Genomic DNA, 72,089 nt, shown 5'->3' with positions numbered 1-72,089 from the left:
TCTCCGGAAAAGAATGAATACCGCAATTTTTTCACAATTGACCACAAACAAATATGAAATATGTCATATTGTTGATACAAACTACAAAGGGTACATTTGGGAAGAATCCATAGGAAAATTTTCTACTACCAGTCTCAAATTGGATATACAGGCCCATCTAATAGACGGATGAATTGATTGATTTTTGTTGAAAACTGAAAGTGAAACAGAGAAAAGAAGAAGAAAGGATTTCAATATATCGACATTGCTGATAAAATATCAGCTATTTATACAATTAGAAATAAACCCTAAGGCTAATTACAATATAACTCCTTCAACTATTACCTCAAGATGAAATACTTTTCATCTTGTCTTTCACAACTGTGTTGTTACTGGGTTTATTTCCATCTGCAGTAAAAGAAGATGAAATGTCAACACTTTGATACAAATGAATTTGATTCAAGGCTGAAGCCATCTGAGCTCCTGTAAGAGGCTTTGTGAACAAATCAGCAAGCTGATTAGCCGAAGTAATATACGGAGTATATAGAAATCCTGCCTCCATATATTGTCGAACAAAATGACAGTCGATTTCCACGTGCTTCATCTTCTCGTGGAAAACAGGATTGACTGCTATATATATGGCTGCTTGACTGTCACAAAACAATGTGATTGGTAATTGAGGTGCAATATGAAATTCAGCCAACAAATACGTCAACCATTTCAATTCACAAGATGTAATTGACATAGCTCTGTATTCTGCTTCTGCAGAACTTTTGCTAACTGGCCCTTGTTTCTTTGATTTCCAAGACACAAGGCAATCTCCAACAAACACACAATAACCTGTCATCGATCGTCTAGTAACTGAACACCTACCCCAATCTGAATCACAATAGCCTCTCATTTGAGATAAATCAGAATTGTCTGTGTAATACAAACCCATCGTAACGGTGCCCTTCAAATATTTCACGACATGCCTGGCTGCCTCCATTTGGATACAAGTAGGAATACTCATGAACTGGCTTAATTGTTATGTAGCAAAAGCAATATCAGGCCTGGTAAAGCCTAAATATAACAATCTCCCAACTAATCTTCTATAGCTCTCTGGTTTTTCATAGGCAGGAGATTCTTCATCTAGCTTTAACCCTGTGGGAAAAGGATTATCAACACTGTGAGCTTCACTCAAACCAGCATCCTTGATCAAATCCCTTATATATTTAGACTGTGAAATAAACAACCCTCTATCAGACCTGGCCAATTCAACACCAAGGAAAAATTTAGCCTCCCCCATATCCTTTATAGTAAAACTAGCATCCAAAGCTTTTTTAACTTCTTCAATTAGCATGATGGAAGTGCCAGTGATTAACACATCATCCACATAGACTATAAGTGCCAAAAAATTCCCATCTTCAGTTTGTTTGGTAAACAAGCAATAATCATGAACAGACTTCACAAATCCCAACTGTAAAAGCTTTTCTGAAAAAGCTTTGTTCCATTGTCTTCCGGCTTGCTTCAAGCCGTACAAGGACTTATCAAGCCTGCAAACAAGGTTACAATTAGAGTTGATATACCCCTCTGGTGGCTGCATATATAGTTCTTCTTCAATAGAACCATGCAAATACGCGTTGTTGATGTCAATCTGCTGTATTGGCCAACCATTCGTAGTTGCCACCGCAAGGAACACCCTTACTGTTGTGATTTTAGTGACAGGAGAATAGCTATCATGATAATCTACACCAATTTGCTGATCATAACCTCGAGCAACTAATCTTGCTTTGTACCGAGCAACTGATCCATCAAGGGCATATTTAATCTTAAAAATCCACCTGGAAGTAATTGTACGTTTACCAAGCGGCAATTGCACCATTGTCCAAGTTTTGTTTTTCTCCAAGGCTGAAATCTCTTCTGCCATAGCTTTCTCCCATTGAGGTTGCCCTTTTGCTTCTTTATAACTTCTTGGTTCATGCTCTTTACTCATAGAAACCAAAGAAGCTTGATAATGATCGTTGTATTGAATAATATTGTCATCATGAATCACTTGATTGACAACAAAATCTTGTAACCACGAAGGTTTTTGAGTGACCCTGGTAGATCGTCTTGCTGTAATTTCATTTGCAAAAACTGGCATATTGTGATTAGTTGTCGGTGAGTCAATTCTGGTAATTGCCGATGAAGGAATTTGTGGTGTATTTTCTGCTGAATAATCGTCATTTTGAGCACTATGATGAAGATAAGGAGGTTGTGAAGGCTGTAAAGAGGTGCTTGCTTCAGTATCAGTGAGACCTTGATCATTATCAAGCGAAGACTGGAACAACATTGATGATGTTAAGGGCCTGTCATGTACTGAAACAATAATGTTAGACAAAAAAGGAAAAATATGCTCATTGAAATGAACATCCCTGGACACACACAAACGGTGAGTTGCCATGTTATACATCTTCCATCCTTTTTGTCCAGTTGAGAGCCCAACATAAATACACTGTTCTGACCGGTCATCAAATTTCCCTCTCTGAGGATTGTTGTTCAACACATATCCTTGACAACCAAAAATCTTCAAATCTGTCAAACTTGGTTCTTTTCCATATAACAAAAAATGAGGAGATTTCCACTGCAATACCTTAGTCGGATAGATATTGAGAAGTGTAGTGGCATATAACATAGCTTCACCCTAAAATTTGACAGACAATCCTCCTTGCTTGAGTAATGCCCTCGCTACAGTAGTCAGACTTCTATGCCTCCTTTCAACCACCCCATTCTGCTGAGGTGTGTACACACATGTTTTCTGATGCGTGATGCCATGTTTTGCAAACACTAACTGTGTTGAATGCCCAACAAATTCAGTCCCATTATCACTTCTAACTGTCTTGACTTTAGTATGAAACTGAGTATTTACCATTGTGATAAAACCATCTAGTAAGCTTGACACTTGATCTTTGTGTTTAAACAAAATAGTCCATATCACACGGGAAAAATCATCAACTATAGTCAACATATATCTATCACCACTAATAGATGTTTGTTTATAAGGCCCCCAACAATCAACATGAATCAGATCAAACACTTGCAAGGTCTTAATGAAACTTAATCCAAAAGAATTTCTAATTTGTTTAGCTCTTAAGCAGATATCACAATCAGCAAAACTAATAATAGAACTCTTAGGCAAATTGAAAACATGTGGTAATTTCTCATGTGAGAGATGCCCTAAACGTTTATGCCATAATTCGACATCAACATTATTGTCTATAACAGATAAAGACAAATCAGTTTGGCTTACAACTTTTTGAATTACATTTCTATCAAAGGAATCTTTAGCAAGATAATACAACCCTCTCTTCAATCTTCCAACTGCTAATCGTTGATTAAAATTCCGGCCCTGCAAGATACAATATGTGGTCCAAAAACATACTGAGACACCTTGATCTTGTAGTAGTTTACTAACTGACATCAAATTGTATTTGAATTTGGGAACATAAAGCACATTCAATAATTTGAAATTCTCAGCAAATAATACTTCTCCTTGATGACTGACTATTTGAGCCTCACCAGTTGGTAAAAATACTCTCTTAGGGACATCTAATTTGACTATATTCCGCAATAAACCAGCATTATATGTCATATGAGTTGTTGCTCCTGAATCAATTATCCATTCATCAATGCTAAGAGAACTTAAGCCAGAACTGTTACCTGCACATGCCCCTGCAAATGCTGAAAACTCTTGTGGAAGATAGTCCTGTGTTGTTTTCCCTTTGAGTATCCTCTGTACTTCTCTCTGCACTAGTTCTTGTACAGATTCTTTCTTAGCAGAACTTCCTTCACCTTCTTCAAAATCATCTACCGGAGAAAACTCTTGTTGCTCATGAGACATATGTGCCTGATGATTAACTGGAGCTGGACCTGTAACTCTCTTTCCTTTAAACCAATCAGGATATCCTTTAATACGGAAACACTCACTCTTCTCATGTCCTCCTTTCCTGCAATAAGAACAAAATTTCTCCTCCTTGCTTTTCACCGAGGAATTAGCATTATTACCCCGATTACCGTAATTGCCACCATTATTAGTACGATTGACATTTCCAGTTTTTTGATTGCTGAAATTTCGATTTCCAGTTGTTAAATTCACAAAATAATTATGAATAGAAACAATGGAATTAGGATTTCTCTGCTTTTCGATACGTATAAGCATCGAATAAGCTCTGTTAACTGGAGGTAGAGGATCCATCAACAATATTTGATCTCTCACATGATCAAACTCTGGATTTAATCCAAATAAAAATTGCATAAGTTGCTCTTCCTGGACCTGTTCCTGTACTAATTTCCTTGTCTCACAAGAACAAACAATTGGAGGCTTCACAATAGCATATTCATCCCACATTCGTTTCATTTTATTGAAGAAATCAACCAGAGACATACCTCCTTGATTCAAGCTACAGATCTCTCGACGCAATTGAAAAATCAATGGTCCATTACTCTCGCCATATCGTTCCTCCAGTTCCGTCCATAATTTTCTGGCTGTTGGTGCATACAAGAACACATCGGCTAAATCTCTGGACATTGCATTTATAATCCAGGAAAAAACAAGATCGTTCTCCCATTTCCACTTCTTGTATGCATCTGAGGTCTTATCTGCTGGTTCTTCATCTTGAAGAATATGATTTGACTTGCGTTTGGCGCTCAGAGCGAGCAACATCGATCTCCGCCATGGTATGTAATTAGATCCATTCAAAATCGTGCTGACAATAACAAGTCTGGGATTATCATTGCTATTGTTGACAGTTGATGAATTCGAGTTTGAATTCATCATTGAATCGCCTTCTCCTTCTCTGGAATCTGAATCGCGATTGTTATTGGAATCGCTACTTTCAGATCTCCCTTCAGGTTCACTCAAATCTTCTTCTCGTATATTTTGACTGGAATTCAATGCATCAACATACGATTTGCGCTTTCTAGTCATGAGAAATCTTTGTGATGATCATCAAAGGATCTGCCATTGTTGCTCTGATACCATGAAAGTGAAACAGAGAAAAGAAGAAGAAAGGATTTCAATATATCGACATTGCTGATAAAATATCAGCTATTTATACAATTAGAAATAAACCCTAAGGCTAATTACAATATAACTCCTTCAACTATTATTATTCTCTAACAAAAACAACTAAAAAGTCTCAAAGGAACCTGTTGTCATCATATAACACTAACAACTATTTGAAGCTCCTTAAAACTTGCACCTTCTGATGCATCACACATATATTTTAATCAATCATGCATCGGTATCCAGTTCACCATTACTTTTTTCCCCGATATTTATTGAGTTTGCAGTAGTCTACCCAAAAGTCTGGCTAATATCCATATCTAAAATAACCTTCCATCTAGTGATAATATGAAAAGCATATCCACTTTAATTCAAATAAAAGGATATTAAGAATCATTCAAGCATTTTAGCCTGATTCAATTGCTGCATTAAAGGAACTCTCACAAAAACATAAAAGTCTGTATTAGGACTGTCCTTAATTTTTACTTGACCAAGTTCACTACTGATATAGAATATGCTAATAGGCAATATAGAGGGTAATTTGGAAAGTAAGGAACATGTGATTTGGAGGGTTGTGGAGGTTAGTTACAGGAGAGAGAGAGTTTTGGGATTATATATAGAGGGGTAGATTTAGAAGGGAGCATTATTGAATATTTGAGTAATTTCATATTGGCTGCCATTTGGTAGAGAGGAGGGATTGAGTTCATCTCAATTCATTTATCTTGTTTCTCTATTGATTTCTGTTTGTCATCCATTAGTTCTATATTCCATTTATCTAATATAGATTCATGAGGTTCATTTCTTATTTTCTGTATGTGTTTGTGTATTTCTTTCACTGAAACTAATCTATGATAGTGAGAGTTGATTGGTTTCCCATTAACTACCCTGATACACTAATCCATATTCAGTTATTTTATATCAATAAACAGCTTTTCCACACACTCAACAGAGAAATCAGATTTTCGCCTCTGATAATGTTCTAACCTCTCCTTTCCATCTGCCCTTTCAACCCATTTATGCAGTTTTCTTTACAAACTATCCCTTAAGTAATGCAAGTCTTTGGTCATTGTTGTTATATATAACACTGTTTATTATGGAAAAACAAACTACTTAGTTAAAGACCATATGTAAAACATGATTCAACAACTAAATGGTTATACTTCTAAAATGACTAATCAGAAGCACAGTTAAATAGAGAATTTGAAATGATAACCACTATGCAGAACTTGTATGCATATACCTTTAACGAACCCTCAGCTATCTGTGCCAGCGCAATGAGAGCTGCGTGATGCTTCTCCCACTCTGGAGCTGCCAAGAACGGCTGCAAACTCTCAGAAGCAACAGGAACCACAGTATTTGCTTCTTCATTAACACCACAAACAACCTTTGCACAATTTGTGGAAACTTCTTCATCATCCCAGGCGCTCTCTCTCTCTCTGGCCTCAGCTAATGTAATAACAAACTCTGTAGCCAAATGCTTCGTCCCTTCCTCTAAATCTGCATTTAAAAACCTTGGCTCTGGCTCACTACCTCCACTATTTGCTTCCTTAAAAACCTTGGCTCATTAACTGATAATTCAATCAACACTTCAAGTGCTTCTTGTGCTGTTGCCTCCTGGTTTCCATTCAATGCCTCTGTTAAAGTCCGCATCATCAATGGCAACAAATCCTGAAACTTTTAGCGATCGCTATTGTTCGACAAACATTGTATGAAATTAATTGTTGCGTTTAGAGCCGCAATTCTCACATCGGCGCTGGTTGAAATGCTTAAACAATTTAGAAACAGTTCATGGAGAGTTCTTAAATGCGGAATTAGGGTTTTACCTACAAACTGAGCCAATTGCACGAAAACCAAAAGGGCCGATTCTTGTAGATTATGATCCTGCGCTGTCACGAATTGGAACATAGGCAATGAAAAAAGGTAAGAAACACAGAACTGAAGAAGCTAAAATCTCACCAGATAGATGAAATGGAGATCGGTCCAAGGCAAAGAGAGATGAGGATACGCAGAAGCCAAACTGAATTCCACAAAGACTACGTCGTTTTAAGGTAAGTACTGGAAAATTTTTTAAAATTATAAGGATACAATTGGTATCACAAAAATCTGAAATTGATTGAATTTCACTGTTCATTTCTCTTTTAATTATATAGAATAATGCTCACGTTTCTGCATGGTCCTTTTGAAATGTATGTACTTATGCTAATTTTCTATAATTCATTTTAGAAAAAAATATCTTAAAGTTTCCTAGCTTTATGTAGTTATATCACAATCATAGGGTTTCCAATCTCCATGCTATTTGCAGTTTTAGGCACAGCCCCTCTTGAGCTAAAAACTATTCTTTCAAAAAAATCTACATGAATGTTTTGAAAATCAAAGTTTCATTTTGGATTAGATGTGCTATTATTTATGTAGTTAATGTTTATGATATTTCCAATTTCATTTTAATAACTACATTAAAGCCAAAAACAACAATATCACTTTTAAATCGATGGATGCACTCAGTGGCGAATACAGAACTGCTCGGTTGGGGGTGCCAATTTAACACCAAGCCGAGCGAACCAATTTTACACCAAGCGAAAACGTTAAAAAAAGCAACGATATAAAAAGTAGTAGCTATACCAATAATTCCAATAAAAGATAATTAAAAAATACATTGATAATTAGTTCCTATTAGTAGAAGGCAACGACCTACTAACAACTTTAGAACTACCAATAGGTGGCAAGAATATTCTTCAAGGTTTCATATTCTGAAAATTTTGCAAAATCAGCTCATGATCAATATTAATGAAATTTTTTTCTCAATATAACACATCAAGCAATCTCCAAGCAAATCATCTCCCATTCGGTTGCGCAAATCGGTCTTGATAATGTTCATTGCAGAAAAACATCTTTCAACTGTAGCTGTTGCAACAGGTAAGACCAATGCTAACTCGATAAGTCGATACACCAAACGATAAATGGTGTGATATTTATGTTTCACCAACTTCTTTGCAAGCTCACCAATATCACGAAGACCATAGAATGCTTTATTCAATCTTCCATCAGTAATGTAGTTTTTAAGCTGATGGTGAAGCTCAATCAACTCAGAGAAGGAAAAATCTTCCGAATACAACCCATCAAAATAAAGCAGTCTTTCATGATCAAAAGTAGCAAAAGAATCAGAAGGATCAAGACATGTTATGCACCTAAGTAGCTCTGAACTTGTCTCGGTAAAACGTTTGTCTAATGCTCCAGAAATATCATCAATTACCTAGAATAAAATAGTTCATGAAATGATTAAATATGTCATTTATATTATTATTTCATTGTAATTTATATAAATGAAGAGAAATCAAATACCTTCAAAAAAGTGTCCGAACGAAAATGGTGGCGATACGTCTTTTGTACTCCATCAATAAGACGTCTAGCACGGCATTTAATGACATCATCCATATTAGGTACGTCTATTTCTCGTGCATTACAAAAATCAGTGGCTTCTTTCAACAAATCATCCCAACTGTCTTCCCTATATGCTTGCAAGTTATTTTTCACCAATCCAATCATACGGATAGCATTTCCTAAATTTTGATCCTTTACTTGTAGGATTTGTGATAATTCATTTGTCATTCCCAAAATATTCAACATCAGTTTTGTAACAAACACAAATTCAAATGTCACCATTTTTGCAAGCACATTCCCAGCAGCCCCTCGACTTTTCTCTTCATATCCATCCACATGTATAGTTCTAAGCACTTCTTCTATTGAATCCCACATGTCAAAAAGATGGACTAATTTTTTATAATGGGAACCCCAACGTGTATCACCTGGTCGAGCTAAATTGATTTCTTGATTCTTGCCCTTTCCTGTACAAATTTCATGGTTCTGTATTTTGTTTACTACCTTTTCATGATGTAGTTTCAGAAGAGAATCCTTCCTTTTACAAGAAGCTCCAACAATATTCACAATCATAGGAATGTAATCAAAACAGGTACTCACTGCTCCGTTTTGTGCTGCAGCAGCCACAACAACTAACTGAAGTTGGTGAGCAAAACAATGAATATAAAATGCATGCTTGTTTTCATTTAAAATGAGTGTCTTTAAACCATGAAGCTCGCCACGCATATTAGAAGCCCCATCATAACCTTGACCTCTTAGTCTCGATAGTGATAATCCATTCTTCGCAAAGAAATCATCAATAGCTTGTTTTAAACACACTGCAGTAGTTTCACTAACATGTACTACCCCCAATAAAACGTTCGATCACCTCTCCCAGATTATTCACATATCTCAAAACCATAGCCATTTGCTCCTTTACTGAACAATCCCGAGCCTCATCAACCAACAGAGCAAAGAATTTATCCCCAATCTCATTCAGAATAACTTTTCTCGTCTCACTTGCACAAGCTTCTATAATTTCCCTTTGAATTGTGGAAGAAGTCAATTGATTATTTCCTGGAGCATTTAAATCCACTACCTTCCTTACCTCTTCACTAAGGTAACTTGTATACTTGAGAAGTTCAAGAAAGTGACCTCGATGTATTGAGTTTGGAGACTCATCATGTCCCCGAAAAGGCAAACCTTCTTGCAAAAGATGTCGAATGGCACGTGCAACTGCTGTTAATCGAGTACGATAATCAACCTCAACTGCAGAACATTTCGATGATAACACATAATCAACATTCTCCCTTTGATTTTGATATTGCAACCATTTTTGTTTAGCATAACCGTGTGCACTGTTCTGACCTCCCTCGTGGCCAATAAAATTTTCTAAAGCTTTTCTCCAATTAGTATAACCTGTCTGTGTAAAGGCAGTATCCCCATATTTATTACCAGTGGCAAATAAATAACTCCATAAGCAATATGCAGCATCCTTAGACACACTATACTCTAGCCACTGATGTTTTTCAAACCATTTACTTTGAAATTTCCTATTATGTCCACCAATAAGAGTAAATGGAAAATTATGCCCACATGGTTGACAAGGGCCTTTAGCCACATACCGTCTCCTCAATGTATCTCTAACGTCACTAGGATAAGTATCAATTGGTTTACGCAATCCCGGATCACCAATTATATCTTCATTGCTAACTTCAACTTCAATACGCGCTCTTTTATTACTTTCTTGCTCAATTGGTCTCAAATTAATATTGGATGAGGATGACCCAATCGGATTTTTATTCGGTACTAACGTAGAAAAATATTTCTTCATATTTAAGACTCCTAACATGTAAAAGGATTATATTTAATCAAATCAAGTATATAACAAGTATATTATATAGCAAATTGAAATATTGGGGACCAATTTAGAAAACCCCAATTTATCAATTGACCTAATCAAAATTTAACTACCCAAATTTCAATTAATTGTAACTACAACAAATAATAGACAATCAAATAATCAATTAACTTAAAATATAACTAAATAAAAACAATAATTAGCTTAATTTAAATTCTAGGTCAAAAAAACAAATAATAAAACAAATAGCATAGCACAATTAACTAAATGGGACAAGACAAACAAATAATATATAAAGAAAGAAAAGGAGAAAAAAACAAATAAAATGCTAACCTCAAGAGATGATGAGTGGAGAGTTGAAAACCAAAAGAAAGAAAATGAGCAGAGAACAAGATGCGCAGCAGCCAAGAGGAGGACCACAACGAACAAGACAAAAGGGAAAATGAAAAGTGAAGGAGAGAAAGGTAAGTAGGGATTCATTTTTTATTTGTGGACCACCGCTCAAATTTTTTTGGCCTGTTAAGGACCAAAACGGCGTCGTTTTGGTCCTTAACAGACCAAAAAAAATTTGGCCCAGGATGGGCCTAAGTTTAGGCCCATTCTGGGCCAAATGCGGATGACTTGTGAGGCAGCCCAGCTGCTGTCTCAAGTTTGGGGGTGCTAATTCAGCACCCCCAACCTAAATCAATGGAGACAGTGGGGGTTGGAACCACCCCTACTCAGGGTGGTTCCGGCGGTGATGGACGAAATGTGTATCGTGCAAAACTAAGGGCAAGTGCACCCCATCGTGATCAAGTAATAAAGAATAAGTAGAGTATCGTTCCCACGAGGATTGTGTTTATAGCTATTGATTTTTATGAATTTCTATTATCTAAGCAATCGAAACTTGAATTGGTTGTGATACGAATTTAATGAATTTAAAACAACTAAACAAAGTAAACAAAGAAGGAAACAAAATGAATTTAAATATGATGTAAATCACTAGAGCAAGGCTTCACCTAACCTAATGTATATAATCCACATAACAATCCTATCCAAGTTCTTAAGTATTAATCTAGAGACGGTGATTATTTCCTAAAGTAATTAACCTAGCTTTGGGCCAATCAAGATTAATCCTATTTCACATACAATTACCTTAGCTTTGGTCCAGTCAAGAATAAAGATATAATGAAAGCATTAAGTTCTCTGAAATAACCCCAAAGTTAAGTCGTGAAACTAAACCCTGAAAAACCGCACCGCATAGACACAAGTCTAAACTATGTATTTCCATTAATTATCTTAGTGTCGGTCAACCAAAATAATTAATTGTAATTTAGCTAAATATTGATCAGGTATCTAACTAGGAAATTAAGCTCCATAGTTTAATTCTCTATTTAATAAATTATGAACTTGAAATTGGATTGCAAGTAAATCATCTACTTTGATTAGGATCCGCCATAGCTCTAGCTAAGGAGGTGTTAGTTCATGATAGATGGAAAGAAAACAAGAAATTTAATAGAAAACAAAGTAGAAAACATAATTAAATTAAAGAGAATAAAAGATGAACAGAGAATAAACTTTAAAATAAAACTAGAATCAGTTACAAAGGTAGAAAGGAAATGAACAAAAAGAAAACTACAAAAAGTCTAAAAGAGAGAGCTAAGAGAGTGTGGTGAGGCCTGTTCTATTGTTCCAGGTCTCCTTTCATGCTTTCCAATGTAGGTATTTATAGTTGCACATGCCTTCATGCATTCCTTGTAACTTCCAACTTTAATGCCATTAAAGAGAAGATTAATGGAGGATTGAATTCTTTGCTCTAACTTCCTAAACATATGGAGAGTTGAATTCTTCTTTGCAACTTTTTAACTTTCATGGAATTAAAGGAAGCATTGAGTATTGTAACTCCTTCTTGAGCATTCAAAGACTCTTCAAATAGTCATAACATTCCTTGGATGGTTATTGAGGAATTTATGACAATAAAGACTTATTTAAAGAGTCATGGATTCTTCATTCTTGAACTGCTACGAGATTGCAACTGGAAGAAGTTATGACCGGGCAACTTTATTTACTTCAATAATGATTCAATAATTGCCTTTTTGCCCCAAATAGTACCTAAAAACATATAGAACAAGCATTATTTCTTAAAACACAAAACTAAACATAAAACAATTAAAAAATATTAAAAACTATCGTAACATGTATGATTATTATAATTAAAATATATTAAAAACTATATGAAAATGCAAGATAATAACTTCCTCACACTTTGAACCTTGCTTGTCCTCAAGCAAGCCTTAGACTCAAAACAAACTCTAGAATACTCACTATAAATAATTCACACAATAACACGATTTACTTCACTTGGCATTCATAGATCTCAATTTCACAAGTTTGGATGAAAAACAAAAGGTTTGGACGCTCAAATATTCTAATCGTTTCTCCGCAAACCAACACAAGCAGACGTATCTTCAATCATGTCACAAAATCAAAAGGCAAACTATTTTGGTACCTCACTAGTGGTCACTCATTTCACTCAAGTGTTTGGGTGTAAACTTTATCTCTCAAGCTCTATACTAGCTTTGACTATGCTGAATTTGCATTGTCATCCAGTTGTTACCATTGTGCTTATCTAGTCAGAAACAAGATCCCAAGGTCTTTTACGGGTTGTAATGTTGGTTTAGGGACAGGTTTGGATAAGGAAAATATATGGGAAGTGAATAAACAACTAGTTGTGCAAAATAGATACAATAAGACTCGAAGCTCTCCAAAGATTAGCCGATAAACATAACATGTGCTACTGATGAGAAAATAATTTTCCTTCTTTTTTTTTATTAGGTATTAATTCCAGAACAAGGCCAGAAACAAGAGTTCTATAAGCAAGCATATGAGAATCTTTTTTTTTTATACCCACTTCTATCTCCAAGACTGCAATAAGTCTCACAATGTTGAGTATTCATCCATTTATCCTTATTCTTAACTTATGATTACATATTACAGTTCCTTGCTTCAAATGAATTTTCTAAGATTGATCGTACATGCATGAATCTCCACCTTGAACTAAATGACTCAAACCAATGCCTTTTCTTTTTTTTTCTTTTTTTTTTAATTTAATTTTTTTTTTCTTTTGAGTCTTCTTCTTTATTATTATTTTTTCTTCTTTTTTTTGAGCAATAGCACATAAAGTAGCAAAAATAATTCTCGGCTTTCCTATTTTCCACAAATTTTGAGCTCCCTAAAACATTCCTATTTGTGCACAATAATTGTAAATTCACGGGTGAGAAAAAGGGTATTTAAGACGTTAGGGGTTTGTAATGTGGTGAAACAAAGAAAGTGGTATACGTAGGCTTCAACGGGGCTTAACTAAACACGATGTAAAAGGGTTTTGGGTTTAAACAAGGAAAAATAAGTTTTAACATTAACAAAGGGCTACACTTAATTGCCTTGATCACGCCAAGTTCCAACTAGATGCACAAGGTTTCGACTAGCATTTGATGCAAATTCTATAGACAATAGCAAGTATGAGCACACTCAAGAAAAAAATAAACCGAGCAATATGTAATAAAATGCTCAAATATTTGGTCTCAAAATCTCACATATGTTCGGGTTAATATTTGTACCAAAAAGTTTAACCAAATGACAAGTTCAATGCTTATTTTCAGTGCACAAGTGTAGTCTCCGGAACTCCCATTTTAATCTAAAGTTCCTCAGTTTCGTAATTCTAAAAAAAATGTAATTTCAAAATTTATGACTGCCATGGTGAAGTTTCATCCTATTAAGGGTCAATTGTTTACGAGTTTTCTTCCTAAGTCCATCTCAAATCCTTAAAAAGCAAAGACAATGATTTTAACATGTAAGGAAGCATGCAACTAAATGAAATTATCCTAAAAAAACAATAAACACAAACATAAACAATAAATAATAAAAACTTAACTAAGATAGATAAAACCTTTTTTACCATTCCTCACACTTTAGAGCATGCATTTACTCCCAAAAATGCGATAAAAGGTAAAGTGAAAAAGTAAAAGGGTTAAAGAAAAACTCCCTTAAACCAAAGGTGGTAGAGGAGATGAGATCTTTCACTTTAACTGTTGGGCCAATTTGTTTCTGTTTTTCTTTTTTTTTCTTTTTGTTTTGTTTTAGTTTACCTGCAAAAAATAAAAAAAAATAAAACTTACGTTAAAAAAATATTGTAAATAAAAGAGAAATTAAGAAAAGAAAAAAAAATAAAAAATAAAAACTCGGGTTGTCTCCCGTTAGCGCTAAGATTATAGTCGTTTAGCTTGACTACAAACCTCCCTTTTATGTAAATGAATGAAGCATTATGAGGAATCCAAATTCTTTAATAAATATTCCATGAATGCAAATTGGAGTATTTTCTTTAAAATAAATCAATAAAATCCATGACATAAATTTGTAAAAGTTATAAAAGAGTTTAGATGTCTCCCTTTTTGACTCGTTTGGTAAGTCATATAATACATAAAATTCGTCAATCAGGGTTGTTTCAAACTCTTCAGTCATGGAAATCTGCACCACAAGTTCAGGTGTGGTGGTCTCATCTATTCGGGTGATGGTACTTTCAACTTCATTTGAAATTTCCAGCTCTTTTTCTCCTATTGATTTATCTTCACAACTTATCACCAAACATATATCTGAACATTCCTCAAGGACTTCTTCATGTTGAGGTTCAATCAAGTTATATGCTTCACTCGAAAAATCTGAATATGGTTCATCAGTTGACGTAATTACAATCAGATCTTCTAAAGTTTTCATTATATTTTTCTGAGAAGCATCGATATTTTTGGTAAAAGTCTCCAATGAAGAGAATTTATTATTTATCTGCTCAATAATATCGATTATTTCTTTCCATTCCTCATACTCAAAATTTGGTGATAAGGCTTGAGAATCTTGATGATAATCATAACCATTCTCCCAATATGGGGAAAACGTGCTTGAAATTTCTTCTCTAGGCAGCTCATATTGATAATCCATATAGCAAGAATTAGTACAAAGATTTGGATTTTGATATTGACAATCTAGTTCAAAATGTAAACCCCCGCAATGTATACATGCCGCATCGCGAAGAGACACATCCGGAAAGTTATCCTTCATAAACATCAAAAATTTATCCTCATTGGCTTGAGCTTGCATCTCTAAGTGGTTGTTGAATATTGGAGCATTCAACCACCATGGATAACTAATTTGGTCCATCACCTTGCAAAACAAACATAAAAGAAAAAAAAGTAAAAAGGAACAAAATATAAAAAAAACGCTTAAATTAATAGAACTTCAACTAAATCAAAATTATAAAACAAACAATCCCCGGCAACGGCGCCAAAAACTTGATGGACGAAATGTGTATCGTGCAAAACTAAGGGCAAGTGCACCCCATCGTGATCAAGTAATAAAGAATAAGTAGAGTATCGTTCCCACGAGGATTGTGCTTATAGCTATTGATTTTTATGAATTTCTATTATCTAAGCAATCGAAACTTGAATTGGTTGTGATACGAATTTAATGAATTTAAAACAACTAAACAAAGTAAACAAAGAAGGAAACAAAATGAATTTAAATATGATGTAAATCACTAGAGCAAGGCTTCACCTAACCTAATGTATATAATCCACATAACAATCCTATCCAAGTTCTTAAGTATTAATCTAGAGACGGTGATTATTTCCTAAAGTAATTAACCAAGCTTTGGGCCAGTCAAGATTAATCCTATTTCACATACAATTACCTTAGCTTTGGTCCAGTCAAGAATAAAGATATAATGAAAGCATTAAGTTCTCTGAAATAACCCCAAAGTTAAGTCGTGAAACTAAACCCTAAAAAACCGCACCGCATAGACACAAGTCTAAACTATGTATTTCCATTAATTATCTTAGTGTCGGTCAACCAAAATAATTAATTGTAATTTAGCTAAATATTGATCAGGTATCTAACTAGGAAATTAAGCTCCATAGTTTAATTCTCTATTTAATAAATTATGAACTTGAAATTGGATTGCAAGTAAATCATCTACTTCGATTAGGATCCACCATAGCTCTAGCTAAGGAGGAGTTAGTTCATGATAGATGGAAAGAAAACAAGAAATTTAATAGAAAACAAAGTAGAAAACATAATTAAATTAAAGAGAATAAAAGATGAACAGAGAATAAACTTTAAAATAAAACTAGAATCAGGTACAAAGGTAGAAAGGAAATGAACAAAAAGAAAACTACAAAAAGTCTAAAAGAGAGAGCTAAGAGAGTGTGGTGAGGCCTGTTCCATTGTTCCAGGTCTCCTTTCATGCTTTCCAATGTAGGTATTTATAGTTGCACATGCCTTCATGCATTCCTTGTAACTTCCAACTTTAATGCCATTAAAGAGAAGATTAATGGAGGATTGAATTCTTTGCTCTAACTTCCTAAACATATGGAGAGTTGAATTCTTCTTTGCAACTTTTTAACTTTCATGGAATTAAAGGAAGCATTGAGTATTGTAACTCCTTCTTGAGCATTCAAAGACTCTTCAAATAGTCATAACATTCCTTGGATGGTTATTGAGGAATTTATGACAATAAAGACTTATTTAAAGAGTCATGGATTCTTCATTCTTGAACTGCTACGAGATCGCAACTGGAAGAAGTTATGACCGGGCAACTTTATTTACTTCAATAATGATTCAATAATTGCCTTTTTGCCCCAAATAGTACCTAAAAACATATAGAACAAGCATTATTTCTTAAGACACAAAACTAAACATAAAACAATTAAAAAATATTAAAAACTATCGTAACATGTATGATTATTATAATTAAAATATATTAAAAACTATATGAAAATGCAAAATAACAGGCGGCCGTAGGGGCCCGGGCACCTCCAGGCCCCCCTGTCTCCGCCCCTGAGGAGGACCACAACGAACAAGACAAAAGGGAAAATGAAAAGTGAAGAACAGAAAGGTAAGTAGGGATTCATTTTTTATTTGTGGCCCACCGCTCAAATTTTTTTGGCCTGTTAAGGACCAAAACGACGTCGTTTTGGTCCTTAACAGACCAAAAAAATTTGGCCCAGGATGGGCCTAAGTTTAGGCCCATTCTGGGCCAAATGCGGATGACTTGTGAGGCAGCCCAGCTGCTGCCTCAAGTTTGGGGGTGCTAATTCAGCACCCCAACCTAAATCAATGGAGACAGTGGGGGTTGGAACCACCCCTACTCAGGGTGGTTCCGGCGGCCGTAGGGGCCCGGGCACCTCCAGGCCCCCCTGTCTCCGCCCCTGGATGCACTTCATTGTTTTTTTTTGTGGAATTATTTGCCAAGTTAAGTTAACTATATTGTAGGTTTCAAATTGTATATAACTTAAGTTTCAAAGCCCGTGCTTAGTTTTTCATTGGCAAAAAGTATCTGAGCTGCTGAACTTTCATTTTTTGGTTCATTAATCCCTTAATCTTTTATTTGAATACATTAAATTCTTTATAATTTATTTTTTTTGTCACATTAAGCCTTACTTACAAAATTAGTAATTTATGAACATCTAATTACATTAAACAGACGTTATTAACTTCATATGTCTTTGAAATTGTAAAAAAAAAAATATTACGGTTTGAATTAAAGTTTTTACAATTTTTCTATAACCAAATTACATATCAAAAACTGTTTTTAAATAGTGAAAATATATAAATTTTAAATGCATGTGCAATGAATAACATTATGTTAATCAAATTTTATGTTCAAATATTTTTTTTTTGTCATCAAGGGCTTAATATGATAAAAAAAAAAGATCAGAGTTTAATACATTTAAATAAAAGATCAAGGGCTTAATGAAATATTAGAGACCTAATGATGCCTTTTGCCTTTTTCATACCACTAAAATTGGAATAATAATCTCTTGCCTTAATACATCATTTGCCTCTAAACTTGTCCAACAAACTTGATTGGCTCCCTAAAATTTCAAAGTATCCCGATACTCCCTTAAATTGCATAAATTATAATCAATTATCACTCGGTTGCAAAAAAAAAGTGAATGAAATGCGGAAGAATTATTGCACGTGTAGATGAGTTACGATTTTTTATAACAAGGCAAACCAAGAGTTTTGGTTCACATGTAATTGTTGATGTCCAATGTCCAAGAAATTGAAAATAATCAGGTTGTTAATTAGAAATTAAATAAATCTTATTTAAATACTGTTCATAGTGTGGTACATTCTCCTTTTTTTTTTTTAAGTAAAAATAGACTACAGAGCAGCTTCAAGCAAGAAATCCCAACTAGGTTGGCACCCCTTGACATACAAGCGAACCCTGAGCCCGTATATTGAATAAATGGAATAAAAAAAATTACAAATGAAGGAATAAAAGAAAAAAGGGAAGTCAAGTGAAAAGGAAGACACTCCGACCATCCAAGTTACAAAATAAGAATCTAAGCAAAAGGATGGGATCTCGTCCCACCAGACTAAATCTGAACCCGTTCTGCCATAGTTAGCTAAATCATCGGCTACTTGATTGTCTTCCCAGTAAATGTGCGAGATTACAAATGTCATTTGCTCCAAATAAGATAAGCATTCCAACCAGTCTTGACGGACCTGCCAAGGAACAGAAAGCGAGCGAGAGAGGAAAAGCCGAACCATGTAGGATGAATCACTCTCTAGCCAAATGTTGTACCAGCCCCGTTCAAACGCTGCTTTGACAGCGAAGATGGCTGCTCTCAGCTCAACCAAAAAAGCGTAAAACATGACTCCGAGGGAAAAGGGAAAGCCTTCACAAACAGCCCTCGGTTGGAAGGGGTTGCCATTTGACCGGAATAACTCGAGGTGCAAGAGGTGCTCTTCGCACGCCACCGAGCTCGGACAGGATACGACATTCTACTACAGAATTCTAAGTACTCCTAAAGCCCAGGCTCGCGGCATCCTTGACTGCTAACCAGATTCTTCTTAGACTCCCTGAGACACACGGCTTAATTCCATTAAAAATCTGACCATTACGAGACAGCCAAATGGATAAAAAAACGTTAACAATTATCGCTCCCTAAAGAATTTTGATTTGTGAGCTGAAGCATTGCTGCGTCGCGTCACTGATCAACTCTAGAACAGTTGAATCCAGAGTCAGAGAGCGACCAAATAGAGAAGCTATCCCATTCCAGATGGCTTGCGAGAAAGCGCAATGAAGGAATATGTGTTTCGTTGTTTCCGCCGCTCCAAAATAAAAACAGTAGTGTGAAGTTAGATATATCCCCCGAACCCTTAGTTTTTCATACATAGAGAGGTAACCAAGAACTGCTCTCCAGCAGATAAAATAATGTGAGGGTAAAATTGTAGGGGTCCAAACCAAGCGGCACCAACCCGGTTCAACTAGAACATCAAGATGCCATTTGTAAAATTTCTTCACCGAGAACTGACCATCTACCGCCGCCTCCCAGACACACCTATCCGTCAAATCCCTCCCTCTGCGCACAGCCCTTATACGCCTTTCAGTTATGACCGACACAGGAAGGTTCTGCCAATAATATCCGACTAGAAAGCTTTCCACATTGAGAAATTTATAGTTTCTCTTAACCAATTGCGTCTCTGAAATAGAGGGCCTGATCCATCCCCCAAACCAGAAATTGAGACTGGATCGCCTACCAACCCACGAGAAACTAGTCGCAACCAAGTCTCCGTAAACACGCTTAACCGAGCTCCAAACCGATGACTTTATAACCCAGTTCCGCAGCCTCCCAACTGAATCAAGAAAATGGGCCCGTAACAATCTGTAGCAAAGAGAATCTCCTTGCATAATACCCCAAGCTGTGTAAATCCTTGATGCCCAAACCTCCCTCTTTGAAAGTCCTATAACAAAGACGCCAAGGAACTGTTACTAACTTACGGTTGTTCGTCGAGCCAGTCTAGATGAAGTTCCGCATACTTCTTTGCATATGACTCATCAAGCTACAAGGCCACTTATACAAAATAAAACTATGAATAAAAGAGTTAGTGATGACAGAATTCACAAGTGCCAACCGACCTACTAAGTACAGGCTACTTCCTTTCCATTTAGCGAAGTTAGAAAGCACCTTGTCCATCAGACCTCGTAACAGATTCATTTTAGGACTGCCCGGAAACAGCGAGATACCCAAATAACAGAACAGAGTAACACCAATCCCAAAACCAATCAAATCGACTAACCTTTTGGCTCGTCTTGCAGTTACAAAAGGACCGAAGAAGATATCCGACTTCTGCCAATTGATGAGTTGCCCAGAAATAGAACCGTAAAGTTCGAAAGCATCTCTGAGGGCGCGAGTATTAGCAACCGAAGCTGCTCCAAACATAAGAACATCATCCGCATAAAGAAGGTGAGAAGGAAAAGCCAGATTACCTCAATATTTCATTGGACATAGTTTACCCTCTTGTACAAGCTTTAGCAAATATCGGCTCAGAAAATCTTCTGCAATACCAAAAAGGATTGGAGATAGTGGATCCTCCTGGCGCACCCCACGCGAGCAACTGAAGTAGTTACTGCTATCAGCTCCTGTCAGAACAGAGATTCAGGCAGTATTTAACAAATCCAGAATCCATTGTCTAAATTGAGTGGAGAACCCAAAAGCATCAAGCACGGACATAAGAAAATTCCAGTCAAGTGTATCGAAAACTTTCCTGATGTCAATTTTGAGAGATATATTACCTCCAAAACACCTCTTTTTTAACATATTCGCACCTTCTAATGCAATTGCAATGCACTGATGAATGCTTCTACCTGGAATGAAGCCAAATTGATTATCTGAGACAATGCTAGAAGCAATACCGGACAAACGATCAACCAAAATTTTAGAGATGAGCTTGTACCCAAAATTGCTCATAGCAATTGGTCGGTATTGATCAACCATCAAAGCTTCTTAAACCTTAGGTATAAGCACCATGTTACTCGAGTTCAAACCCGACAGCATGATTCCTGTATGGAAGTAATCCTCCACCATTGAGCAAACATCCCGACCCATAATCTCCCAGCAGGCCTGAAAGAAGCACCCAGTGAAACCATCTGGACCCGGCGCGCTGCTCTTGTCCATTGCAAAAATGGCATCTCTAATCTCTTTCATGTCAGGGCAACGCACCAATTCTGCATTATCAGATTCTGTCACAAGCTTAGGAATAACCTCAGAGACCATGTCAAAATTCCGCTCAGTTAAATGATCAACGCTGAAGAGGCCAGCATAGTAATCAGAAATATGAGTGGCGATTCTGTTCTTATCTGTGATAAGCTCATCATCAATTTGCATCATCGAGATGCCCGTCGAAGCATGTCTGATAGTTGCAATTCGATGAAAGAAAGTGTTGTTGCAGTTGCCTTCTTTAAGCCATCTTACTCTACTCTTTTCTTTGAGATAGATTTCCTTCCTGTGAAGCACCGTATCCAGTGCCGTGTGAGCAGAAAGTTCTTGCTGATGCAACAAAGTGGAAAACCCCTGTTCTGATAAATTCGGCTGCACCTGTGCTAAAGATAAAAATAAAGATGAAGGTAGAATTCTTATGCGTTTTTGTACATGTATGGGTATTGCGTATAAAGGTAATGACACTAACTGTATTTTTTTTTTAATGTTTCTTTTCCCATTACGTTCGTTAATAAGTTTTTGGGTTCTAATAGATACAGTTTCTAATAAATTTTCCATTATTTTTTATTGGTTCATTTGTTTTTGCTAACCTTACTGGTGAGTTTTTTTATTAATTTGCTTTTAAATTTGAGGTTATCAGTTCTTCTTCAATTCTTTTTGCGGAGATAGTACAAATGAATTGATTCGATTGTAAATTATTTACTTGATAGTCGGTTTTCTATTTCAGGTAGATTACAAACTTCAGTTATTTACTTGAAGAAATGTTATATACTTACTGCAATGTATAATAATACACGAGTAAATTAAGAAGGAGTCGGTCTAGCTGCAGGGTGGACTTTCGATATCACTTTTTCGGCTCACATCTCTTTGTAAATTTTGAACTGTAGAATTAGTAATAGTGTAAGAGATACTCATATTTTTAAATGAAAAAGTAAATATGTGTTTTATATTTGTTTTAATAGAATAAGTGAATAAAATTTAGATTGTTGATATGAAAATGTTCCTTCAAATGTGTGAAGTATTAAAAGAAAAAAGAAATTAGCGTTAAAAAATGTGAAAATTTGATATAAGAATTATCTTATCTTATTTAGTTATTTGTAAATCGTTGTAAAATTTAATAAGAGATATCATATAAAATAGTCTTAATATTTAGGGGAAGAGTAAATTTAGTGACACAAATAAAATAATACAATTTTAATCTCAATATTTGTTACAACTAACGACCTTATTAACATAAATATACATTAGATCACACAACGACACAGTCATATTATGTGTCAATTTCTTTTAATGAGATTTATTGTACCATTTGACAAATGTTATGTGATTTTATATCGGGATTCTAAATTGGCTCTTCTTTTGAAATCTTAAAAATAGTTTGGCTGCTTAAAAAAAAAGATATATTTTGGCACGGGTACAGAGCTAATCGGCATCTCTATCTCTCTTAATAATATTATGTAATTATTTTATTAAATTCAATTGTCCTATTTGATTTAATTTAAAAATAGTACAATAATTATAGTAATAATTATATATATATATATAGAAACTACACCTCTATATAGTAATAATTATATATATATATATATATATATATATATATATATATATATATATATATATGGATGAGATCCAGTGTGACAAGGGGTTAGGGTATGATAAGGAGTTTATTTTGTGACATAACAAAATTACGTAGTTTTATGATAATTAAAAAGGGCAAGTTGGCAAATTTATAAATAAATTGAAAGATAGGATAGAGAAAATTATTTTATTTCTCTTCTTTAAAATACATTTTTCCGACATATCTAACATCGTTTTTTGAAAATTTTTATACTATTAGACTCGTCTAAATTAGACGGTCATTTTAAGATCCCAGAAGCTAAAGTAAAAAAAATTCCGGTGATCGGAATCCGGGTGCACATTTTCCGGTGAGAAAAAAAGTGTTCAGAAAATTCTCAAAAACATCCAGGAAATGTAAAACATTATTCTAAGAAACTTTAGTTCTTGGGTCGAAGCGGTATTTCTTACCGTTTGGTCCCAATAAAAGTTTTTCCTTAATTTATCAATTTTACATGCTTCAACAATTTGTTGGGTCAAAACTGTAAGGAATCTCACTTTGAGCCAAGAATTAAAGTTTTTTAAAATGATATTTTAAATATTTTGAAATTTTTCGATAATTTTCTGGACACGTTTTTTATCCTACCTACATTGTTCCAAATCAGTGTACCATTTGTTCCAACATAATACTTATATTGTTCCAACATAAAATCGTTTTATTTCTTTTCTTTAAAATATATTTTTCTGATATTTCTAACCTCCCTTTTCAAAAAAATTTATACTTTTAGACTCGTCTAAATTAGACGGTCATTTTAAGATCCCTGAAGTTCAAGTAAAAAAAATTCCGGTGAACGGAATCCGGGTGGGCGTTTTCTGGCGAGAAAAAAAGTATCCAGAAAATTCTCAAAATATATCAGAAAATGTAAAACATTATTCTAAGAATTTTTAATTCTTGGATCAAAGCGGGATTTCTTACGGTTTAATCCCAATAAAACTTTTTCTTTAGTTTTATCCATTTTACATGCTTCAACAATTTATTGGGTCAAAACTATAAGGAATCTCGCTTTAAGACAAGAATTAAAGTTTCTTAAAATAATGTTTTATATGTTTTGGAATTTTTTGATAATTTTCTGGACACGTTTTTTATCCTACTTACATTGTTCCAAATCAGTGTACCATTTGTTCCAAATCAGTGTACTATTTGTTCTAAGATAATACTTATATTGTTGCAACAGAAAAATGTTTTATTTCTTTTCTTTAAAATATATTTTCCCGACATTTCTAATCTCGTTTTTCGAAAATTTTTATACTATTAGACTCATCTAAATTAGACGATCCTTTTAAGATCCCTGAAGCTCAAATAAAAAAAATTCCGGTGAACGGAATCCGGGTGGACGTTTTCTGGTGAGAAAAAAGTGCTTAGAAAATTCTCAAAAAATTCTAAAAAATGTAAAATATTATTCTAAGAAACTTTAATTCTTGGGACAAAGCGGGATTGCTTACGGTTTTGACCCAATAAATTGTTGAAGGATGTAAAATGGATAAAATTAAGGAAAATGTTTTATTGGGACTAAACCGTAAGAAGTCCTATTTCGACTTAAGAATTAATGTTTCTCCAAATAATGTTTTACATTTTCTGAAATTGTTTGAGAATTTTCTGGACACTTTCGGATTTCTTTTATCGGAGAACGCTCATCTAATCGGCGGATTCCGTTGATTTGGGACTAACCGTAAGGAATCTCATTTTGAGTCAAAAATTAAAGTTTCTCAAAATAATATTTTACATTTTCTTGAATTTTTTTAGAATTTTTTGGACATTTATTTTCACAGAAAAACAGATCACCGGATTCCATTCACCGGAATTTTTTTTACCCGAGCTTCTGGAATCTTAAAATGACCATCTAATTAAGACGAGTCAAACGGTATAAATTTTTTTGAAAAACAAGGTTGGAAAAGTTGGGAAAATACATCTCAAAGAAAAAAAGTAAAATAATTTTCTCTTTCATTTTATTTACAAATTTGCCACATCTTTTTGGTTAATTACAAAATTGGTCCTTATCACATAATAAGGCTTGTCACACCATAAGAAACGTGTTACACTTGATCTCTCATATATATATATATAGATATATATATATATATATATATATATATATTGAGAATTCAAACTAAATTATAAAATACTAAAAAAACTATTGAAATTATCTATGAGTTGGAAACACAAACTACAATTTGAAATTATATATTGAAAACTAAATCATTGATGTTTACATTTTTTTTTCATAAAACTGTTGAAATTATCTATATATTGAAAACTTAAACTCTAAATGAGCAAGAAGATAATCATGCAGATGATGACATAGTAGAAATAGAAAAGATTACATACCAAAGCTTTTAATATTCGTGAAAGGTTAGAAACAATTTGGATTCAATAAGAAAGTGTTCATGCAAGTGAGTTACTAAGTACTTGTAAGTTCAAAGATTTAGTAACAAATATAAAAACTAAATTAATGTATCAAACAACTTTATATAAATATTTTTTGAATAATAATAATTAAAGAATTTTTGTTAATGTTAAAAATTTAAAATTTTATGTGTTGAGAAATTTTATTATACAAACTCTATTTAGTAATAATCTCCCAATTATTATACAAAGAGTGAAGTTGTAAGTGTATTGTTTTACTATATATAATATATATATATAATTAAGAGATAATCTCTATAAACAGTGTTTTTTTTCTGGTCAAACAAACCATACGACATATTTGACAAATTTGATGTTCATTCAGATTAAAACCTTTGTTTCTTAATTTTAAATAATAATAATAATACAAAAACCCTTCATATTGCACATATAAAAGAGATATTTGTTATTTAATAAGAATTTGAAATTTCTATAACTAAAAGTCAGCCATGGCAAACTTAAGTTTTACTTTCTCTGCTTTCCTTCTTCTCCATCATCATCTTCTCTTCAGTTCTACAATATCTGAAGCAAAAACCGAGCATAGATCAAACGACCGCGTTTCAAGTTTATTCATATTTGGTGATTCATTTTTAGATGCTGGAAACAACAACTACATCAATACGACGACACTTGATCAAGCTAATTTCTTGCCTTACGGTGAAACTTACTTCCGTTTCCCGACCGGTCGTTTTTCCGATGGTCGGTTGTTGTCCGACTTTATTGGTAAGATATATTTAAATATTTCTTTTTTCATATCAATCTCAGTTTAGTTAACCAAACAAATATTCTGTCTCCTTATTAATAATATATTATAATTGATTAAGTAATTATGGGTGTAGCTGAATATGCAAATCTTCCATTAATTCCAACATTTCTTCAACCACCTGGAACTCATCGGAATTACAGTAATGGTGTGAATTTTGCATCCGCCGGTGCAGGTGCTTTGGTTGAAACTTTCAAAGGATTTGTAAGTTTGTAATTTTATACGTTGATATCCGTTTGTTTTATCTACTGTTTAAGTTTAGGCTAATTAAATTATTTTTACGTGTGAAACATAGATTTTTATTACGATGCCAAGTCAGTAATTGGGGGTGAAAATGAATTTGGTTTTTATAAAATGTAAATGCAATTCAGATATATGTTTTTTTTCAGACCAAATTGTTACAACTTTCACATCGGATAAGAAATGATTGGCAAACTTGTTTAGGAAGACAGTCTTTGCTTGTTGCATAGGTTGGGTGGGTCCACCGGAATTTGAGAGGGCATGAATAGCATAAGCATGCCTGCTTCTGTTTGATTTGTCAATATCAAAACATAGAAGAAAGCCAGTATCATCCTGAACTTTCTATCCATTTATATTTCTCTTTATTTGTTTTAGATAATTTGTTTGAATACTTGATTCTACACGTGTCAGGTATCTTTTGATCCCACATGTGTCACAGTATTTTTAAAGTAATTTTTTTTCCTTTATGAATAAATATTCTTGAAATCTGATAAATTAGAGAAAATTATAAACTGGATTAAATTAGAAGTTGATTTACATATTGTGATTTACATATTGCTTAACACATTATATATTAAGATTATTTATTTGTGATTTTTCTAAAATAGTTTTAATATATATATTATGATTTAACCGAAATATATTATCAACCCGATGGGTTCGCAGTGGAAAAACTATTGGTTCACATTTTACGATTTTGCTTTTTCTGCTAAGCAAAATTGTAAAATGGTGGTTTGCAGTTCACGATTTTGCTTCCTCTACAAACTAACGTATAGAATAAAATATGCAAATTTGTTCGATAAAGGTGCAAACTAACTTAAAATACTAAAAACTAACATACACAAAAAAAAATTATGGATCATGTATTGATGTATGAAACTGAAATCGGATTGCAAAGGATGAGAAATGGAGGAAAAAAATTGGTTAAGTCATAATATATATACTAAGAGTATTTTGAGAATGTAATTTGAAAGTGTCTAGTTTGGTAAGAGATAATGTAATAGGTCTAATATGTAAACGAGCCTCTAATTTAATCCAGTTTTATAATTTTTTTAAAAAATTATTTTTTTTGAATGAAAGGCTGGAACGAGGCTAAGTAGAATTCCGAAAATTATTATTTTATATAGACTATTAATTTATATAATACTTTTTATTTGTCCATTATATTTTTCAAATTAAATAATTAATTTTTTTAAAATAATTATTATTTATTAAAATTATTAATTTATCGAATATTATTTTACTACATATAAAATTTAAACCTGATATTTTTAGGTTAAACAACTTGAACTCACATTAATTTAAATTGATATTTAGATTTTTTTTTTCTCTTTTTTTACTAAAGATATTTTTGCTCCATCCTTCTCTTCTACTCCTAAAATTTACTTTTAAAGTCCTATTTTAATATGAATACATAGAAAATATGAAAGATAAAGATGATATGTAGTAATTATTAGATGGAAGACTAATGGCACCAAAGAGTCATTATGATTAGTTGTCTATTTTGTAGGTGATTGACCTTAAAACTCAGGTGATGTATTATAAGAAGGTGGAGAATTGGTTGAGATGTAAATTGGGGAATAATGAAGCCAAGTTGACATTATCTCATGCTGTTTACTTCTTTAGCATTGGAACCAATGATTACATCAACCCTTTTTTGACCAATTCTACTCTTCTCAATTCCTACTCAAATTCCATTCATGTAGAGATGGTAATTGCCAATTTGACTCAAGTTATTCACGTAAGTAATTTACGTGTGTCTGTCGTTTTTTAAGAAGTGTAGATTTATCTATAATATAGATATTGAATTATATGTTTATGTTTATATTATTTTTTATATTTTACAGGAGATTTATAAGATTGGAGGGAGGAAGTTTGCGTTCATAAATTTACCGGCATTAGGTTGTCTTCCGGCTATGAGAATACTTGAACCAGGAAATAATGGTAAATGCTTAGAAGAAGCTTCAAATCTAGCTTCATTACATAACAAAGCTCTCTATAAGGTTCTTGTGGAAATGGAAGAGAAATTGAAGGGTTTCAAATATTCGCTCTTTGACCTCGAAACAAGTCTCCGACAAATGATGAATCATCCTTCCAAATATGGTAAGCACTCATTTCATTAGTGTGTACAGTTTGTAGCAATCAATTTAAGTGAACCGGATTTAAGTCTTGTTTCAACAAACACTAAGAAAGTGTTCGTTAGAACAGTAACACAATTACGTTAGAACAAACAGTAAAAGGCACCTTAGAAGGACCTTCGAATAGTAAGAAAGTCTCCCTAACTTGGTCTAATTTATGCACATTCAACATGTTTATTAGTTGAGTCCAATCAATTTTTATCTTAAAAAACTTCAGCCAACTATACGCCAGATTAACTAATAGTTGTCACATCTAAATTCATTTAAAAATCAAATTTCAAGTCTAATCTAAAATCCACCTAAAAGATATTTTTTAATAAAAAATATAAATGTCTAATATATAAAACTATAAAGCCCACCTTACATTTACTATTATGCTACCGATTTTTATAAATCTCAAGCCGGCTTTACATTTATCCCCAAACTTAATTAATACCTTACATTTACTATTATGCTACTGATTTTAAATTCAAAAGCGTAAATTATATACATGGTGTATAATATTTGATTTTTTCATATTTTGGTGTACAATCTTTAATTTTACACTCAAAACTATACAACATTTTGATGACATCCTATTAAAATATATAGCCGGTAATTATGACCGGTCAACACGAAATCTATGTGCCATGTCAGCAATTTGACCTCCATAAAAGTTAAAATTGATGACATGGCACGTTGAAGCCTAGTGAACTTTTGACTTTTAAGGAGGTCAATTTGTTGATATAATTTGTTGACTTGTTTTAGTGGGAGGTCACCAAAAAATTTTACACTTTTATGTGCAAAATTGAAAATTGTACACCAAAATGTGAAATATGATAAAAGTTGTACACCACGTGTATAATTTACCATTTGTTAAAGTATAAAAAGATTTCATTGTTAAAAAAAAGTATATATATATATATAAAAGATGGCCAAGCTTTTAGTTTTGGTTTGGAAAATGTAGGGTAGACCGCTCTAAAACCTTCCAACCCAGTCCATGAAAGCACAGAAGTCCATTTGGGCCCATGAATGAAATTTTTGTAATTAAAACCTTTTTTTTTTTATGTAAAAAACCCTTTTTTTACATGTCTAAATCTGGCTTTTTAGCAAGTTTAATGTAGCCCATTTTGTGATGAATGTATTTTTGGGCTATAGACTGTTGAATATGGGAAAATTAATAAGTTAATTGCACTGCTAATTTAATCAATTTTACGATGTAATATTATGAAAATTACACTATAAATTTGGCTATATTATTATTATATTGCGTAAGACCTTATTAAATTGGGGTGATGAAGGTATGAAGGAAGGGAAGAGAGCATGCTGTGGAACTGGGAAATATAGAGGAGTTTTCAGCTGTGGAGGAAAGAGGATTGTGAAGAAGTTTGAATTATGTAAAAACCCAAATGAATATGTTTTCTGGGACTCTTTCCATTTAACTGAAATGTCTTACAAACAAATGTCATTTCAAATGTGGGCTGGGGATGTCTCTACAACTATTGGGCCTTACAATCTCAACCAACTTTTTCATATTTGATTACTTTATTTCTTCCCCATATGGAGAATATTTTGGGAAACGAATTCCAAGAGGGATTGAGGTATCCCTGTTGTCGTCTCTAGTATTTTAGAGGGCTTAGACAAAGAATGGAACAATTATTAGACATATATTAGACCGTGGAATAATGTACAAATTTATCCTGTAATTATTGGGGAAAACAAATTTAGTTTTTGTAATTTCAAACCTTAGTAATAAAAGATGAGTTTTTTTTTTTTTAATACGTAATTTCATGTTCGGAGTGCACTTTAAACTATAGCATTCTGACCACCTAAAAAACCTTGAAATTGCACATATTATGGTAATGCAAAAAAAAAAAAAATTCCGTTAATCAGATTTGAAATTGCACTGTTTAGTAAATATTTGACTTAAGATTATACTGTTTTATACTGATTGTTAAATTCTCTCTCCTTGAATAATCATAAGGCTAAATGTGCACCTTATTCCCATTATTGTTAGGATAGAAGTTGTGAAATAAAGTTGAAGGTTCGCTTTGTTCTATTGTTATTGAGAGGCGGTGATTAAAAAAGAGGCAATGGATGATATTGTTGTCGACTTTCGATTTTATTTCATGAGACGGTTTTTTTTTATATATATATAGGATTACTATGATATTAAAATACAGAATAATCATTATTAGTATGAATAATTTTTATCAATTATGATCTTAATAACTATTGTATTGTAATTGAAATAAGTTTTATATCTTATTAGAAAATGAATTGGAGAGAAATTCTATTATGGTCTCGGTTTCAGAGTTCAATTTCAGAAATTCATTTGGTGGGGGAATCCAATTTCTTAGTTCAGGCGATGGTTGAAGATTTGCTGAGTTGTCCTTTGATGTATCATTAACTAGATTATTTACCCCCTACAATAAATGTTGTGTATGTCATTGGTTTCTCTCCATGAAGAATTTTGTTACGTGAAAACCAACTCATCTAGAGAAAGGAGTACAATGTGCAAAAATCCAACATATTCATAGTCTGGTGCACAAGAACAATCAATTCTAGAATGTTTTGTTGCAATTAGTTTGTGAATTTTGACACCCACCCCAACTAGTTTTCATCGTTCCTAACTTTTTTCTGCAATTCTTGAAGATGTGAAGCAGAGAGCCATCATTCCAGCCATAGAATAAATAGACGTTCTCTATAGCAGCCTTCCTTTGAAATTGGTCGTCTATGAACGGGAGAGAGTTTTTACACATGCCCAAAAGAGCTAGAAGCTGAGAGAGGGACTTGCAGAATCCACTCAACATCTTCCGGGTAATGATGGAAGTTCCAACACTCATCTTGATGACATGATCATTATTTGATTCCCGGGGCCCACCCGCCACGCACCTCCATTAACTAGGATTTTTCGAACACTCAACAGGGTCCTCCAAACAAAACTATCAATCCTTTTACTCGAGACATATAAGATAGACTGATGCCTCAGATATTTGCTCTGAATAGTGAAGCATAAAGGGACTCTGATTTGCTGATCATTCTCCATGCTTGTTTTCTAGTATGGCTTGGTTGGAAGAGTAGAAGTGACGAAAACCTAGTCCCCCTTTAGTTTTAGAGGCACAAAGTTTATTCCAACCAGCTTGGTGAATTTGTTTTTTGCCATTAGGTTTCCCCCACCACAAATCTATCATAAGTGATCCAAATTCATCACAAAAATTCTTTGGTAAGAGGAAGCAACTCATGAGGTATTATGGGATAGCTTTGATCACGGTTTTTAATAGAATCTCCTTCCCAACTCCAGAGAGACACCGTTCACTCCACCCCCTACTTTTTTTAACACGATGCTAGAGAAAATTGAAGACAACCTTCTTTGACTTTCCAATCACCGTAGGCAACCCGAGGTATTTTGGAAGTGTCTCTACCTCATTTACCCCAAGGACCTCCCGGAGTCATGCCTTGCATCTATCTTTCACATTTGTACTAATACGGATCTCTGACTTGTCAAAATTAACCTTCTCCTTTGAGGATCTTTCATATGTGCTAAGCATATTTTTAATCACTTTACATTCCTCAACATCACCTCTGAAAAATATTAGGGAATCATCTGTAAATAAAAATAAAATAAAATAAATGAGTAACCATTGGGAAAGTTGGGCTAATACAGATACCATGTAACACCCTCTCTACTTCAATCTTCATAGCTAATCAATGTGAATAACTCTTACATAAAGATAAAAATCAAATAGGGTGAGATATGGCCTCCTTGGCGGAGACCCTCACTAGGCTTTAAATACCTTTTTGGCACCCATTTATAAGGAAATAAAATGACACTCAAAAGAGATAATTTTTTTATTATCCCAGTAAAGACCTATGGAAACCCCATTTTTTGCATCACTAACCTCAAAAAGGACCATTCTACCCTGTCATAATTTCATTGAGCATATGACCTGAGGGGTCTCTACCACCTTTTTTTTTTTCTCAGAGGAATACTAATTTCATTGAAATCACCGAAACAAACCCAAAGCGATGATTCTTTAGTGCAAATATACCTCAACATAGCCTATATTTTCTGCTTATTAGAGGAATCGGCCATCCATACATTCTCGTTCCTCTCCATATCTGCCTCCCATTATCATCATTCATACTAAAGTTCCCATAATTTTTCAACGAGATAGTAACATTTTATTTCTCATTGATCAAATCCATTTTATTCAGTCAACTATATTCTCGGTTAAAGGTCCCCTAAACAGGAGGCTCTAGACGGGCGGCTAAGTTGGCTCCTGCTAAAGCCGTCCATGCTTATTTTGTTGATAACGCTGATATCGGAAACTCTTGTCAATATTAAAAATTATTTCTTTAAGAGTTGTTGGAATTCAAATTTTATTTTTAATAGCAAAAAGAAGATGTTGACGGATAATGTTGACGGATCTGCGCTGGGCTCCTCGGAGGCTGCTGGCGCTGGCGGAGTATTCCGATCGTCTAGAGGGTTTTCCAAAGGGTGTTTTAGCATTCCTAATTGTTTCCTCTTATGTTTATATTGCTGAGCTGAAGGCGATAATTTTTGCAGTTGACCTAGCTTGGGAGAAGAACTGGCACCGACTTTGGATTGAATCGGACTCCTTGTTAGTGATCAATAAATTAAAGTCACATTCTACCAACGTTCCTTGGTCCGTCCATCAAAACTGGTTGAAATTTCTACAACAGTGCTCGCAGATGTCCCCCGTGATTACCCACATATACCGAGAAGGTAATCGGGTTGCTGATGCTTTAGCCCGCTTCGGCGTCTCCTCCTCCGACATTACGTGGTGGCAATCGGCTCCGCACTTCTGCCACTCATTGCTTTTTGATGATATCTGTAATGTTGGTCCCTTTAGATTTCGCTGATTTATTTATTTGTTTGTTTGTTTGTTGCTTTTTATTGTTATTTGATTTTTTACTTTATTTTTCAGTTTCCCTCCCTGTGTTACATTTTTTTTTCTTTTTTAAATAATATCGGGTTTTCAGTGTGTGCTCTTGGGATGCTAACCTAGTTGGGATTCTAGGATCATTGTTACTGTATCGTCTCAGCTTCTATAAAAAAAAATTAAATAAATATAGACATAAATAAAGTATGACTAAATCAAACTATCCTATCCAAAAATCGAAGACGTAGTTTTGGTGCCTTTAATTAAAGATTAAATAAGAAAATGAGGGTGGATGAATTCGAACCTGGGACTGGAGAATAGAGGGAATGACAAGCGCGCGCCATCAAACGCTAGGCCACTTAGTTTAATTTGTTTATTTTATAATTCTTTTATTTATATATTATTAAGTGACTGATACTAAAAAAATCCAATACTATATTTTTTAAATAAAAATACACTTGCTTTAGTTTGTTCATTATACAATTCTTTTATTTATATATTATTAAGTGCTTCTGATGCTAAAAAAAATCTAATATTATATTTTTTAAATAAAAATACGTTTGCTTTAGTTTGTTCATTATACAATTCTTATTTATATATTATTAAGTGCATCTGATATTAAAAAAAAATCTAATACTATATTTTTTAAATAAAAATATATTATATATTTTAATAAAATTTCATATTAATATTTTATTTATATAAGAAAATATATTTTTTCAAACATACGTTAGAATATATATTTTAACTTTTAAAACACGAACTATGAAATTTAGAACATACGACATATTTTTTAGAACATACGTTATGTTTTTTAGAACATGCGTTATGTTTTTTCGAACATGAGTTATAAATTATATTATAGAACAAATGCAAAAATGATCCAGATATCTACTGATTTTTTTAGAACATTATACTTAATTTTTAGAACTAAAACTATAAACTTTAGAACAGAAATGCTTACTTGTGTCGCACTTTTTCAGGTTGTTGTGTCGCACTTTTGTGCGACACAACAGGGGTGCGACACAAGAACTTTGCATCGCTCTTGAGAGCGACACAAGCTACTCATCTGTTGTGTCGCACTTGTCACGCGCGCGATACAATAGAACGATAACTCTTATGACGCGCTGCTAGAGTGCGCGACACAACATATGTTAATTCTTGTGACGCGCTCCAAGAGTGCGCGACACAAGCTCCCCGATTAATCTGGTACACATTGTATCGCTCCTTCCTCACGCGCGACGCAAAATATTGATATTTAAAAAAAAAATTACAAAATTTTCAAGCATCTAGCATAAAATTTTATAATCAAAATTGAAAATAATAAAATAAATAAAAATTTGGATTGAAGAGAGCTATGATAAAATAAAAATTCTACACACGAGGAAAATTTAAACAAAAACATAAGGAAAAGTTTAAACAGAGGCAACACAAAAAATGACTTGTTAAGTTACCAAGTCCTTTATCATCAATTATACATGAATTCATGTTCAAACTCTCAAAATTGGTAAAACCTGCACAAAATAAATAATAAAAATAAGAAAGCACTCTTAGAAATATCTATTGTCAAAAGTTCACTACACAAACCATCAAACGTTGAATTATAATTATTTCATATTAGTTAAACATGCTTAAAACACTTAAAATAGCTAATAAGGCATTATGAATGTTATATGTCATCTGATGCTAATAAGGCATCGGTACCTAATAATGCTAGGCTTATCAAATGTAACAACCAATTTTCTCTTATCTGGTTTGATGGTTTTTGCATGTCCACCACAGGGAACAAGAAAATTAGTATATGTTATCCCAGGATGTTAACAAGTTGTCACCTAATGAAAGATAATAGGAATAGAATTTGACTCTTTCTATTTATCTCAACTTTAATTAAGATTCTATCAGGGGCTTAATGTTAACAAGTAGTCAATTACAAAGTAGCAATCGTGAGAATGGTCGAGCAATAGAATGGTCCAATTCACAGTTCATAATTGGACTAATCAGATGGCATCAACTGGGATATACTAAGGAAAACCAGAAACTCCAAATTACAACAAGGCTTACATGGATAACATCTAGGAGATGCAATGGAATTTGTCCAGCTTCTTCTTCAGGGTACCTGCAACCATATAATACAAATTAATATATATCTACCTCTTCGTTCAATCTCACAATTTACATTTTCTAATGTTAAATTCGACTCTCCATATCATAATACTTTCTTCTTTCACTTGGATAACATCTAGGCGTTGCAAGAATAAATTATTTCGCTTTTCAAGATCCATCCGAGCCTCACTTCAATAAAAGAAACTAGAATGCTTAATATACCTCTTGCAAGGACCATAATATCCTGCCTTGAAAATTTCATCCTTATATTGCCTATGCAGCCAGAAGAAAAAAATATGTTAAAACTCAAAAACCATAAAATTCACTAAAATAGTTGAAGGGAAGGGTCACTCCACATACCTTCTGAATCCAGTGGTGGAGCTTTTAACAAATCTAGTGCTATGAACATCCCAATTTAAGAGTGCTATGTTTTCCTTTTCGTGTCAAGAAATTTACATAAATCAAAATTCATTTTGAAACTCATAGCATTCAAGTCTGGGCAATTTGACCTTTGTTCCAATTTCATCTTTCAAAAGTTATGATTTCTGTAGGACAATATTCTTATAAAGTCAAATTGCCTTGTCCAATTCTAGCTATTGCGTACAATTCAAAATAGAGTAAGAAAGTGAAGCTGTATATGCAAGATCTGTATGCAGAAGAGATGTTAACTATTACGTACAATTCAAAATAGAGTAAGAATTGTTAGAGATAATATTTAGATTATCTCTACTGATAATTATGCACAAACTAAACCGAGTTGTATTTGATATACAACTCTATTTAGTTGCAGAGATAATATTCCTATTATCTCTAGGATTAGATATAAGAGTTGTAATCTAACTATACGACTAATTAGGTCAGACAAACCTAATTAGAATACACTTTGTATCTGTCATATAAATACACTTGATTAATACAAACCCTAATTAAGGGAATCATTCAACCAATCCTATCTCTCTCTCTCTCTCTCAACCTTTCGGCCCTCTCTCTCTCTTCAATCACCGAAACCTTTCAACATGGTATCACGAGCAGATCACGGTTCTAATCCGTCTGTCTCCGCTTCCGCATCAGTTCCGCCGAATTCCCTTCATGGGGCGGATGTTGCTTCAATCGAACAACCTTCGGCTTCCGTTTTTCTAACCGATACAGTCTCCCCAACCACCATACGAACTCCGGCAGCTACGGGAAACGCCTCGTTTTTCCTCAGCTCCACCGCTGTAAGTTCAAGCTTCCTCACGCCGCCGCCGTCGGCCAATGTTGCGATGTCTCCTTTTCCGCAAGGGAGCTTCGCGTCTGAGTTTATCGTTAACACGGAATCTGCCGCGTCCTTGCAACCGTCCTCTGGCTGGCGCTTTGAGTCGCCGTTCACAATAGCAGCCCCGTCGTCTGTCACGTCAACTTACCTATTTGACAAGAACGACGCGGGTGTGTTCCCTCGGCTTCGACAACATCAGCCACGACAAGAGTCTCCACCGCGGCAACATCCACAGTTGTTTCCTCCGCCGGGTAATTTTTCTCAAACTCCAATCCGACCTGGTTTTGGACCTCCACCTTCTTATCATAGCTCACAATTACCTTCCACGTTCACAAATCCGTCTTCTGAACCTTTTAGGGCAAACCCTAACCCTAATCATATCCCTAACTTTTATCACAACCAGGCCCCTCACTCAAACTACTCCACATATTTGAACACTAATACAAATTCTGTCACCCAAGATCGTGCCCCTCCGGCGCACACGCAAACACACATTAAGCTTACCCCGCACAACTATAAGGCGTGGAGAATGGCTATTGTCTCCACCTTTAAGCATCATCACTATTTTGATCACATCACAAGTAATACCCCACCACCACCTAAATTTCTATCTCGAGGTGGATTCATGTCAAATAATGACAATATGCTTCTCAATCCTGAGTACACTGCATGGGATGATCTTGAAAATGCTGTTATGTCACTGTTGTTGCATTCAATTACTGAAGAAGTTTACTCCATTATCACTTGCTTTCACTATTCTCATGATATATGGGTAGCTTTAGAGACAGCGTACGGTATCATTACTGATAGTAAACAATTTCAACTTAGCATTGAATTACATGAGCTTGAACAGAATGATATGTCAATTAGTGAATATATGCAAAAGCTTAAATCAATTCTGGATGATTTGGCTGCTTCTGGAAATCCTTATCCCATGCACCTTCTACCTACCCTTCTTTATAAAAATGTCAATGAAGTATTCAAATCTAGTATTCAGAATCTTCTAACTCAAAGAGGCATTCATATTGATTACTATGAGCTACTGAGCAAACTGAAAACAGTATAAGGAATGGTTCAGTCCACCAAAAAGTCGACATTCATGCTTCCCATGCCTAACCCAAGTTCGCACGAAGAACATGTCTCGACCGTCTCTCCCAATGCAACAACAAAACCAAAAACAAAAAACGGAGAGGAGGCAAGTGTTTCAACTGTGGGGATTTGGATCATTGGGCGGACAAATGCAAAAGACCCAAAGGGTTTGCAACATAGCAAGGAAGCCAAGGTGCGCAGTCACATATCGCGTGGCATACCCCATCGGACCCTTTCAATGGTCCACCTCAGCCATGGTACCCAGACACCGGAGCCACCAATCACATGACGGCTCAACCAAGTCAGTTGCAACACATGCAACCTTACTCGGGAAATGACACAGTTCACTTTGGCAATGGACAAGGTTTGCATATCTCTCACCTAGGTCAAACTTATATCAAAAATCTCAAAGTTTCTGATATTTTACTAGTCCCTAAAGTCACTAAATCTTTACTTTCGGTTCAAAAGTTTATAAGTGATAATAACTGTTTCTTTGAATTTTGGCTTAACCATTTTCTTGTGAAGGATCAAATTTCTGGGGAAATCCTGTTACGCGGTCCGAGTAAAGATGGTCTTTATGTGCTTCCCCCCAACTTAAAAGAGGCGCTACTTGGAGAGAAGGTGTCGTTCGAAAGGTGGCATGCGCGTCTAGGTCATTATCAGAATCAAACAGTGAGCATAATTCTGAAAGACAACAATTTATCATCATCAGCACCAGTTAGTGGTTGCTCCTTTTGTCCCTTAGGGAAATTAGCTCAAACTTCTTTACCGTCTATTATTCGTTCTAGTACTTTTAAATTTGAAAGTTTGCATTAGGATGTTTGGGGTCCGGCCCCTATTCTTTCATTTAATGGACATCGCTATTTTCTAATTATCATTGATGAATTTACTCGCTTCAGTTGGTTATTTTGTTTAAAAAATAAAAGTGAAGTTGCTTTAACCTTTCAAAACTTTCTTGCTATGATTAGAAATCAATACAATGCTCAAGTTAAAATTTTCTACTCCGATCTTGGAGGCGAATTTCAAAAGTTGCAATCGTTCTTGCAAACTAATGGCATTGTCCACAAAATTGCATGTCCTCACACCCATGCTCAGAATGGCATAGCTGAGCGAAAAATCCGGCATGTGGTTGACACATGCCTTACAATTCTTGCAAATGCATCCTTACCTTTACATTTTTGGAATTATGCCATGATTCATAGCATTCGTATGATAAATATTCTCCCCACCAAAACTCTTCGTAATCGGTCTCCTTTCTTTTTGTTTCATAGAAAGAAACCTGATTATACGCTCCTCCGAGTATTTGGGAGTGGCATCTTTCCGCTACTTCGTCCTTACAATAGGAATAAATTTGATTTTCGATCAAAACTTTGTGTCTATCTAGGCCCTTCCTCAAACCATTCTGGAGATTTATGCCTAGATTTTTCCACCGGTAGGATTTATGTCTCAAAATTTGTGAAATATGACGAAACAATCTTTCCAGCATCGCATCGAACGACGACACCTCTCTCCTCTAATGCAGGGTCGGAAGCAGCGGCACATGATCTACCGTCGTTACTCAGACCGTATCCAGGTAATCCTCAGAATTTTGTCTTCTCTTCTTCTACACCTCCCACCGTGCTAAATGTGCAACCTGCAATACCCGCTGAATCGATTAGTGGTACCGCTGTTCCTATTACGGCAGCGCTGGACACCCCTGCACCAGCCGATATCCACGCAATACCGCCTATGGCTACTGTTACAATTCCCCTTGCGGCATCGACGGAAGAACGTGCCTCGGACCACGACACCGCGGCTGAGCAAGCTCCCGCATCGGTAGGAAGCGCTAGCGCTCACACAGAGTGCACTGTGGATGCAAGGAACACATGCCCAATCCCCGTACCTGCTGCCGAAATCGGAGCGAGCGCAGTGTCTGCTGCCGCGCGGTCCACATGGCTGCCGAATACGGAATTGGCATTTCCTCATGGCCCCCTGCCTGCCACCTTGCCAAATCACGCCTATGCATCGGATCCCCCCGGCACAGCGGCAGCTGCCCCATATCCTGCGAGGTTGACTACGGCTCACACTCGAGGCCTTGCACATGAACCCGAGCGTCAGCATGGAATGCAACTTCATCACTCGACATTACACTCAAGAGGGAGATTTGAAGCACTTCTAGCGTCTCATGAAGATGGCACTGTAGATCCGACCTGCTTCAGCAAAGCAAATAAACTTCCGGAATGGCGACATGCCATGTCAGATGAGATTAAAGCGCTACTAGATAATGGAACTTGGAAACTTATTCCACGGCCTCCGGGAAGACACATTATCACATCACGATGGCAGTTCCGCACAAAGAGAAAATCTGATGGATCTATTGATAGACACAAGGCTCGTTTGGTTGCACGGGGATTCACCCAAAAATCCGGGATTGATTACAATGAGACATTCAGTCCGGTTATTAAAGCCACAACCATTCGCGCAGTGTTAGCCATTGCTGCAGCAAACAGGTGGTTCATCAATCAACTTGATGTTTCAAATGCGTTTCTTTATGGAAACCTGTCAGAAACTATCTACATGGAGCAACCACAAGGTTTTCGAGATCCTGACAAAGCTGATCATGTGTGTCTTCTTCAGAAGAGTCTCTATGGCTTAAAACAGGCTCCACGAGAGTGGTTTACTCGCTTATGAAACTTTCTGGTTTCATTGGGCTTTCGTATGTCCTTAGCGGACAATTCTCTCTTTGTCTACAAGAATGGAAAGCTTCAATCCTTCATACTTTGCTATGTGGATGACATTCTCATCACAGGGAATTCACCAGCCCACATTGTCAATATAATCTCATCCATTGAAGCTGAATTTCCAATTAGAAATTTAGGAAGAGCTGAATTCTTCCTAGGCATTGAAATTCAATACTCTAAAGAGGGTATCCATCTGTGCCAGGCGAAGTATGCAGCGGACATTCTTGACAGGGTCAACATGACTGATGCAAAACCCACGTTAACACCTATGGCTACAACACCCACACTCTCAAAGAGCCTTGGAACCTCTCTTGCCTCTGGTGATGAGTACCGCAGTATTGTTGGAGCATTACAATACCTTCTACTTACTCGACCAGACATTGCTTTCTCAGTGAACAAACTATGTCAGTTTCTTCACTGTCCTACTGACGAACACTGGAAGAGTGTCAAACGGGTTCTGCGTTATATTCAAGGAACTTTAGAAAGTGGCATTCTTCTGTCCGCCAAACCTATTGAGCATGTCCATTGCTATTCAGACAGTGATTGGGGAGGATGCCCCGATGACAGACGATCTACTGGAGCTTACTGTGTCTATCTTGGAAGGAGTATAATTTCATGGCAAACACGAAAGCAACCCACGTTAGCAAGATCATCTACTGAAAGCGAATACAAAGCCGTAGCAAATGCAACAGCGGAATTACTTTGGCTCAAATCGCTGCTACGAGATTTGGGATTCCACATGCCGCTTCCGGTTCAACTATGGTGTGACAATGTGGGTGCAATCTATCTTACCTCAAATCCTGTGTTTCATGCTCGCACGAAACACATTGAGCTTGATTATCACTTCGTTCGTGAACAAGTCACAAATGGGTTCCTCAATGTCAGATTCATCCCCACTGACGATCAAGTCACTGACATATTAACCAAGCCGCTACCCAGTCTTCGCTTCACTCTGTTACGCTCTCGACTGTTGGTTTTTCCACGGCACCGGCTTGAAGGGGGGTGTTAGAGATAATATTTAGATTATCTCTACTGATAATTATGCACAAACTAAACCGAGTTGTATTTGATATACAACTCTATTTAGTTGCATAGATAATATTCCTATTATCTCTAGGATTAGATATAAGAGTTGTAATCTAACTATACGACTAATTAGGTCAGACAAACCTAATTAGAATACACTTTGTATCTGTCATATAAATACACTTGATTAATACAAACCCTAATTAAGGGAATCATTCAATCAATCCTATCTCTCTCTCTCAACCTTTCGGCCCTCTCTCTCTCTTCAATCACCGAAACCTTTCAACAAGAATATCATGCATACGATACTGCAGACGATCCTATTTTTTAGAAAGCAGTCTATATCCCCAAGTTGTAGACATGAAATATCTCAATAGTTGAAAGAATAAAACACAGAACACACAATCTACTCGCACAGAGACCTTCACATAAGTTGTTTCTTACCTTCAGCAGCCAACATGGCATCCATAAAAAAAATTGACTGTATGCATCTCTTGCTCCAGTGCGAAGCAAAGACAGCAGAGATCCAACCGTTTCAAAAATCATTCCATGTCGTGATCAACAACAAAGAGTTTATTTACTAGATAGTTAGATAGACGTATGCATGTGAATGTTTTTACAGCTATAGTTTGACAAGAAAAAATGACGTAGAGCACTAGCATTTTGTACAGTGATGTGCCATAACAGAAAACACCCAATACAGCTACTTTCCCCCATGCTATTCTGAAAGCCTACCACTTGAACCTGGAATTGTGGGATTCTTAAACAAAGAATGGGATAGTAAATTAAACAATTACTAGATATGCACATATGACAAATATGGTCTGCAGAGCTATTGAAAATTTAGATTTCATCTTTTTCTGCTAAGGGCATCTTCATGTACAAGGTAATAAACAAAATGTGGTCATCTAAGTACCATATTGAAAAGCAATAATAAATTATTTGTTTATTGCAAGAGCCTTAGACAAATGTCTTGGTTCCAATTGATAACAGATTTCCACATATGAAATGAAACTGAGTCAAGAAAACTGATTTGAAACTAGAAGCCAAGGTGCATTAACTGAATATCAATTGAAAGAGAAAATATTGCTACACCTGCAAATCTTGTTAAATTAGTAAGTAAAGTACTACTCTCTTTTTTTTTCAATTTTCTTCTGAAGAAAAACGTGGGTGTAATCGAAGCAAAGTCTGAACTCCAAAAGACATTCTTTAGCCAGAACGATAGTATCACTCACCGAAAAGCAGGTTCAGCAAAAAATGGCAATATCCTGCCGATCACAGGCAGTATATCACTGGCCTTCCCATGGTAAAAAACGCCTGGAAAATTCTTGGCAGTGTGAGAAACTAGCTTCAAAATCGCAATAACTTTTCTCTCATTTGCTGCAAGACATGCAAATTTCAAGCTCCATAAGCATTCTTAGCGGGAAAAAAAATTGCTGAATTTTAGCTGTAATTCAAAGTTAACTTTCAACATTCATTTTAAATTAAATATTCCATCGATCCGAAAGCAAAATAGCAAATAAATAAATAAGACAAAAACATATCCTACAGTGTTTCCATCCACTAGAATATTGTTATAGGAATTAACGAAAAGTTTAGGGTTTACGAACCGGAAGAAGGGACGACGTAGGTGTGAAGAAGATTAGGAAGAACGGTGCGAGGTCGAGGTGGCGGTGCAAGGTGGAGGTGGCGGTGTGCGGGGTGGAGGTTGGCGGCAATGGAGTGGAGTGGGCGGAGATAAAATAAAATCCTAGAAAATGGGTGTAAAGCAAAGTGAATGAATTAACAAAAGAAAAGAGTTATTAATTGTGTAAAAGGTTTGATATTATTTATTGTAATTAGTGAATGGTTGACAATAAATAAAATGAGTTTAGATGGTTAAGACGTTAGATGGTATTTTAACCAGTTAAAGGTTCGATCCTCCATATTTATATTTTTCAGTTTATTTTATTTTTAATTAATTTATATGGGATAAATTTTTAAGTTTATATATATGTATAGGCTATTTGATATTCATATTTTTTTTTAATTCTTTAGTATTTTAAGAAATATGAAGAAAAAATAATTATATTCAAATAGTAATTCGTATTAGTTGTGTCGCACTTTTAAAAAGGAGCGACACAAAGATAACACACTACTTGTGTCATTTTGGTAAAGGCGCGTCACAAGCTTGCTCTTGTGTCACACTGTAAGACAGACGATATAAGAAGTAACTCGTTTGTGACGCATTCTCTTCAAGCATGACACAAGTGATGATACAGAATACTTAGTTGTGTCGCGTTTACAGAACACGCGACACTAGTTACTCTGTTGTGTGTTTCAAAAAAAAAAAGTTACTTTGTTGTGTCGCTTTCTCTTCAAGCGCGACACAAAAGGTGCGACACAAGTGAGCATTTCTGTACTAGTAATATATATTATGTTATTTAGAATATGAGTTATAAATTATATTATAGAACAAATGCAAAAATGATCCATATAATATTTTTTAAGTAAAAATATATTATATATTTTAATAAAATTTCATATTAATATTTTATTTATATAAGAAAATATATTTTTTTAAACATACGTTAGAACATATATTTTAACTTTTAAAACACGAACTATGAAGTTTAGAACATACGATATATTTTTTTAAAAACATACGTTATGTTTTTTAGAACATACGTTATGTTTTTTCGAACATGAGTTATAAATTATATTATAGAACAAATGCAAAAATGATTCAGATATCTACTGATTTTTTAGAACATTATACTTAATTTTTAGAACACAAATTATAAACTTTAGAACATACGTTATGTTTTTTAGAACATACGTTATTTATTTAGAATATGAGTTATAAATTATATTATAGAACAAATGCAAAAATGGTCCATATATTTACTGATTTTTTTAAAACATTATACTTAATTTTTAGAACACAAATTATAAAGTTTAGAACGCATGTAACAATATTTAGAACATCGTCCTTAACATTTTAAAACATAAATTACAAAAATAAGAAATTAGAGCATTCTATGTTTTATTTAATTTTTATACTCAAAACGACGTAGTTTTGATGTTCTCACATAACAAAGTGTCATCACCTAAAAAAGGGTTCTCACAAGAGCCATCTCCTATATATATATATTGAAAATCCAATTTTAATAAGACCATGTAATATTTGGTCATTTCCTATTAGATCTGAACTTATTAAAATGTTAAAATAGAGATTCAAAGTATCATAAGATTTAAATTTATCAAACCTCAATCTAACTGATAGGGACTAAATTTATTTGGTTAGTGATAACAGGTAGCGAAATTCTGATCTACTTCCGTCCCTGTGGGGGCGTCGTTGGGTTCGACGGGGGAAGCTCCGATACCAAAGTCAGTAAGATGATTCAAGGAAACAAACTGAATTGACAAAGGTTGTAAGAATGTGTACCTCGATAGCCTAGGGGATCGGGCTATATATAGCTGGGAAGTTGTAACCTTCAGGTAACTAGAAAGTCTCCATTAATGCTTCATTAATGGCGGTTACGAGTTATCCTTAACCTGACGGTTTAGCTAATTAATAACTCATTAATGATCTTTTATGGCCGAGTCGACGGCCAGCCGTTATAGAGGCGAATGGAGAGATTCGCCTTATAGGTCCGCCAGCGGATCTCTTGGAGCTGATCCGTGGAGATCCGCCAGCCAATTTCCCCTTGGGGATCACTACGTGGCGTACTTTGAGGTGAATATCCCTTTTGGTCCTCAGGATAATATCTCGATGTTATCAGTTATTAAAATCTATATAAACATTGTTGAAATCATTCTTATCCATTTTATTTTTTCATTTATTTATTTATTTATTATTATTCTCATTTTTTTTATAAACTAATTATTATTATCATTGATAGAGATGGTTTTTTGTGTTTTATTTCGCCTAAATAGAGTATTAGGTGGTCAATCATTGAGATGATCCAAAATAAATATATTAAATTGCCCACTCAAGATCAATGAAGTTATCCTAAATAAATAAATTGTCACACTTAACATTCTGACAATATCTATTATTTATATGATATATATCTTTCTCTTTCTTCATAAATCAATGTACAACATTTTGGACAAAAAAAAAAGTCTCAAGATAGAATTACATTATTATTATTATTATTATTATTATTATTATTATCTTTTAAAAGCGAAGCCTACCGGATAATAGAATTACACTGTTCAATGCCATTGGACGATCGACACGTGTAGTGGACACACTGTCCCAGGAAGGAGAAAACTCTTTTCTTCTTCTTCTTACGCTTTCTCTTTTTTCCTCATTTCTTCATTTTTCTCCTGCGCTCGAAGCTTTTCCTGAGATTTCTTCAGAGTTTCGCACCAAGCTTCCGATTTCTCATGTAAGTTCATTTTCTTTCGCTTAGCTTTTTCCTGGATGTTTAGAAGTTCGTCTTCATCACTACAAGAAAACTGGGTTTTAATGAGAAAAATTTAGTGAGAATTAAAAGCATAATTTTTAATAACTTTAATGAGAATAAGTTATATATTTTATTAATAATCACAAAACAATTTATTTATTAAGTTTGTTTCTATTATATTCTCATTATTATCTATTTCTTATCAAATTATTACATTTCAATTTTTACTATTCTCACTATTTTATTTAACTATAATATTAATGATACATTGTATTCTCACTATTTTCTCTAAATAATTATCCCAAAATTTAGTATTCCCTCCAAACAATCGGTCCAAAATTTTTGCCCCAAATAATTACCCAAAATTTAGTATTCCCTCCAAACAATCCCTCCAAATTTTTTGCCCTAAACCGTGAAATTCATTTGAAAATTTTGCCCCAAACCGTGAAAGCTTAGACAAAACGCGTGCTACGACCTAAATTTTGCCCCAAATCTCAGACACCTCCACACCTCAATTCGATGGCTTGTGCGACCCAAATTCACATAGACCTCAAATTCATACCCACCTAAATCACTAATCGTATCTCTTCTAACCTGAATCGCTACTCATCCTGGAGATTTTCTCCGAAGCAGAAAACCTAACTTTCTAGTTGAAGTTGCGTTAAGCAAGAAGTGTCCCAGACTCTGCAACTAGTAAGCTCTTCTCTTCCACCTTCATCAATATCTCTTTCTTCTATGTACCTATGACTTTAAACAAAGTTTTAGTTGGTTCTATATGGGCCATACAAATATTGCCTGAGTTTACTAATATGAGTCATATGTATGTGGCTTGGGTTTCCTTGGTGTTTATTGTTCAAATGTTTTGCTATCTTTCATGGATTGTTATAGAATCTTAGATAAATGTTTTTTTCTAATTTGTGTCTAATAATTTTCTTTTGGTTTTTTCTGCTTCTTTCAAAAGTGAGATTTTTCATGTCCAAAAAGGAATTTGACTATGGAAACCTGCTGGTGTCTGAATTTATTGCAAGTGTGCTAGTGATGTTATTTAAAGAACTGCGGATCTCAGACTGTCACACATTAACTTCTGAATCCTAATGATCAAATGCTGCATTTGTTAGTTGTTTTTCACGAATATCATGGTTCAAGATTGGATTTACTATATGAATTGCTATTGGTTTAAGGATGGAAGTTTTCAAAGGATATAAACTGATGGGGAATGAAGTATGCTTAATTAATGGTTTGACAGTTTATGCATTTTAGTGTTCTTTTCCAGGATGCTAATTCAGATATATTGAAATTTGATTGATTAAAAATCAAATTTCAGTCCAGAGTTTCTTCTTGTTATAAAGATTGACCAAATAGAATATATGTAGGTGGTCTCAAATGGTTACAGATTGTTCTTTCGTCATTTGTTCTTGATAGATAATCACAATGTCTTATGTTCTGTATAAGAAAATAAAGCATCATTTTCTGATTTTCCAAGTCATTCAATGATGAAAGGCTAATCTATGAAAAACATTTGGAGCTGATTAGCAACATGAATAGAAATGTCTAATTTCATGCTTGTAAATGCTAGTAATTTTGATTGTACTGAACAAGTTCTTGTGTTACTGGAAGCAAGTATTATTTATTGTATTAGCAACTGTATTACATTTTCTATTTATTTGAAAAAACTTGAAAGTATTCCTATACACCTTTGGGGATTAACTACCTTTCCTTTTAATGGCTTTTGAGTCATCTGTTTTTTTTCCTTTCTCTGTTTTTTATATGAAAATGTAATGAAAGGGAAATATGAGGGAGAGATGGTGGGATCCATCAAAGCACAATGACAGGATTATTATTTGGAGACCAGACCAGACCTTTTTCATTCAAATCTTGGCTTGGGTGTATGTGGAATATTTACCCACGTTCTTATGTTGAATCTAAACCCTTACTTATTAATTTACCCTCCTTTCTTTAAACTTTAATCTAACAGAACATGGCCAGTTCTCTAATAGAATATGATGCAGCTATATTTTAGTTCAGCAATGATGCCCTTCATCAGCTACTTGGCCCACTTGGTGCTGTTTGGAGAAAAATTGAAGATGAAACAGGTATGGAGGACCAGCCATATGTGCTTTCTCTCTACTTGCTCATATTTATAGTTTCATTTTTCTTAGAATGTATTCATTTTAAAAGGCGTACCTAATAATTTTTTTATGGAGATTCAATAGTTAATGGCATTGTCTTGTTTTTTGATATCCTTGTTGATCAATGATGATGCAGTCTAACTATAGTAGTCTAAGTGCTTAATATTTCGCTTGATCTTCCCCATTAGGACTGGTATATTTCACTTGATCTTCCCTATTAAGACTGATATAGTTTTCACATTTGAACCACCCATTTAAACTGGTTAATATACCAAGATGGTAAGAATGAACTTAAACATTTACTACTACGTTTTGAGCGTTCCTTTCTTCATATCATAAGCTTGATAGGCTGATTGATTATAATGGAGCGGGTGATTAACACAAAAAGATAAAATCTTTGAAACTAAACATGAATTGCATTTGTTTAATGTAATTGGTGGTGTCAACAACCAATAGAACATATGAATGCTTTTGATTAAATTAACAGTGAGTTGTATAGAAATTGACATACATGGGAATGGTTGTTTATGTTGCAGGCAACGCCTGCAACCAAATATAGAAGTTGCGAATCACTGGTGACAAGCAGCTAACACCACTTGACACCTCAACATCCTCAAAGCGATGCGAGTCCTGCATGGTTAGCGGGGATATGGTTGTTGTGTCTTTTTCTATTAGAGTGCATTATCACCACTTTATTCTTGTGGTTGTGGGTTCATTTGGAATATTGAATTCCGGCTTTATATTTTTTGAGACTTTGGTCCATTGCAGAAAAGACTTTAAAGAAAGTTTCTTTCTAAGCCACTAGAAGTGCTGTTGAGTGGGTCCAAATGCATAGAATGAAGGTACCTTTAAAACCCAAGATTCAGGGTCAGTGAGCATCAGCATCCCTGTAGAAGAAGCAGTTGTCTTGAAAACTTCCGCAGATGAAAAAAGCACCGAAAGAAAAGGGAAGCAACTTGGAATATTTGTATGGCTCCCCGCTTTCGAATCAGCTGCATTTGTGTGTGCTTCCGTGCTTTTAATTATGAGTTTTACAATGAATAGCTTGCACAAACTTGGGTTTTGGGCTCTAGGTTTATGGAAATTGTGTTTATTGATATTTACTATCATATGCAGGAGATTGATTTCCCAACTCTATACTATGCTTATATTATTGCTCATTTGGAGGTTTTGGGTTTATGGCTCTTTATCTTGGGTATGGAATAAGGAGGAGTGTTCTGTTGTTTGTATGGTTAAGCCTCGTTGCTCTAGCTTGGGGTTTGATAGTTGATCGCAACATTTGTTAGATCGATTTCGTCAATGATGTAACCAGAGGTCTTGCCGGTTGTCTAATCAGAGCTTTTTTTATGGCTAATGAAGAATTTTTTAGTTAAGCAAAACAACATGCAGGTGCTGGATAAGTTCTGTTTTTCAGTTTTCACAACAAAAATGAAGATACACTGAACGATCATGAGCCCAACATGTCAGCGTGGTGCTGGATAAGTTCTGTTTTTGATTTTCACATTTCCCAATATTCACACTCTTCCAAACCCATCCCTTATTTATTTATTTATAGTTTTCCACTCCTGTGATCTAAACCCAACAAGATCATGAACGCTAATCAACGAATTGGAACACTCGTTGCACACCTTAATCCTCCAAATCTCCATGTCAGTCATTCAAATTCTCTTAAATTGTGATGCTTTTCTTCTTTAATTAAATTCTTGTTTTCTGAATTTTGTTTTTTTTTTAAAATTTGATGGAAAAAGATGGAGGAGAGCTCTGTTATGAGCCGGTCAAATTGCCGGGCAAAAGGAGGATGGCCCGGATTCAAGGTAGCTATATTGGGAGCAACAGGAGGAATAGGGCAGCCTCTCGCAATGTTGATGAAGATGAATCCATTGGTTTCCGTTCTTCATTTGTATGATGTCGTCAATACTCCTGGTGTTACTGCTGATATTAGCCATATGGACACTGGTGTTGTGGTAAGATTGATTTTTCTTTTATATCACTTGTCAATTCCTTCCAATGAAAAGAACAAAATTATACTGTTTCTGTTGATGTTGTGAAACTTTTGTTGTTTTACTGGCCATTGATTCTGAAATCTGGATTGGAATTATAACTTTTGCATAATTTTTTAGTTAACTGACAAAAGTAACCAGTCAAGACACATACATGCAGGTGCAATTGCATATTATGGTATGAAAGAGGCCTCAACCAATTTATAGCATATTCATGGCTGACATTGAGTCCATTAACTGAAACCGTATTAGAAAAAGCATGGGTCGTTCTAGCATTGAGTTGGCAGAGCTTCTTCCTCACACACTTGGATACACATGGCTAAATTTCTTCTAAGAAATGGAAGTTTTCATCATGTGCATAGCCGGTTGATGCTCTAGAGAACTGAAACAGGATAGGTAATTTTGCATTATACCATAGGTTCTAAAATGATTATGTTAACGATTTGTCTAATCAAACTAAACTATTAACTCTCAAACCATTGGCTATTTGATAAATTCATGACTGCTGGTAATTATGTCAGGGTTTCTGAAGAAGAAACTGTGAAGTTGGGCAGTGTTGTTGCAGGAGATGTCGAGAAAGTAATGCCCCATACTGTAGTAGTATATGTCAACTCTAAAGGTTGTATGAGGGGCACGATATCAACTCAACATTTGGCTGATTACAAGGGTACTGGTCTTTGCTTTGTAGGCAGTGCCTCCTATTATTGCAAGTTTTTTTTTTCCTTTTAAAATAATATAAATGCACCTTCTATTCCCATGACTAATCAGAATAGAAAAAAGGCCTCATGCTCATAGATTATGATTGTCATCATTTGATGCACATGCTGAAATCATGCCTGCTATGAACTGTGAATTGACCATTCTATTTCTTGATCATTCTCATGCCTGCTACTTTGAAATTGACTACTGCTTCGTTTTTTCTTAAATATCTGCATATATATTGCCTATTTACCTCTCTCTTGTATCTTTGTTTTATTGCCATAAATATCAGGCATTGGTTTCAAAATTGTTCTTAAGCTTATATCCAATATTGTTCTCTCAAACTAAAGAGTTCTATTCATGAGTCTTGTATTTGAGATTTTCAATTGCTGTTTCTCTTGAGGGAGATTGTTCTTGATAATTCTCTTGAAGTTTTGAAGCTTTCATCGAAATGATAAGATGTTTATTCTCTTATTTGTCAATGGGGTTCTTACAAAAGAAAAGGTTGATCACCTTTTGTTTTTGGTCAATTATAGGAAGGCAGAGGTTGAGGGCGAGCCTTGGCGTAACGGTAAACGTTGTTGTCATGTGACCAAGAGGTCACGGGTTCGAGTCTTAGGAGCGGCCTCTTGCCAAATAAATTGGCAGGGGAAGGCTTGTCCCCAGTACACCCTTGTGGTGGGACCCCTCTCCGGACCCTCGCTCAGCGACAATGGTTCAAAGATATATTAGGAAATGAAATAATCATGTGTTTTGTGGTTTCTTTCTGATATTGGCCCTATGATCTTTTAATTAGAACATGGAAGATTTTTGCCTCAACATTTTTCATTTTTTTGGTACTGTTAATTAGGTATATTAATTATAGGGTTTGCATTGTGTAGGTTGTTGTTTGTCCTACAACGGTTGGAATGTTTGGCTATGCCATGTTTGTTGGAGTCAGGCATCCGGCTAGAGCTTTTATATAAGATGTTGATGCTGATTGTTTACGAATATGTAAATCCAAGCTATTGTGTTGCTCATGTAATGCATTTTGTTTCTAAGTTATGGCTCTTTTTTCTTAGTGAATTGAAATGGAACTTTGTTTTATAATTTATTGTTGAATTGTATTCTTATAATTAATAAGCAGGATATTATTATATAATGTAAATATTTTTTTATCATGATAAAATCTTTAATGAGGAGTTTTTGAATCATTATAAAAGATTTAATGAGAAGATTTTAAATTATTATATAAAAAATTAATGAGAATATTTTTAATTATTATAAACAATTTAACGAGAAGAGTTTTTATTATTATAAAAAATTCTAATGAGGATAATTAATCTCATTATATATGGTGATAATGAGAATGCATTTTATTCTCATAATTACTTTTAGTAAGGGATCCCTGTAATGAAGGGACCCATGAGAGTAATAATTCTCATTAAAAATTCTTTCATGAGAATATTTGGGCTTTTAATGATAATTTTTCTTCTCATTAAAAGCCTCTTTTTTTTGTAGTGCATCTTCTAGATCAACTTCAGAACTTTTTAATTCAACCTCCTCTCCTGAAATAGAAGTCGATTTTAGTTGGACTACCTCGTCATCGGAGAACTCTTCTTCTTCCGAGGGCACGATTAACTCTGATTTAGCTGGGTTTAGTAACTCGGTACGTAATCATTATCAAACTCGTTCCACTAGGAACCCGACTCTTTTTCCTTTTGTCTCCGGTGCCGTTCCGGCCGGTGCATCTAGGTGGTTTCCGGGGACAATGGCCTCTTCTTCAATTCCTCCTAAGAAAAAGAATCCCCGAGCGGAGTCTACTCCGTCTCGTATGAGCACCGCAGATCTAGTGGATCTGGCGAATCGCTTCCCCTGGATCAAGAACTATGAAACTCAGCTTGCCGCCTCTTTTCAACGTCCTTCCTGTATGCCTAGCGGTTTCCTTACAGTATACTGTAGTCACGTGGAGAGAGGATTCCGACTTCCTCTTCCAAAGATGATGGCGGACATCCTCTCCTACTTTGACATTACGGTTAGCCAGCTACATCCCAACTGCTGGTTGGATATCGCTTTAGACTGCTACCTCGCCTCAAATTTAGGAGTAGTATATACGGGTCGTATCTTTAGAGCTTTTCACAAACCATCAAAACGGAGTCCGAATCCTATCTTTCGTTCGCCAAATTCGGAGTGTATTCGCCCTTTAGTGACAAAATGTCCAATGTTCATTGCTGGGATGAGAGATTCTTCTACGTGAAGATAAAAGATGGCGAACCACTGGGTTTTCCTTCCTTTTGGAATCCCAGGCCGTTGCATATGGCGGGCGATATGCGAATTTTAACGGATAGTGATGAGAAGGTGACAGAGCTCATAAAGCAGATCAAGGCGGATGCATGGACATATGCGGATGCCTTAGCTTTCATGATGAGTGATATTCCATTGATTCGCCGGGAAGGGGATCAATTCATTTACTCAAAGATTACGCAATTTGACCAAGGTACCTTTCATTTCTTCGTGAACTTTGATTACTTTAATGTTTTCCTTGGCAGGGGTTTATCTAAGGCCAATCACGCTCTTGCAGAGAAGCGTAAGAAGTTTCTGGAGGCTGAGGCACGCAAGAAAGATCAAGCGGCGAATCCTCAAGCGGATACTGGAAAACGTCCTGCAGAAACAGTGGTTGAGCCGCCACTAAAGAGGAGGAAGCCTAACACCACTGGAGGTCTTAAGCTTATGGCGGATGCCCTGAGGTCCGCCAAGCTTGCTGGGGAGATTGCACAGGTAGGTTACCTTTGATCTTTATTTGTTCATTAAGTTTTGAACTTGAGTTCTGACCCTAGAACGTTTGTGTAGACGGCGAAGCCTGATATCGGTGGATACTGGTCCGCCAAATTTGGAGCCCAAGGTTCTTTCGAGAATGAATCCATTCTAAACGATTTGGATGAGGCCTTGGGTCAGGTGGGCGAAGTGCAGAGGAACTATAGCCAGATTCCTGGTTCAATTCATGCCCAAAAGGGGAAGACGGAGCTCCTTTCGGTGAGTTTCTTTAGAAAGGATGCAGACAATATTAGTTCCTTAATCCTTTTTGCCTTTTGATTGAATCGTTTGTTTTTGGACAGTTGTATACTTGCCTACGTACTATGGAAATTGAGCTCCTTCAGAATGTGGCGGATAAGGCAACTATCGAGAGGCTAGAGAAAGAGATAGTGGAAGCCAATTCCACTATCGCTTCTGTTAATGCAGATCTTGCTTCCGCGAATGCCAACATTGCTTCCGCCACAGCCGCCCTAGTTCCCAGGGATGAGGAAATTAAGAGGTTAAAGGCAAAGATTGTGTCTGATGCCAAAAGCCATGAAGACGCCCTTGGAGAAGCTGAATACATGGCGGGTGAACAAGCCTTTTATTCTGGCGAGATGCTTATGGCGTACTTCTCCTTGGCGCATCCTGAGACTAACTTCACCGATCCACAATTCGCCGTCCCCGAACCAGAAGATGTGGTGAAGTTCAATAAGATGTCAGACGCTAAGGAGTACCTCCGTGATTACGTTCGGAGATGGATGAAGGGGCCTGTGGAAGAAACCAAACCCTCTACTATGGTCTTGGCGGATGAGCTTGAAGAAGTGCCGCTTAAGGCGGATGCAGGACCAATTCCTGATCAAGCTCTTCCCCTTGGTCCCACATCTTCGGTGGATAAGGAGGTATCTCCTGATGGCGTGTCTGCGGATGTGGAGAAGGAGGATCCCCAAGCAAGCTTTGTGGGCGAAGTAAGCGCAAAGGAGGATGCTCCTATTGTTGCTTAGCTTGCTTTTATTTGTGACATTGTAAAAACATTTTTAAGTACAATTTGTTTTGATCCTTTATGGAAGCTATGTTATTTTACCTTTACGTTTGCGTAAGGAAATATATAGGCATCTAGGATTTGAAGTAGGTGGCCAGCCATACTCCATTTTATGAACCTTTGTGAAGGTTAGAAGCTGTTCTATTCCTTCTAGAGGAAGTAAAGCTGCCCAGGGGATCAATTTGCTACCTATCTTTGAGGTGAAATGATCCGCCCGTAGGACTTGTGAATCCTTCTCTGGAAAGGATAAGAGAGTGTAAAGAACTTGCGTCCAAGGATCGTTTTAACTCTATTGGAGATTGAGATCCACTCACAAGATTGATCTTCTTACGTTTTTAAGGCCTCGAGGACGTATCTCTAAGATAGCGATACATTGTAAATGTGGAGAGCGTTGGATGCCCCCCCTCTTTTTAAGACTGGAATATTGATATTGCTGCAGTAAATAATAAAAAGAGCACAGATAATAGAACAAATGATGTTTATTAATGGGAGAAATGCCTTATTACAGCAGGTAGGTCTTATAGGTGAGCCTCGTTAAAACCTTTAATAAGAAAAACCACATGGGAAAAAGCTTATTAAAGGAAAAAGAGTACTCAAGACCGTATATACACTTCATTTTCTGACAAAATATTTGCGGAGATTTTGGAGGTTCCATGTGCGTGGCAATGTATTGCCCTCCATGTCATGTATTTTAAACGTGGCAGATCCAATCTTGTCCACTATCTGATATGGACCTGCCCAGTTGAGTCCTAACTTGCCATTGCCTTCTCGAGATTGGACTTTATCAGCTTTACGGAGCACAAGATCTCCCACATTTAGATCCACAAGATTGGCATTTTTATCATGGTAAGCCGCAATCCGCTGTTTGTATGCTGCCATGCGCACATAGGATTGATCCCTGCGATCTTCTATCTGATCTAGGTGCTCCCTTAGCCGTTTGCCGTTGTCCTCTTCACAATAAAAGGCCACTCGATCACTGGGGACCTGTATTTCGACTGGAATAACAGCTTCAACGCCATGAGAAAGGGCGAATGGTGTTTCCCCCGTAGCCGTCCTCAGGGTGGTACGATAAGCCCATAAAACACTTGTCAGCTGATCCGCCCACTTCTTATCATGCTCTCCCAATCTCTTCTTTATCCCCTTCACGATCGTCCGATTAGTAACTTCAGTCATTCCATTGGACTGGGGATAATAAACGGAGGCGAATCTGTTCAGGATGCCCAACCCTTCACAGAAAGCCTTGAATTCGCCACAGTTGAACTGTGTTCCATTATCGGTGATGATGGTATGTGGAACACCGTATCTTCCTACGATGTTGTCTTTGACGAATTCCACCATTCGTTCTGCAGTAATGGAGGAAACAGCTTCGGCTTCTACCCATTTGGTGAAATGGTCCACTGCCACTACCACGTACCTTCTCTGCTGGCGAGTCGGAGGAAATGGGCCGACAATGTCTATTCCCCAGAGGGCGAATGGACGTCCTTCTATGATTGGCCTCTGAATGTGTTTGGCAGTATGTGATTCATTCGCATGAATCTGACAATTGTGACAAGATTCTACCAATTTTTGGGCATCCAATTCAGCCGTGGGCCAGTAGAAACCTGCTAACCTGGACTTTTTCAAGATGGCGGCGGATGCTTCATGTGCCCCACATGATCCCTCATGTAGCTCCTTGAGGATTTTTTGTCCTTCTTCCGGTAGAATGCACTTCAACCAAGGATGACTAAAGGACTTTCTGTAAAGGCAGTCATTGATCACGGAGAAATAAGCCGCTCTCCTAACTATCCGCCGTGCCTCTTCTTTGTCCTCAGGTAAGGTTCCATTCAGCAGATATTGTCGGATGACTGATCTCCAATCATCTTCCACTGTTGTGAGTAGAGAAACTTCCTCTGAGGCGAATGCTGGAGCTATTTTAACTTCGAAGGGACAATCCGGATCCGTCCAGTTCTCCTCACAAGAGGCCATTTTGGCCAAATGATCTGCCTCTGTGTTGGATTCCCTCGGTACGTGAATCAGTTCCCATTTAGTTTCCTTAGCTTCAAGGTGGTCCAGCAACTTTTTGACTTCCGCTACGTATTTGGCCAGAACCTCGTCTTTCACCTCGTAATTCTTGATTACTTGGTTGACCATTAGTTTAGAGTCGCTATAGATCACAATCCGCTCCGGAGTGATTTCTTTGAGTAGGCGTAATCCCAATATTAGAGCTTCATATTCAGCAGCATTATAAAGTAGCATGGAAATTTAATTTTGCTGCGTATCGTAATTTTATGTATTGGGGACCCTTGATCACAACGCCTATGCCAGCTCCATCCGCCGAGGAGGCGCCATCGGTGTACATCGACCATTCCTCTATCGGGGGCTTGGGATGATCTATCCCTTCATCAGTGAATTCATTCACGAAGTCCGCCAGGACCTGACTCTTTAAAGCTGACCTACTTTCATACCTCACATCGAATTCGTCCAGGCGGATTGCCCATTCCATCAGCCTTCCCGAAGTGTCTGGTTTCTGCAACACCTTTCTCATTGGTATATTTGTTCGAACCACTACAGTATGCGCCTGAAAATATGGCCTAAGGCGGATTGCCGTGGTTACAACAGCCAGTGCCATTTTATCAAGCTTTGAATACCTGGTTTCGGCGTCTTTCAGAACCTTGCTCACGTAATAAATCGGAAACTGCTGGTCGTCCTCTTCTCGTATCATGACCGTGCATACGGCTTTGTCCGTAACCGATACATACATGTAGAGGTCTTCTCCCTTCAAAGGTCGACTCATCATGGGTGGCTCCGTGAGGAACCGCTTGATTCCTTCGAAGGCTCTTTCACAATCCTCATTCCACTCGAATGCCTTTTGCTTCTTAATGACCTCGTAAAAGGGCTGGCATCTGCGGGCTGAACAAGAGATAAACCTGCCCAAGGCTATGATACGCCCGTTAAGGCGTTGTACTTCTCTGATATTCCACGGTGCTTGCATTTCCAGAACTACCTTAACTTTGTTAGGATTTGGGCTAACTCCTTTTTCGCTGATCATGAACCCTAAGAATTTTCCATATGTTGCCCCGAAAGTACACTTCTCTGGGTTCAACTTAATGTTGTGGCGTCGGAGTACGTCCAGTACCTCCTTTATATCATCCGCATGCTTTTCTATGGTCGTACTTTTGATGATCATATCATCTACATAGACAGAATAGTTATCCCCTTTACTATCTGCGAATATCTTGTTCATCATCCTCTGATAAGTTGCACCTACGTTCTTAAGCCCAAAGGGCATAACTTTGAAACAATAAGTGGCTTGGTGTGTTACGAACGAGGTCTTGATTCTATCTGAGGGCTCCATAGGGATCTGATGATAACTTGACTTCCAATAGTGGAAAAATGATCATTTGCATCGACGCATTTGCATCGACCCTTACAAAACGCGATGCAAAAGGTTCATTTGCATCGGCCCTTTATTTGGGACCGATGCAAAAGGTTCATTTGCATCGGCCCTTATTAAGGATCGATGCAAATGAACGTATTATTTGCATCGCTCCTTTTAAAAGGCCGATGCAAATAGTAATTCAACTATTATTTGCATCATTTGCATCAGCCCCTTAAATATGACCGATGCAAATAAGTGTATTATTTGTATCGGTCCTTTATAAGAGACCGATGCAATTAGTGTTAGTATGAATTTTAAAAAATTAATAAAATATAAAGGGGTATTTTGTAATTAATTGGGGTAAATTTATAAATAATGAAAAGATAAGTATAAATTCAGATTTTATTTTAGGGTTACTTTCTCATTTGCAGCCGCCTCCATCTCCTTCTTCTCCTTCTCACAAGACCAAATCCAACCTTCCATGGCTGCGCTTTCCACCGTCGGAATCTCAGATAGAGCTCACGTTATCCTTGCTCGGAGACTCTCGAATTTCATAAGAGATTCAGAACGGAAACAGCTCCGACCAAACGCGGATTCTTAGAGACTGTCGATCTAAGTCTCTGAAAGCTCCAGAGTTGAAATAAATATTCTGGTTAGTATTTTCTTTGCTCTTCTACTTTTCAATTCTTATAATTTCATCATCTAAACATACACTTGCTCATACTTTGCTTTATATAGATTGGTTGAGGTTTTAATTGAACTGAATTTCTTTCTTGTTGATTTCAATTTCAGATGTTGAGTGTGATGAGAGGATCCGAATTGATCTTCTCTGTAATAGTATTACTTCTAGCTTTTCTTCAAGAAGCAAGTTGACATGGAGTTCAGCCACTCTCTAGGATTGCTATATATGAGACAATATATTCTCTTGATGACAATGGTTCTATCAAAGCCTCTCCTACGATTCTCGGATTGAAAGTAAGCTTCAATTGCTCCACTTTAGTGTCATTATTAAGCTTCCACGAGTTTTAGTTTGATTAAAAGAGGGATTTTATTTTTTGCATTTTTTGAAAGACTGAAATGAGGAGTGAGGAGCCTTTAAGTATGACTAAGTCCCCAACAAGATTATCTCAATTAGAATACCTATGGTTTAAACCAGAAAAAAGAATAAATAAATGAAATGCCATTTACTTCACTTTTGCATTGAAGGAACTCAATTATGAGCAGTTTAGGCAAGGTATTTGGGAAAATTTAATTTAAGATTGATAAACTTGGTTGCTGACAGATTTCCAAAATATCAGTGGCAATTAAGCTTGATAAACTTGGTTTCAAGTTGATTATTTGGTAATTTACTATTTCAGTTCAACATTAATCCACAATTAACAAGTTTAACAAGAATTTCTAATGTACTTTTTTGGTAATTGGAATTTTGAGTCTTGTTATATCTTAGTGATAGGAATTACTAAGCTAATAGGTAATTGTTTTCTGTTGTTGATTCATGTTTTCAAGGATGCCTTTGTGATAAACTATCAAGTGAAAGTGTGACTACCATTTTTTGAAGCTTAAAACTAACCCAAGAGCCTTCGAATCTTTCATACTGAAAAAGTTTGTTTAATATACATATCATCAATTTGATTAGAATTTAGATAAATTAACAGTAGACTGTGAACTTATGAGTATCAAAGAAGATCTCTGCCCATCTTCCTCTTGCAGGGCAAATGTTTCTAAAGAAGATGTTAAAACTCGAGGTTGACTTGTTTGGTGTTGTGTATAGGGCATTGAAAACTCGAGGAAACACACTCAAATATGATCTTCCATTCATCTTTCATTGGGCCAGCATCTGCCGGCAATAAGGGACGCATGGCTCGTTATCTTGCAAACAAATGCTCCATCTCATCTCGAATGGATTGCTTTGCTGGTAAATTCTATCATGTTGGTTGGTAAATCCTACTTGTTTTTAGTCTTTTGAGCCGTCAAAATTGACATTTGTTCCTTGTTGCCTTATAGACAGCAGCTCTAGCATTTTGGGAGAGAAACTGAGAGAACAAGTTGAGGAGCGACTTGATTTCTTTGACCAAGATCAAAATTGCCACCCCTAGTTGACCAAGCTCAGCTCACTTAGGGTCTATTTGTTTTGATTGAGCTATTTTGTTCACTTCATTCTTTCCAGTTATATTCGACCAAAATCATCTCACTTAGGGTCTTTGATTCCATTGCCTAAAACACTATATCAACTCGCTAATCAGTTATTCATTTTCCATGCTATTGAATTTCTGAGTAATTGATTTGGATTGGTATTTGGATATTCATTTATGAGGATTTTGGCTGAATTTCTAATTGGGAGTATTTATGCAATCAAACTTTGTGGATAAAGTTGAATGCTTTCTCCAAGAAGATGCTCAGTTCTGTTCTCTCCAAAATGAATGAGCAGCAATTGGGCATAATCTCTTCCTGGGATTTCAAATTTTTCTTTATGAGGAGTAGGCCATTGACCACAAAATGTTGATTTTGCAGGGGTACATGGAATGAAGCAAAGAGGGTAGAAGGATTAAATAATATTAACATAGTTCATGCATCAGCATCGGGTGTTGTCTCTGCAGCAATTGGGGATGATCACGCATTGTGGGTTTCGGGCAAGTCTAAGCGAGGCCAGCTTGGTCTTGGGAAAGGAATCACTGAGGCCTTCACTCCTACAAGAGTTGAGGCACTTTCTGGAGAAAAGATAGTTCAGGTAAACACTAGAATGTGTTTACATGCTTCAAATCTGATGCAGATGTAGCAGGCTTAAAGTATTCTCAACTTCGAAACAGGTATCATTGGTTGGGGGCATGCTCTTGCTTAAAATGGTAAGTTGGCCTTGTATTAATTGGTAGCTTAGATGAATGAATAAGAATGTCTTGATTGTTCAGAATGTTCTTTTGCAGCTCGCAGTTTCTTCCGAAAGCATATTAGAAGCTGATGATCGATGAGGATTCGAACATTATCGACTTCTATCCTAATGGTAAGGCCTCTTTGAAATAGTCTTAGCTTTTCTTTCTGTTTTCTTTGAGTTTCTTAGTAGTTTCTGTTCTATATGGACAGAGTTCGATGTTGATACAGATGGAATGCGGTTTATATGGAAAGTTTGCAGATACATTTACTTAACATGTTAATTGATTCAGTCCTGATACTAATTCATTTATCGTGTTATGAAAGGCGAAATCTAAGCTTCCCTTTATAGATGAAGAACTGCTTTGGATTAGACCCGAAAAGCACAGAAGGAAATTGAGGTATATGACTAGTTCTTCTACAAGTATACAAGTAACCATTGATTCATCCTGATTGCTAATTCTGCATAAGCATGAAGCACAAAGAAATATGGAGAATGTTGATAAGATTTTCATGAGAAGATCAAACATGTCGGACTCGCTGTTATTGCCACTTGTTTCAAACTTGGATCTCGTGTTAGCTTATTTTTTAATTAATGTTTTGTATCTTGCAAATTTTGATTAGAAATTCAGAATCTCTCGTAAATAGGTTATATTTATACTTTCATGTAAATGAATATTATATAAGTATTCTTTTCTTGTTTTCTTCATATTATTGATATCCGATAGAGCTCCATTCAATCCAAATTTTCTTCGTAGGATATTGAAATTAAATTCTGGAAAAATAAATTAATTTATTTGTAAATTAATTAATTATTTGCATCGGTCCTTACAAGGGCCGATGCAAATGATATAATCATTTGCATCGGCCCTTAAATATGGCCGATGCAAATGATACAATCATTTGCATCGGCCCTTGTAAGGACCGATGCAAATAAGCAATCATTTTCATCAGCCGTAGTAAGGGGCCGATGCAAATGATTGTGTCATTTAACGCAGTTGACATATCATTTGCATCGGCCCTTTATAAAGGGCCGATGCAATAGAGGTGGCATTTGCGTCGGCCTCTTTAAGGGGCCGATGCAATTGCATTTGCGTCGAGGGCTTTTGCATCGCGCTGCGGCCGATGCAAAAGGCCCAAAACGGCCGATGCAAATGGCCCTTTTTCCACTAGTGTTCACATCAGTAAAGGAGTACATTGCGTGACCGGCAGTTCCATCTACAAGCATATCAATACATGGCAAAGGATAGTTGTCTTTGGGGCAAGCTTTATTGAGATCTGTGAAGTCAATGCACATGTGGTAAGATCCGCCAGCTTTTTTTACCAAAACGACGTTCGCCAACCACTGAGTGTAAAACACCTCCTCAATGGCATCCGCCTTCTGGAGCTTGGCGATCTCTTCCTCTATCACCTTCTGCCTTTCCGGGCCATGATTTCTCCGTTTCTGAGCCACAGGAACTGCATCCCTATGAATGTTGAGCTTGTGAGTGATCACGTCTGGACTGATTCCTGGGAGAATTTCATCCTTCCATGCGAAAACATCTTCCGCCTCACGGAGCACTTTGGTGATTGCATTTTTAATTTCACCTTTGAGCCCTTTAGCCATTCGCACCTGCTTTTCATCCGCCATAAGGTACATTTCGGTCTCGCCCAAGGCCATCGTGACGCGTTCCTCTTCATCTTCCTCCTTAGATTGAGGGCGAATCATTAGCGATGCCGAATACGTCTCTTGGGCCACCTTTTATCATTACACCTCCCTTGGCCGTGGGAATGTAAAGTGTTAAGTGGTGAATGGAGATAAGAGCTGCAACTTCGGAGATAAAAGGCCGTCCGAGGATGATATTGTAAGCTAACTGACCATCCAAAACCGAAAATTCTAAATCTCCCCTCCAAACTTGATCATCGTCTGTAAGCTCACAGTCCAAAGTAACTTGGCCTTTTGTTTAAATAGTATGTCCTGTCACTCCTAAGATATCGACCACAGTTGGCTCTACTTGAACAGGATCAATCATGAGTTTGGCGAAAGCTCCTCTGGTGATGACATTGCATGAACTCCCAGTATCAATCATTACCCTTTTCATCTCCCAGCCTTCCACCATCATAGTGACGACCAGTGCATCTGCGTGGGGTGGTATCTCAGGACCTGCATCGGAAAAGGGGCGATTTAACGACGTCCTGTCGAGGGCGGCAGTCCTTGCCTTTTTTAGCATTGGCTGGTATCTAGGTCCGCCTGCTATGACATTGATGGTACCCTTTCCTTTATTCTTTGGGTCCTCCTTGGATCTATCCCCATCTCCTTTCTTGCTTTCAGTTTGGATGAACCGATCCAATTTGCCCCTCTCAATGAGACACTCGATTTCTCGAGCTAACTCCCAACATGCATCAGTGTCATGGCCATTTTTCCTGTGATATTTACAATAGTTTTTAGGATTTTTACCATTATTGGTGTACTCCCCCCCCTTTGGTTCGGGGTATGAAATGCTCCGTTTGTGTTGACTGTTCTCGATCCACATAAGGACTTTACTTTTAGAAGCATTGAGAGGTGTGAAAGAGGTGACAAACGTTGATTTGTTCTTAGAATCTCTTCGCCTGTTTCTGGAGGAAGAGTCCTGACGCTTGTCTCTGTCTCTATCCCGGGGACGAGATTCGCCCTTGTCCCTCTTCGGCGATGATGGTGAACCTCGGCGAATGTCATCCACTTCTATGAAATCCTTACAACGCTCCATTAACTCTGCCATGCTGGTGGGTTTCTTTCGAATGAGATCTTCCTGCAAACTCTTACAAGTGGTGTTTCTTACGAAACATTCCACAGCTACGGAGATATCCACATCAACAATTTGTATGCACAACTGGTTGAAAGTGTCCACATACTCCCGAAGGGATTCATTCACCTTTTGCTTTAACTCAAAAAGTTTCCCAGATTTCACCACTTGAGGAATACAGCCAGCAAACTTAGCACAAAATTCCTGGCTCAATTGATCAAAGCTGTTTATCGAACCTGGAGGTAAAGATTGAAACCACAAATAGGCTGGGCCCCCCAGCGTGGTAACAAACATTTTGCAGAGCACGGGCTCGGTGGCACGGTTGAGCCTAAGCAGTATTCGATATTTTCTAACGTGAACTTCTGGATTGTCACTTCCTGTGTATATTGCAAGATTGGGAATTTTAAAAGCTCTGTCTGTTTCCTCCGCCTCAATCCAAGCTGCGAAAGGCGAATCCCTATTGGCGAACGGGTTATGCCTAGCATTTTCTTCATTCATATGGAGCACCAAGGCCCTAACTCTATCATCAAAATTTTCTGGATCCGCCCTGGGACGACCTCTTCGTGGCGATCTGCTTGGAGAAGAAGAAGAAGAACTTGAATCAGACGAAGGATCTGATGGCGAACGCCCTCCCCCATTACCGCGTCTGCCACCTCCTCCTCTACCTCCTCCTCCGCCACCTCCACCTCCGCCTCCTCTGCCAGGGGGAGCCGGCCCGTTTCCCTCTCCCTGGCTTCCTAACGGGATGTGTCCAACAATTCCCGAAGGTGGTGGTGGTGGTGGTCCACTTGGATGGGGTGTCTCTTTTGGCCTTTTACTCCATCCACGACCAATAGATGGGGGCGATCTACCACGATGGGAGGATCTCGGTCGTCGGGGTGAAAGTGACCTGGACCGCCTGCCTTTCTCCTTTCTGTGCCTTTTGTGTGTTCGCCCTTTGGGTCCGTCAGGGGGAAGATTCGTCCGCGGACGCCTGGGGATATTGGGTCCGTCCAGATTTAATCCAGGTCTCGCGGATCCACCCGGTAAGGACGAATTATTTCTTTGACTTCCTTTAGCGCCATCAGGAAATAACTCACGATTGATTTGCCGTTCGCCAGCCGACGTTGTGGTGGTTATCATAGAATCCGTGTTGTGAGCTTGGAGGAATGAAGAACTTTAGGCGCCCGGTCCAAAGCTTAACAAAGGCCAAGATGATACGGCCGATGTGGACGCCATGCTCCAGTGTGGAGGGAGGGTCATAAATGACCGCAGGCGATTCCCTGTCTCGGTTCCAAACCGTTCTCCAATTGCTTGAGCACACATACTGATGAAAGCATCTGGAGGCATACTATTTTCGACGTGCGTTGCAGGAGTAGTAGAATCAGTGCGGCCAGCACTAGATTGTGTAACTAATGGTGTTTCAATCCCTGTGGAGGGATTTTGATCTCCGTTTGTCATAGTTTTTTAGTGTGAACGAAAAACCCTTTGTTTGGTCAAGGATTCCACGATCACCGCACCAATTGATAACAGGTAGCGAAATTCTGATCTACTTCCGTCCCTGTGGGGGCGTCGTTGGATTCGACGGGGGGAAGCTCTGATGCCAAAGTTAGTAAGATGATTCAAGGAAACAAACTGAATTGACAAAGGTTGTAAGAATGTGTACCTCGATAGCCTAGGGGATCGGGCTATATATAGCTGGGAAGTTGTAACCTTCAGGTAACTAGAAAGTCTCCATAAATGCTTCATTAATGGCGGTTACGAGTTATCCTTAACCTGGCGGTTTAGCTAATTAATAACTCATTAATGATCTTTTATGGCCGAGTCGACGGCCAGCCGTTATAGAGGCGAATGGAGAGATTCGCCTTATAGGTCCGCCAACGGATCTCTTGGAGCTGATCCGTGGAGATGCGCCAGCCAGTTTCCCCTTGGGGATCACTACGTGACGTACTTTGAGGTGAATATCCCTTTTGGTCCTCAGGATAATATCTCGATGTTATCAGTTATTAAAATCTATATAAACATTGTTGAAATCATTCTTATCCATTTTATTTTTTCATTTATTTATTTATTTATTATTATTCTCATTTTTTTTATAAACTAATTATTATTATCATTGATAGAGATGGTTTTTTGTGTTTTATTTCGCCTAAATAGAGTATTAGGTGGTCAATCATTGAGATGATCCAAAATAAATATATTAAATTGCCCACTCAAGATCAATGAAGTTATCCTAAATAAATAAATTGTCACACTTAACATTCTGACAATATCTATTATTTATATGATATATATCTTTCTCTTTCTTCATAAATCAATGTACAACATTTTGGACAAAAAAAAAGTCTCAAGATAGAATTACATTATTATTATTATTATTATTATTATTATTATTATTATTATTATTATCTTTTAAAAGCGAAGCCTACCGGATGGACTTAATGGTGAAAAGTGATGTTTGTGTTTATTTGAATTCGATTCTCATTATTGAGGTGCAAGTAGATGTAGCAATATGTAAAATTTGTTAACTTATGTAAATGGAATAATATGAGAAATATAATTGTATTCACTGTGTATTGATAAAATGATGGTTACAATATATATATATGAGGAAACCTAGGGTTTAGAGTAGTGGAGATGAATGTAAACTCTTTGTATTTATCAAGAGTTTAATTTAGTATTTATCTTAGGGAGAATTGCTGCACAAATAGAACTCTGGACTAGCTGTAGAGATAATAAGATAATTATCTCTAACACCCCCCCGCAAGCTGATGGCGGGAGCAGACTTTGAGGCGTTTACGGAGTAGACTAAAACGTTGCGTAGCGAGAGGCTTGGTTAGGACATCAGCGACCTGATCTTCGGTAGGAATAAAGCGAACAGATAGAAAACCAGAAGCAACTTGTTCTCGCACAAAGTGATAATCAAGTTCTATATGCTTAGTGCGAGCATGAAACACCGGATTGACGGTGAGATATATAGCACCGACATTATCACACCAAAGCTGAACCGGACGTGGAATAAGTATGTGCAGTTCGGAGAGAAGAGACCGAATCCACAGGAGTTCAGCAGTGGCGTTCGCAACAACCTTATATTCACTCTCCGTAGATGACCGAGCAATGGTTGGTTGCTTGCGCGTGTGCCACGAGATTAGACTTTTACCGAAGAAAATGCAAAAGGCTCCAGTAGATCGACGGTCATCAGGGCAGCCGCCCCAGTCACTATCCGAGTAGCAGTGCAGTGTGAGAGCACGATCTTTGGAGAAGAGTAAGCCAAAGTCTGGGGTGCCATGGACATACCGCAGGATGTGCTTGACCCCCTTCCAGTGTTCGTCCATGGGACAGTGCAGGAACTGACATAGCTTATTGACAGCAAAGGAGATGTCAGGGCGTGTTAGGGTGAGATATTGAAGGGCCCCAACGGTGCTGCGATATTCATTATCGGAAGTGAGACGTGTACCGAGATCTTTGGAAAGATTGGGAGTGGTTGCCATTAGAGTTGCACACGGCTTGCAATCAGTCATCTTGACGCGGCTAAGAATATCCCGAGCATACTTGGCTTGCGAAAGATGAATTCCAGTGGTAGTGTATTGAATTTCGATCCTAAGGAAATATGCAGCGCGACCCATGTTGCGTATTAGAAATTCTTTTTCGATGGCTTGGATAGTAGCGGTGATCTGAGATGTGCTGGTGCCAGTGACAAGTATGTCATCAACATAGCATAGGATGAAGGTTTTGTCAAGATTGTTGCATTTGACAAATAGAGAATTATCCGCACCAGACATAGTGAAACCAATGCTGCATAGAAACTGTTTGAGACGATTAAACCATTCCCGTGGTGCTTGTTTGAGACCATAAAGGGATTTTCGAAGCAGACAGACATGATCAGGCTTGTCTTTATCACGAAAGCCTTGTGGTTGTTCCATATATATAGTTTCAGTGAGATTGCCGTGGAGGAAAGCGTTAGAGACATCAAGTTGATTTATAGGCCAATTGTTCGCTGCAGCCAGTGTGAAGAGGACGCGAACGGTTGTAGCCTTAACGATGGGGCTGAATGTTTCTTTGAAGTCTATACCAGATTGTTGGCTGAAGCCACGTGCAACGAGTCGGGCCTTGTAACGCTCAACCGTACCATCAGCGTTGGTTTTAGTACGAAACAACCAGCGAGAGGTGATAATATTGCGATTGGGAGGTCGGGGCACCAGTTCCCATGTATTATTGGTGAGTAGAGCCTGAATTTCAAGCGACATGGCATCACGCCATTCACAGGATTTGTTTGCTTCAGTGAAACAGCTTGGATGAGAGACAGGAGGAGCCAACGTGCTGTGAAGTCCAAAGAATTTGCCCCTGGAGTCGAGAGTGGAATGACGCAATGTCATGTAGTGCTGTCGAGGAATTGTAGCGGAGGGCGATAAAGCATGAGAATGTGGCGGTGCAGTAATTGGAGGTGTATCAGAGGTAGTGGGATGAGGAAGTTGATCGTCGACTGTTGTTGATGGTTGAGGGGCCGGGACAGGAGATGCGAGAGACACATGCGTTACTGGTGAACTAGCAGCAGTAGTAACCATAGGTGAGTGAAACAAGGTAGATAGAGTTCTGCGTGTATGTGAGTTGGCGTCGGAGGTCGAAACAGGTGTGCACAAAGGAGATATAGGCGAGGAATGTTCAGGTGCAGGAGCTAGGAGAGGAGAATTTGTGGGCAGAGGTGTTTGTAGGGGGGTTATCGAAGTGTGTTGCAGATTTGGAGGGGTAGGCAAGGGCGAGGGGTGAGGCGAAGGAGGGTGAGATGTGACAATATCAGGAGGTGTGCGTGAGATGGGAGAGGGGACACTAGGCAGCGGAACAGGTGATGTCGGGGATGCAGATGAAGCCAATGGGATAGGAGTTGTGATATTGAGATCATGTGAATTTGTATGAAGTAGAGGTGAAGAGAGATTAGAAAGCAGATTACCTGGGTAAGGACCGAGAATGGACGATGGCATTGAGACAGCTGCAGCAGGAGACCGACTAAGCACAGGTGCATCCGAACCAGTGAATGGAAATAAATTTTCACGAAATGTAGCATGTTTGCAGACATAGATTCGTCCAGTGTGATGATTTAGACAAATGTAACCATTGTGATTGGGAGAGTCACCAAGATAAACACATAAGGACGAACGAAAGTCGAATTTGTGTTTGTTGTATGGTCGAAGAAGAGGAAATATTCCACATCCAAAGATGCGCAATTCATTGAAGTTCGGTGTTTTTTGAAACGCCTTAGTGAAGGGAGACATATTTTGAAGAACTGATGTGGGTAAATAATTAATTAGTTTCACACTATGAGTGACTGCATAATTCCAAAATTTTAAAGGGAGAGATGCATGAGCAAGTAGTGTTAAGGTCGTATCTATGACATGCCGAATTTTGCGTTCAGCGATGCCGTTTTGTTCATGGGTGTGTGGGCATGCTATTTTGTGAAGAATACCATGTGAGAGAAAGAAGTGACTAAGTTTCTGAAATTCGCCCCCAAAATCGGAGTAAAATTTTTTTAACTTAGCACTGAACTGGTTTGTTATCATGGCATAAAAATTGATAAATGTAGACTGAACATCACTTTTATTTTTCAAGCAATAGATCCAAGTAAACCGAGTGAATTCATCCACAAAAATAACAAAGTAACGATGTCCAAAATTTGATAAAACAGGGGCTGGACCCCAAACATCCGAATGAATAGATTCAAACAAATAGGTACTAGAACGAACTACTGAATTTAAATGAAATTTGGAAAGTGATTCTGATGAACGCGCCTGAGTAGGTTTGGTGGATGGAAGATGATTCTGATGAACAATGGAGGACACCGTAGTCGGGTTGCAATGCCCAAGTCGACCGTGCCATTGTGTAAACGGGATCCGTTCTCCCACTAAAGCCTGTCTCAATGCAGGGGGCATGATGTATAAGCCATCCTTACTCGGTCCTCGCAAGAGGATTTCCTTGCTGACCTGATCCTTAATAAGAAAGTAAGAGGGCCAAAATTCAAAAAAACATGAGTTGTCACGGGAGAACTTTTGAACAGACAGTAATGATTTTGTAAGACGAGGAACAAGTAAAACATCATTTAGACGAAAGTTATTAACAGAAGCTGTGCCAGAGTGAGTTATGGGCAAACCTTGTCCGTTACCAAATCGGATGTGATCCTGACCTTGATACGGAACCAGTTGATGAAGAGGAGCACTGTTCTGAGTCATGTGATGCGTTGCGCCTGTGTCTGGATACCAGGGCTGTTCACAAGCCGTGGGCGTGTCAAACGCAGGATATCCCTAATCATCGGCCCAAGTAATGTGCGCCTGAGGTCGTGTAGGGCGAGAGGAGTGGTGCGAACCCCCTCGAGGACCCGGTTTCCTGTTGGGGCATTTGTCTGCCCAGTGATTGGTGTTGCGGCAGATGTAGCAGTGGCCTCGTCTACGTTTCACCTGTGATTTCATGTCCGTTTCGGGAGTTTTGACTGTGAAATTAACCAAGGGAGTAGGTTCAGCACTTTGTTGAAGAAGTTCTTCACGAGTGAGTTCCTCATACAGTTCAAACCATTTTACCGGTTCTCCTCGACGGACATTGAGAGCAGTGAGAACAGGGTGAAATTCTTTGCCTACATTTTTGTAAATGGTGGCAATCAGCTGAGTGATGGACGGAGGGCTGCCAGCGGCAACAAGATCATCCCCAATGGATTTGAGTTTGAGCAGATAAGCAGACATGGTCAGGTCATTTTTCTCGTGTGCATTTAGTTCAAGTGTGAGTTGGATTCGACGGTTTTCAGAGATCGCACCATAGGTGCGTTCTAGGGCATACCACATGTCTCGTGCCGTTTTGAGATTGGTAATAGTTGAAACAGCCTCATCGCCAAGAGAGCCCAGAATGGTGGCTTGAGCAATCTTGTCGCGTTGTTCCCAAGTGTAATAAGCGGGATTGTAAAAGAAGTCTCCAGGTGCGTTGGTATTGGCTTCAGCAAAGCGGGGTAAATATTTGGGAGGTGGAGTAAATTCACCAGTGCAATGTTCTTCAAACACACGAATGGCTTGGAGAGTAATTGTAATGTGTGTATGCCAGGTTCGATAATTTCTGGATGTAAGTTTGATAGGAATGGTGGGAATGGAGGTAATGGCAGGTGGTGGTGGCAGGGAGGGCATGGAGGATGGGATCGTGTCTGTGTAAGTCGGATAGGACGGCAGCGGTGGATTTTGAGGATGCAATCCCCGGATTTGGGGTGGTGCACTTGTGTGAAGATAGTGAGGTCGATAGTTTGGAGGAAAGAAGGGAGAAAAATTATCATCAATAGCAGTAGGGTGGGAGCTGGTAAATCCAGTGGAGGGAGGATGCAGAGATGAGGAGGGGTAGTCATATGTAATGCGAGTGGCTCGGAGTGGAGTTTGATTCCAGGAGGAAAAGTGATGAGAATCTGGGGCCGAGGACAAGGGTTGTGTATTTATGGTCGGGGCAATGGAGGTTGCGGCTGGTTGAGATAAGAAGGAGGAGGCGGAATTATCAGTGACTAGGGTGTATTGTGAGAGGGGCGTGCTTGAGGTCAGAGGAAGAGAAAGGGATTGGGTTTGGGATTCGGTCGGCAAAGGACCAAGAGGAAAGGGAAGAGTAATCAGTTGCATATTGGAGGAGGCGGAAGCAGCGTGGGAATCTGATACCATGTTAACTTATGTAAATGGAATAATATGAGAAATATAATTGTATTCACTGTGTATTGATAAAATGATGATTACAGTATATATACATGAGGAAACCTAGGGTTTAGAGTAGTGGAGATGAATGTAAACTCTTTGTATTTATCAAGAGTTTAATTTAGTATTTATCTTAGGGAGAATTGCTGCACAAATAGAACTCTGGACTAGCTGTAGAGATAATAAGATAATTATCTCTAACAAAATTATCTCATAAATCTATTCGTGTGGCTTTAAAAGATTATCTCACTCTAAACTCAACATACATATCCTTCCCTACACTTTTGGTAACAAAAAAAAATCTTATAAAAGCAAATTTATAAGTTAAAAAACTACCTATAATATGTGACTAATCATGAGAAAAAAAATTAAGAATATAATAACAAATTAAGAAGTAAAAAATATCAACATCGCATTGATTAAACAAATACCGTCATTATTATTATTATTTGGTAACAACCTCAAACTATCTTATAGGTCTTCAGGACGAGTACATGATCAGAGCTTAAAAGAAAACTAATTAAGGAAGTAGTTAGAACTTGACCGCATATGAAATATTATATTTTGACCCTTAACTAAGGTTCTTTATCATATATCCTAGAAAGAATATGAGAGGAGCTCTAAAGAGGATTAGGATGCAGGTGAAGAAATGCCTTGGGGTCGGACATTGAGCGTCCGCATAAAGGATTTCCAGGATGATCTAGACTCAATGTGGACTAAGGGTTTTGATCCAGATGAAAGGTTGGATCAGCGCTAAAAGGATAGAGAAATATTATTTAAAGAGTACTAATTTGAACATGATCCAAGAAAGGCAAAACGCGTGAAGAATTTCTATAACACAATCCGTTAATAAGAGCAGAACACTAGTAACCTTAATATGGATTGTAACAACCTA

The 72,089-nt window shown here is 36.9% G+C and overlaps 4 protein-coding genes and 1 pseudogene across 14 annotated transcripts; 3 read left to right on the top strand and 2 right to left on the bottom strand.

The window, feature by feature from the left end:
* Positions 1–3,290: 3,290 nt before the first annotated feature.
* On the bottom strand, positions 3,291–10,668 carry LOC136222068 (uncharacterized). Its single transcript, XM_066009546.1, has 6 exons — positions 10,554–10,668; positions 6,962–7,060; positions 6,829–6,886; positions 6,246–6,758; positions 3,661–4,971; positions 3,291–3,349 (listed from the first exon to the last, which is right to left on the bottom strand). Exons 5-6 carry the CDS (start codon positions 4,925–4,927, stop codon positions 3,336–3,338), a joined length of 1,281 nt encoding a protein of 426 aa, XP_065865618.1. The 5' UTR covers positions 4,928–4,971; positions 6,246–6,758; positions 6,829–6,886; positions 6,962–7,060; positions 10,554–10,668; the 3' UTR covers positions 3,291–3,335.
* On the bottom strand, positions 7,727–10,193 carry LOC136222769 (uncharacterized; annotated as a pseudogene).
* Positions 10,669–25,688: 15,020 nt separating the features above from the next.
* On the top strand, positions 25,689–30,167 carry LOC136223154 (GDSL esterase/lipase 5). 2 transcript variants are annotated; one of them, XM_066011012.1, is made up of 5 exons: positions 25,689–25,997; positions 26,114–26,241; positions 27,788–27,988; positions 28,125–28,380; positions 29,696–30,167. In XM_066011012.1, exons 1-5 carry the CDS (start codon positions 25,724–25,726, stop codon positions 29,932–29,934), a joined length of 1,098 nt encoding a protein of 365 aa, XP_065867084.1. In that variant the 5' UTR covers positions 25,689–25,723; the 3' UTR covers positions 29,935–30,167. The 2 variants fall into 2 exon arrangements, with proteins under 2 accessions (XP_065867084.1, XP_065867083.1); XM_066011011.1 differs by having other exon boundaries at positions 27,788–28,018.
* Positions 30,168–46,199: 16,032 nt separating this feature from the next.
* On the top strand, positions 46,200–51,820 carry LOC136223158 (malate dehydrogenase, glyoxysomal-like). 7 transcript variants are annotated; one of them, XM_066011020.1, is made up of 7 exons: positions 46,210–46,581; positions 47,909–47,981; positions 48,554–49,666; positions 49,766–49,981; positions 50,178–50,413; positions 50,539–50,684; positions 51,598–51,815. In XM_066011020.1, exons 3-5 carry the CDS (start codon positions 49,607–49,609, stop codon positions 50,199–50,201), a joined length of 300 nt encoding a protein of 99 aa, XP_065867092.1. In that variant the 5' UTR covers positions 46,210–46,581; positions 47,909–47,981; positions 48,554–49,606; the 3' UTR covers positions 50,202–50,413; positions 50,539–50,684; positions 51,598–51,815. The 7 variants fall into 7 exon arrangements, with proteins under 7 accessions (XP_065867095.1, XP_065867092.1, XP_065867091.1 ...); XM_066011019.1 differs by having other exon boundaries at positions 47,898–47,981; XM_066011017.1 differs by having other exon boundaries at positions 47,864–47,981.
* Positions 51,821–58,324: 6,504 nt separating this feature from the next.
* On the top strand, positions 58,325–61,458 carry LOC136223156 (uncharacterized). Of its 4 annotated transcripts, none has more exons than XM_066011014.1 (7): positions 58,325–58,540; positions 58,681–58,863; positions 59,660–59,803; positions 60,400–60,616; positions 60,696–60,731; positions 60,810–60,886; positions 61,081–61,458. In XM_066011014.1, exons 3-6 carry the CDS (start codon positions 59,769–59,771, stop codon positions 60,852–60,854), a joined length of 333 nt encoding a protein of 110 aa, XP_065867086.1. In that variant the 5' UTR covers positions 58,325–58,540; positions 58,681–58,863; positions 59,660–59,768; the 3' UTR covers positions 60,855–60,886; positions 61,081–61,458. The 4 variants fall into 4 exon arrangements, 2 of the variants coding, with proteins under 2 accessions (XP_065867086.1, XP_065867087.1); XM_066011015.1 differs by having other exon boundaries at positions 60,967–61,458; XR_010685855.1 differs by having other exon boundaries at positions 59,893–60,731.
* Positions 61,459–72,089: the final 10,631 nt, after the last annotated feature.

Source organism: Euphorbia lathyris, chromosome 3 (genome assembly GCF_963576675.1).
Source record: "Euphorbia lathyris chromosome 3, ddEupLath1.1, whole genome shotgun sequence".
Taxonomy (NCBI): Eukaryota; Viridiplantae; Streptophyta; class Magnoliopsida; order Malpighiales; family Euphorbiaceae; genus Euphorbia; species Euphorbia lathyris.
Note: the sequence above shows the minus strand (reverse complement) of the source record. Positions and strands in the feature narration are given on the sequence as shown.

What these genes read in the sequence shown, in the direction of transcription:
- LOC136223158 (XM_066011020.1), top strand. Translation starts at nt 49,607, where the DNA reads ATGAACGCTAATCAACGAATTGGAACACTCGTTGCACACCTTAATCCT. An exon ending in TTAATCCTCCAAATCTCCAT is followed by an intron (nt 49,667 to 49,765) that starts GTCAGTCATTCA and finishes TGATGGAAAAAG; the next exon opens with ATGGAGGAGAGCTCTGTTAT. An exon ending in ATATGGACACTGGTGTTGTG is followed by an intron (nt 49,982 to 50,177) that starts GTAAGATTGATT and finishes ACATACATGCAG; the next exon opens with GTGCAATTGCATATTATGGT.
- LOC136222068 (XM_066009546.1), bottom strand. Translation starts at nt 4,927, where the DNA reads ATGACTAGAAAGCGCAAATCGTATGTTGATGCATTGAATTCCAGTCAA.
- LOC136223154 (XM_066011011.1), top strand. Translation starts at nt 25,724, where the DNA reads ATGGCAAACTTAAGTTTTACTTTCTCTGCTTTCCTTCTTCTCCATCAT. An exon ending in TTGAAACTTTCAAAGGATTT is followed by an intron (nt 26,242 to 27,787) that starts GTAAGTTTGTAA and finishes TCTATTTTGTAG; the next exon opens with GTGATTGACCTTAAAACTCA. An exon ending in GAATCATCCTTCCAAATATG is followed by an intron (nt 28,381 to 29,695) that starts GTAAGCACTCAT and finishes GGGGTGATGAAG; the next exon opens with GTATGAAGGAAGGGAAGAGA.
- LOC136223156 (XM_066011014.1), top strand. Translation starts at nt 59,769, where the DNA reads ATGCTCCATCTCATCTCGAATGGATTGCTTTGCTG. An exon ending in CTGGAGAAAAGATAGTTCAG is followed by an intron (nt 60,617 to 60,695) that starts GTAAACACTAGA and finishes ACTTCGAAACAG; the next exon opens with GTATCATTGGTTGGGGGCAT. An exon ending in GCATGCTCTTGCTTAAAATG is followed by an intron (nt 60,732 to 60,809) that starts GTAAGTTGGCCT and finishes GTTCTTTTGCAG; the next exon opens with CTCGCAGTTTCTTCCGAAAG.